At 28.5% G+C, this 72089-nt stretch overlaps 4 protein-coding genes across 4 annotated transcripts; 2 read left to right on the top strand and 2 right to left on the bottom strand.

Moving 5' to 3' along the window:
• Positions 1–8011: 8011 nt before the first annotated feature.
• Positions 8012–10778, bottom strand: LOC124919309 (subtilisin-like protease SBT1.7). Its single transcript, XM_047459534.1, has 2 exons — positions 9307–10778; positions 8012–9132 (listed from the first exon to the last, which is right to left on the bottom strand). Exons 1-2 carry the CDS (start codon positions 10760–10762, stop codon positions 8204–8206), a joined length of 2385 nt encoding a protein of 794 aa, XP_047315490.1. The 5' UTR covers positions 10763–10778; the 3' UTR covers positions 8012–8203.
• A 28024-nt stretch (positions 10779–38802) lies between these two features.
• Positions 38803–42133, top strand: LOC124919308 (BTB/POZ domain-containing protein SR1IP1-like). Its single transcript, XM_047459533.1, has 5 exons — positions 38803–39103; positions 39170–39239; positions 39314–39937; positions 40838–41377; positions 41438–42133. The coding sequence occupies exons 1-5, from the start codon at positions 39048–39050 to the stop codon at positions 41984–41986; spliced, it is 1839 nt and encodes a 612-aa protein (XP_047315489.1). The 5' UTR covers positions 38803–39047; the 3' UTR covers positions 41987–42133.
• A 9122-nt stretch (positions 42134–51255) lies between these two features.
• LOC124922277 lies at positions 51256–52182 on the bottom strand. Its single transcript, XM_047463011.1, has 2 exons — positions 51951–52182; positions 51256–51879 (listed from the first exon to the last, which is right to left on the bottom strand). The coding sequence occupies exons 1-2, from the start codon at positions 52029–52031 to the stop codon at positions 51400–51402; spliced, it is 561 nt and encodes a 186-aa protein (XP_047318967.1). The 5' UTR covers positions 52032–52182; the 3' UTR covers positions 51256–51399.
• A 17905-nt stretch (positions 52183–70087) lies between these two features.
• LOC124922276 (peroxidase 51-like) lies at positions 70088–71835 on the top strand. Its single transcript, XM_047463010.1, has 4 exons — positions 70088–70344; positions 70417–70617; positions 70699–70864; positions 71273–71835. Exons 1-4 carry the CDS (start codon positions 70138–70140, stop codon positions 71677–71679), a joined length of 981 nt encoding a protein of 326 aa, XP_047318966.1. The 5' UTR covers positions 70088–70137; the 3' UTR covers positions 71680–71835.
• The last annotated feature ends 254 nt before the right edge of the window (positions 71836–72089 follow it).

Genomic DNA, 72089 nt, shown 5'->3' with positions numbered 1-72089 from the left:
GATATAATATGAATGATAATTTATTTAAGGCTTATGTTAAAATCATTTAATTCACTTAAATTTATTAAATATATAAATAAAATATCTTTAATTTAAAAATAAAAATTATTTTATTAATATTAACATTTTAATTATTTTTTATAAAAAAAAAGCACAACTCATCAATATATTTTAAATAATTTAAGAATTATTTGAAAAATCTAAAGAAACTCTATGAATTATTTAAACCTAACAAGGCCTTATTTTGATAATGGAATAATCCAAAATCAAACCAGGCCCATAACGAAGTCAAGAGTAAGCGTAGACGCGGACCAAAGAAAATTATTAATATTATTTTATGTGTAACGGTCTCTTACGCAACGAGCTCATTTGATTTTTTTTATTATTATTTAAACAAATTTAAAAATAAAATAAACTAACTTAGGCCTTCTTCGGTTCTGGGTTTTTTAAAAAACCAAGAGAGAGAAAATTTAGATGATAGGTGATGATTTTGAAAAAGTAATGATTATTTTTAGTAAAAAGACTTAAAGGGTATTGATATTTATAAATAAAATATAAAATAATAATTTAAAATAGAGGGTATTTTTGTATTTTGGTTAATGATATGAGTGATGTGATGGATGAGAAGTGATTGATTGGAAAATGGATTTTGTGGGGTTTTTTAAATAACCTAAAGAGAAAAGGCCTTGTTCTCTTTGGGTTATTTGAAAAACCCAAACAAAATCAATTTTCCAATCAATCACTCCTCAACAATCACATCACTCATTTCATTAACCAAAATATTAAAATACCCTTCACTTTAAATTATTATTTTTTATTTTATTTACATATATTAATACCCTTTAAGTCTTTTTACCAAAAATAATCACCAACACCTCAAAATCATCCACAATCATTAATTTTTTCTCTCTCTGGGTTTTTTAAAAAAACTCAATCCGAACAAGGCCTAAGTGTCGATCAAATGTATGACAAATTCGATTACCACTTAAATTTAATAAATTGAATAGTAAAATTTTAAATTAAAAAGAAATATTTTATTTTGTTTAATTAAGAGAACTACCTTAACCCTTCATAATTATGACTATTAAATTATTTAATTATTAATTTAAATTTCAAAATAATAGTCATTTATTCTTATTAATCAAATAATTGTCCTTTATTCTTATTAAATTAAATAAAATTAAAAAAATAAATCATAATAATTCATTCTTCTATTCTTCCTCTATTCTTTTATTTTATTATTAAAATATTTTTACTTTATTTTATTAAAATTAAATTTTAAATACATTAAATAAATATCATAATAATCATAATCACATTTTTTTTAGATTTTAATTATCAAATTATTAATTCATCAATTAAAATATCTAATTCTTTTTCAAAAAGATTACCACACTCAAGCGGCCCCTTCCTCTATTCCTTTATTTTATTATTAAAATATTTTTATTTTATTTTATTAAATTTAAATTTTAAATACATTAAATAAATATTAAATAACTCATTTTTATTAGACAACTTTTTAAATAAAATATTCAGAAAAAATCAGAAAAACCCAATATCAAAAGTGCCCTAATCAAACTATCACTACATAATATTATTTATTTATTTTTAATTTATATATACTCTTAATTAATAGTTTACAATTTGTCGATGGAATTAGCGACTTTATGTTGCACCCAAATTTTCATAGAAACTTTTAAATTGAATATTTTTATGTGAGTCAATAACTACTACAAATGTTAACGATCAAATTCATTTTTCTTTAGCAAAAAAATAATAAAGAATAAATCATTTGTAGCAAAGCCAACCAAACCATTTGAGGATAGGTAAGAAAAATGATGAGAATAAAATGAAATTAAAATTTATAACTTACATAAAAGAGTTGATTAATGGGTTATATATACTATAATAAATGTCTCAATATAGTTTATAGTTGATCATTAAGTCAATTTTCTATAACAAACTCATGAAATTTTGTTAGGATCATACTTACCATTCAATTGGGTTGATTTATTTTAAGTGATAATCATTTGAGAGTTCCTAATTTCCTAAATGGAGTAGAAATGGTCGATTCGAAAATTGGTCATTATAAAAAAAATAAAAGAAAAGAAAAGTCATTTTCAATATACAGGAGCCCCACAGGCCACATCACATGACTGATGACACATGTGGGTTGTGGGAGACTTGTTTTTTAACTTTTAAATGTGTATATACTAATTTGTAAATCTTAATTACTAATTAGAATTTTCAATATATGTTTAGAAATATGAAATCTTAATTAGTAATTAGAATTTTCACACAATATATATATAACAATTTTGTTTTTAATTTAGAAAGTTAAAAAGTTTGAATATTTATTTTTTAATTTAGTAAGTTTACATTTCCAAATAATATATTGTTTTTTTAAATTAGAAAATTAATATTTCGAACTAATATTTTGTTTTTTTTAGAATTTAAAAATTTAACCTGTTGAAACCGATATTTTTTTTAATTTAGTAATTTAACATGTAATGTTATTTTTAGTGAGAATCGAACACTAAAAAAACTCTTGACGCTTGATAGGGCTGTGTCAAATATCTTAATAATATAGATAATATTATATTAATTATTTTTTAAATCTAAAAATTGGAATTAAATCAAAATTTTATAATTTTTTTAAATATTGAAAATGATTTATAATTTAATATAAATTATTTTAGAATTTCAATTATCATTAATTTATGAGAAGCTGATTTGATTTTAGTATTTATGTTTATGTGATGTTATTTGATTAAATTATGATAATTATACATTGTCATATATTCAGATCCAAGATTGAAATATTCAAAATGACTATTGTAGAGTTTTTAATAATGTACATTATATAATATTTAAAAGATATTTATTATATATATATAATTAATAAAATAAATCATTTAAACACAACACAAAATATTAAGACAAAATAATCATGACAATATATTTTACAATGTTCATGAAATTATGAATGATTATTTAATTTAACAATTTTTTTTTTTTTTTTCTTATCTTTTATTATTTTTATGTGGTGACACGTCGTTCATTCTGTCGTCTCTCTCCAAAATTCCCTTTTTTATACCTCCCCTTTAATAAATTAAAAAGTATTTAAATATATATATATCATATGTTTATACTTTATATATGAGTTTTGAATGATGTGGAAGTGCAGTGACCAGATGATCTGATCTGGTGGAAGTGGCCGATAATAAAAAGAGAAGTATTTCTCCATGGCCGTTTGTACGTAATGCCACCAGACAATCAGAGCTTGTTTGATGTTTAATTTGGAGTTTATTTTTTATAAAAAAACATTATTTGATGAAAAAATAATTTATTTTAGTATTAATGAGTTGATATATTGTAATATTTTTTACATTTAAAATTTAAAATAAAATAAGAGTATTTTAATATGTTGATTAAAAAAAAATACTATTATACAATATAACGAGTGTTTAGTAAGAAAACCCTAAAAACTCAAAACATAAAACTAGCTCTTAATGTTATGTTAGGACTTAGGAGGTGTAAAAAATATTTTCACTTTAATAAATAGTTCCAAATTAGTAAAGCCATCACCCGACATGGGAAGTAGTGTTGTCGGTAATTTACCACATGAGACATGTTTTATTTAGGCATCTTAAACCCTGATTTGGAGAGGTCTGATTTTAAAAAGTAAAAATTTAATTCGATTAGAATCTCATCTATTTAGTTGCGCTTATTTGATGTTGGTTAAAAATATTCAAATTTTATTTGATGAAGGTTATGTTATTTAAAGTTTTAATTGATTAAATTATTATAATATATATTTTTAAAAAATTCTTATATATATTTATTAGTAGATAATATTTGAAATATTAGATGACCAAAGAAAGAAAAATATATATATGATCAGAGAGGCTCAAGTAAACAAAATGAATGCTTACTATTTTTCTCAATAAATAATAATTTTAAAATATTAATATAAAAAATATGTTTTAAATATAATATTATTTTATTGTAATAATTTAAATATGATAAATAATTAGTTTAAAATATTATTATACATGTTTGAATTTTATATTTTATAGATTTATTTATTTATATAAATATATAAAAGAATAATTAATAGTTTTAAAATATCAATATAAAAAAGTTAAAAACATTATCTTATTTAATATTTAAACATCTAAATTTTACTTATCTAATATAATTTTAAATAAATTTGAAGTCTTTAAATAATATTTTATTAAAATAATTCTCTCATCAAATAATTATTTTAAATAAATATTGTATTTATAAATATAAAATAATTAAACAAAAACTAAGTAAATATTTTAAATGAAGATTGTATTCAATATAATTAAATTTAAAATTTAGAGAAATTAAATAATTATTTTGAACAAAAATATTGTAATAATAATTCTAAAATAGTTAAAAATAAAACCCTAATATATATATATATATATATATATATAAAATAGGTAAAATATAAAATTTAAATTTATTAATTAATTTTATGCATTTTTTTTAAAATAAAATTTATAAAATACATATCAAACGAACCAAAAGTCGTTTGGCCCAAATCAAACAATGACATCCCCTCTTCTAGCCTAGCGGCAACAAGAGGTGGATATCCCCTAAGCCTCCATGAGGTCCTGGGTTCGAACCCGTCAGGCGGCAAATTATGCGCTTGGTTAAATGATTAAGTGTGTTTGCGGGCTATATACTTAACCCGCGGGATTAGTCGCACTCCATAGGAGCAGCGGAACCAGCGTTCTAAAAAAAACAATGCCTAGTTCACGTGATGGCCAGACGCGTGCCAACATGGTAACGCCCAGACTGACGGACATGCACATGGAACACAGACAGGACGCGGACTGCACGTCCATGCCCAAGAACTTCGCAAGTATGGACCAAATGATGACATCCGAAAGCTAGAATGACCACTTTATCAAGGTGATCTCGTAGCTCATCTTACTAACCGAAGGGATAGGATTTGGCCTAGCAAGTAGCAAAGTCATCATGGCCTTTGTACGAATTTAGCCTACTTTATCAACCTACCAACTTAGGCCAACTATAAAAGGAACCTTCGAGCCATGAAGAACAAGGAACCAACCCCAAGCCATCAATCAAGTTTCAACATAATCCCGCCATTCAAATTTTCAAGATTTTAAGTTTTTTTTTTGAAAATCTTGAATAGAGCTTCTAAGAGCTTCTAAGCTCGGTTCTGAATCATCTTAAAATTTCAACAAGAGTCTAGGAAGGTTCTCAAATTCACTGTAAATTATCATTCATATTTTAATTAATGTTATCAATCAAAGTTAAAAAATTTTACAATTCAATTCGGGTGTACTTTATACTATATGATTCTTTGAATTTCTTGATCTGAAATTAATCATAAGACCTTTTAATCAAAACCAATTTGAACAAATCTGGTTAAATAAGAAATGCTCAAATTTAATTTTAAATTTTCTAAAAATTTGGCTTTAACTTAAGAATAGTGACTCCAAAAGTCTTCTAACACATTTTAAATGATATTAGAAGTATTATCAAATCAATCCAGAGCAAATAAGGCAAGTTTGCCAAATTTCAAAATTTTCAATTAAAGATCAAATTTCAATTTAAAAAATGTCCAAAATGTAGTCATTTATGGTTTTATGGATGAGTTCGACTCAAATGAATTACGAATTTTATGGTCTTTATGACCAAAACTCTATTTTTTGACCTATTTTTATTGGAGCTCCGTCAACCCTTTAACGGTTGAATGACACATAGGAACATGGTGGATAAATTCTAAAAGGGGAGATGAAGATCTCCGTACCCTCATAATCACGATCAAGGCCTTCTGCAATTTTGATTTTGGCTAAATGTTGAAGACAACCAAGGACTTGGCCAAAACCCGGGCTCCAACGCATGAGTCAGTGCTCACTCGCCTAGTCCACCCGCGCGTACTCGGACTCATTTGACTGAAGACTGGACCGCGATTGACTCCAATCCAAATCACACTCAAACCGAACTAGGCCGCTCCCGAACCGGAGGTGCACCTAGCATCCGTTTCAACAGGCTCAATGGTTTGTTTGTTTTCAACTTTCAATTTTAAATGTGTTTTTACGGAAAAAAAGAAAAAGAAAATAACTTTTAAATAATTTTAGAAAATTTTCATACTTATTTTTTATTAAAAGTCCATTTGGATTTAGTTTTAAAATCTAACTTGTTCAAATTGATATTTTCAAGTATCATTTCTTATAATATTCAACATCAAAACGTAAGTGTTTATGTTTATTTAAAATATTAAATTTAAATATATGTTTAAATTATGGGAAAAATTGAATAAATAAAACATAAGAATTAAATTATCTAAATAAAACAAAAAGGTTAAAAAGGTTGTAAAATAAAGATCGATTTTTAACGGGTACGAGAGACATAGAGCGAGATGCATTTCCTAAGTATTATCAAACATCAAATCAACATAAATATCTGATTTAAACACTTATAAACATTCTTGAAATTTTTATAAGTGGCGATTGATTAAATAATAAAGGTGGATAATCAATTTAATTTTATAAATTAAATTTCTTTAAATCAAATTTATCCCTTATCTCTTTTAAGATTGTAGAAGAGGTAAGTTATAAATTTGTATGGTTAACTTACAAATCAATTATTTTTAATTAATTAACTGAAAAAAGAAGTAAACCAAACACTAAACTATCATGCCAATATACAAATATATTAATATTTTAAATAATTTAATTTTGTTTGTATAAATATCTTATCAGATATATAAAAATATTAATAATTAAATTATGATTTTAAGAAAACTTACTATAATATAAAATAAATTAAAATAATAATTTATAATATTTTAATTAATTCATAAATATTTATTATTTAATTTATAATATTATTGTATAAAAAAATTATTTTAAAAAACAATTATTAAATTGAATGTTAAATAAAAAGACTGAAATAAAAAATTATTACAAATATGTTTAGAAAAAGATAAAAATTAAAAATTGAAAATATATTTAACAATGTTATTTTTTAAAATTTAAAAGAGAGTATTAAATTTATTTATAGTAAAACAAATAAAATTAGTTCATATAAATAATTGAAACAAAATTTAATAGAAAAAATTAATTATTTTGCCTAAAGAAAACTAACATCAAAGATGTCCATATTTTTTGATAGCTTACTTTATTTTCTCACATATTAATTAGTTGTCTATGAAATGTGTCTATTTGTGATTGGATTGATCAACTTAATTTTGAGTGGATTCAACTTAATTTTGAATGGATTAGTTTGAATTATTCCTAAAATATATTTTTATTTTATTTTAAAACTTTTAAGACGTTTAAGTGAGAGACAACTCATAATCTTTTATCTCTTTGAAAAATTTAATAGAAAAAATTAAATAATTTACCCAAAGAGAACTAATATCAAAGTTGTCCATAGTTTTAATATCTTACTTTCTTTTCTCATAGTATTAATATTCTTTTAAAAGTGTATATTTGTGATTGAGTTGATCATCTTAAGTCTTAACTTTGATTGGATTAGTTTGAGTTATTCTTAAAAATTTATTTTTATTTTTATTTAAATTATTTAAAACGTTTTAAGTAAAAAATTTTTATCTTTTAAAAACACTTCAATTTAAGATATTTTTAGTGTAAATAGAAGTATAAAACCAATAATCTCTAATTTAAAAAAAAAATACTTTTGTCATCATGAATAGTGGGTTAAAATTTAATTTTATTGATGCATTAGTTTATTTTAGTTTTTTTATGGTTTGTTAAACTTATTAGCTAATTAATGATCTATTTTTAATAACATTCAACTTGTTTTTTTCCTTCTAATTTATTTGATAATTGCCGTAGAGAAATATCATTTTTTAATAAGTTTATTTGATTCATCTTATTCCATAAATAAAGACTTAAAGTTAGGCTAAAATGCAACATATAATGGCATATATTACTACTCTTTCCACTTTGTTCTATCAATTAAAAAAAAAATACCCAAACACATGAATAATTATGATTTATGAGCATTTGCTTTCTTCATAATTGGAATCAAACCCCACAATTACACTTTACAAGTGTTAATAACATGATCCAATCATCACAAATCAATAAGATTCAACATATTAAACTTATTTATTAAAAATAACCCACAAATTAATATACAGTTGAAGAACACTGTAATTAATTATAACTAATTTCTATGTCCACGTAACCGCAATCGGACTTCCGACCAAATGTTTCCCGTCCGACCATTCAATTCTCCCAAACACAACCTTATTCGATTCCGCCCCCAAATTTCTCGCCGTAAACGCAACCGTATAAGATTTCTTCTCATTCGCCTCACTAAAACTCAGCGATTCCGGCTCAACCGACGCCTTCACGTCGCTCCCCTCCATTTTAATCGAAACTTTATACGTCGCCGGAGCTCCCACGTTCGTAACAGTTCTAGAATACTTCACGGTCGTCGTCTCCGGCGATCCCGACCCGGTCTGGGTTGTGATCGGGACGGAAAACGAAGGGTAGTTGAAATCATTTAGACTATACTTCTTACTTCCTTGATCACAAGTGAAGTTTTTCCGGGCAAGGGTGTTTATCTGCGAATCAGTATAATTGATTCCGCATAGGAAATTCAGATAATCGTTGATACCCAGATCGTAGATTAAACCCGGATTCAGAGCTGATACCGGGTCGACATGACCGGATCCGTGATCAAAAGGAGTTGACGGGTTACCAGTTGCACTGTCTTGTAAGGGTTTTCCGTTTTTGTAAACGGTGTAAGCGGTGGTCATCAGGGCGGATCGAATGGCGGCGGGGCTCCAATCGGGATGTGCAGCTTTAATCAGGGCGGCTAGACCGCTTACATGCGGGCAAGACATTGAAGTGCCGGATATTATGTTGAACCCGACCCGTCTTGTGTCAACGGGTAGACCTGTGGGTCCGACGTTTCCTGTCCATCCGGCTAGTATGTTTACGCCCGGAGCGATCAAGTCGGGTTTCAAAACCTCGGATGTTATTGAATTCGGGCCTCGTGAACTGAACGCCGCCACGACGGGCGACGGTTGGATTCCGATCTTTGTTCCCTCAAATAGGATGGTTGCGGTTGGGTTAGGATCCGAATTGATGTAACCTTTATTTAATGATAATATAAAAAAAAAAAATTATTAGAATACTAGATAAATTGGCCATTAATATAATTTAGAAGATTTTATACTTAATTTATTTGGCATGTTTGTATTTTGTTTTAAAATCTTAGTAATTGATTTGATTAAATTAATATTTTGTCAAAAACATAATAATATACCTTTGATGTCATCACCGGATTTCTGACCCACCAACGTTGCCGGCAACAAGTGAGCGTCGGCGACAAGCTCCTCCCCGTTCGCCGCCGTGTTCGATAAGATCATCCCGGCCCCACCGGCGGCCTTTACCGCCGAACCTTTCTGTACACGAGAATTTACGCCGCGATCGCAGAGAACAATTTTACCGGAAACTTTTTCCGGTATTAAAGTTCCCATCAAACAAAGATTACCATTTGTTGAACTACTAACATTTCCGGCGTAAACAAACGGAAGCATTTTATTAGGAAGTGAATCTCCTTTGTAAAGTGATACGCCGGAGAAATTCTTTCCATTACCCAGACTAACATAAGCAGGGAAATCCCTGTCTAGGGTTCCGGCGCCGACGGTTGTTATCCATGGAGCAACGTTTGATAAAGTAAACGGGCTTGGACCAGCGTTTCCAGCAGAGCAAGATACGAGAATACCTTTCTCCATAGCGGCGAAAGCTCCGATGGCGACGCTGTCTCTGTAATAATCAGACATACCGCCGCCGAGAGATAATGATAAAACATTAACGTTATCTTCAATGGCTTTATCCATGGCGGCTAATATATCAGAACTGAAACAACCACCTAACCAACATACTTTATAAGCACTAACCCTGGCACGAATCGCCATACCTCGTGCAGTTCCGGCAGCATAGCCGAGAAGACTGGCGGATTCCACGACGGAACCGGCAGCGGTGGTGGAGGTATGGGTGCCGTGTCCTTCATCGTCTCTAGGCGATTTGGATTCTTTAGATTCATCAATCGTACCCATTACAGCTTCGTATCCTTTTGAAAAGTATCTAGCCCCGATCAATTTCCTGTTACAATTTGATTCGTTGAAATTTGTGCCGGATTGGCATATTCCTTTCCATGAAGTCGGAACTGGATTCATTCCGGTATCGTCGAAACTCTTACTCTCCGGCCAGATTCCTGTATCGAGAACTCCGATGACAACTTCACTCTCGGAATCCGATTCGGGGAATAAATCGGCGTTTTTATCGAGACCCAGAAACTCCGGCGTACGAGTGGTGTGCAACTGATACTTCATCTCCGGCAAGACAGTTAGAATTCCGGGGTGATTTTGGAGTTGCAGGGCCTCGTTTTCCGTCAAACTGGCGGAAAATCCATGAATGACGTTGTTGTAGGTGTAGAGAATCTTGGCGGATCCTGAGACAGATCTGAGTGACGATCCATACCATTTGGTGTGATCGTTGAAGATGGCAGGCATTTGTGATTTTGCCATGTGCACTATGTAAGTTGATCTGATTTCTGGGACAATCGCGTTAGTAGATGGGGAAGAAAGAACAGTCGCCATAATCATGAGAAGGAAACTGGTCACCATTGTTTTCTTCATGATTATTAGAGAGAAAAATGGGGAATTGTTGTAATGAGAGACTGAGATTAGTAACTCATATACAGAGACCAAGAACATGAGCACAGCTGGAAATGGTGTGTTAAAAGTGAAAAGATTGATTAAATCCAAATCTGAATTAAATTTTATGATGCTTTTATCTTATCTATATAAAATAAATGGGTATTTTTTATTTATTTTGTTATAAAAGAATTGATATTGTTGTCAAATAATAATTTTGTAAGTGGGTGAATAGTTATTATTAAAAAATAAGAGATTTGAGTGTAAAAAGTTAGAAGAAGATGTGAAAATTGTGGATAGGATTAGATGTGAAAGTGGTGGAGCACTCAATCATTGTGTATTTTTGATATGAAAATTAGGGCATTAAGAGATTGTCCTATAATGCTCTTCAACTTTTTTTTTTGGCACGTGAAAGCTTTCTTCCTATCTTCTGCGCTGTCTAGATTCTCTCTTTCAATTTTTATTTATTTATTTTATATATACTTTATTTATTTGAAAATTACTGAACAAATTATTGTGGGACACAAGTATTTGCAACTACAATTTGTTTGGCCTAACTTGCATTTTTCATTATCTCTAAATAATAATGATTAGTTTTGTAAAAATAAATATAGGACAAATCTCATAATCATGAATAGAGGTGATTAAGAATGGAATTTTATTTTTATAAATTCAATCACAATGGTATCCATTATATCCAATTAATACCCTAATTCGAATGTATATTTGGCGAATTTAATATATTAAGTATTAAGTCATAATTATTTTGATATATGATTATAAGGACATTGCCACTACTAGTAATATGCATAATTATCAAGAACTGTCGCTCATAGCGAAATATTAATATCATTGAGGGCAAAAGGTTATCATGGTGCACATATATAAAGATATATATTGCCTTGAAAATAAATGATAAAAAATAATGATTTATTAGGGTTTGAAATAAATAACTATGATTAACCAACTAAACTAAATTAATTATGATTAATTATAGTTTAAAACTATTATATTTCTTTAATTTAACTAAGAATCAATCCTTCTTTTAAAAATCATTTTTTTTTTGTCTTAGTATACTTTGAACCATATTCAACATGTATTTTGAATTAAGAATTAATTCAGTAAACAAAATTAAATATTAATATTAATATAATAATAATTCAAATAATATTTCTTATTAAATAAATACATAAAAAATCAAACTAGTGTATTTTAAATTTATTAGTTAGTCATAATTAATAGCCTGGAAAAAATTAGGAGAAGAAGAACCCTCAAGAAATGAGAAAAGAAATAGTCCAATTGACAAATCTTAAAAAATAAATGTTAGATAATTTTTTGGACTGAATCAAATTATTTGAATAGATCATATCTAAGCTAATATTTTAGTTTTATATTGAAAACCGATAGAATATGTTTCCGTTCGAATTAATTTAAATGCTTATTACACACATTCAACTTAATAATTTCTTATATTAGGCAACACTCTTTTTCATACATCTATTTTAAGTGATTTTAAATAAATACTGTTTTTCAAGCTAACTATTTAAATAAAAAAATGGATTAGTTCAAACTATTTTGTCATACTCATTTATTTATCTCAACTTTATCTAGTTTTTCTTTTATGTTCACTTTTCTACTTTCTTTTATCATCCAATACATCATGGACTCTACCGGAAAGTTGGGAAAGTCATTTTGTTTAACAAAAAAAAAATATAAGAGTTGAGAAAATAAAAGAACCTTTAACTTTATTGAAAAATATAATTATCTAAATTTAAAATATGAAATAATATATTATGATATTTTAACGAAGATTATCATCTTTTTCTCATTCTTCTCCTTTTATTTATTTTTATATAAAAAAGATCTTATTTTGATTAAACATATATGTAAATCCTTTGCCCATTAACTTAGTGACAACGTTTTGATTTTTGGAATAATACTATTATTATTATTTCATTTGGAGTGCTATTTCGGTGTGGGCCTTTTTCTATTTAGAACCACAAGCTTAAATTAAATGGACCATTAACTTCAAGTGATGTATAGTTTATTCCAATAAAATATTATTTAAAATTATCAAAATTTTACAAATTTACAAATTAGTTAGAAGTGTTTTAATAAACTTGATATGTTGAATGGCTTATTTTACCGCTATAGAAAATACAAGACTTATTATTAACAATGTGATATATTCAATACCATTAAAATAAATTTAAAAATTAAACACATAACTCAAATAAAATGAATTTTACTCAAGGATTTGATCTCTAGTTGGATTCTTAATTAAAATCATAAAGTTTTAATAATAGGGTCAAAATATGTTTTGTTTATAGACAGGACCATGGATTAAAAAAATATATTTTTAAATCTGATCAATAATAGTAAACAAGATGATTAATGGTTTATGTGTCAATGAATCATTGAAAAATAGAACAAGTAATTTAAATTGAAGTAAGAAAAGTATATCTGAGTAATATAATATTTTAGTTAATACTTTAGTGTAACTAATATAAGCATTATATAGGACAAATTATATATAGGTATAAATTATATTAAGTATAAATAGTATAGGATTTAGTATGAATTATAAGAAATTGTATAAGTTGTTTATTATTTATAATTTTGTGTTTGTATATAATATAAGAATGTAGTATGAGTAATATAAATATGAATTTAAAATTATTATTATTATTATTATTTTATATATTTATTTATATTATAAATAATATTGTTTATAATTATAAGAGAAGTGACAGTAGAGGGAATGAAATGACATGTCACTAGACACACATGATGGAAAACATGATGGAAAAATGATAAAAGATGAGGAAAGAGAAGAGATAGAAAATCTGTTATTTTTTTGGGCAATTAAATTAGGCTACGAATATAAAATTCCCTACCCCAATTATTAATTATTGTACTGTAATTTTAATTAAAATATAAAAAATTAATTATAATATAAACTGTAAATTATATTTATTTAATTTAAATATTATTAATAATTATAATAAAATAAAGTTAAAATAAAATAATACATAAAATAAATAATATTATTTATAATATAAGTAAATATAAAAAATAATAATTAATAAAATTATCGATATAAAAATAAATAAATTTTTTAATTAAACTATTTAAAAAATAATTATATACAATAATAATATTTAAGCTAAATTAAATATATTATATAATAATAAGTTATATATAATATTAATATTAATAAATGGTATAATTAGAAATAAAAAATGAAGTGATATAAAAATAACGGTTTAACTATGGCATGATTTTTACGGCAAAGGCAGATATGTACTAATTTTTACCTGATATATCCGCGAGCTAACAAAAGAAACAAAAAGAGAGAAAATGGCAAATAAAAATCCAAAACAGAAAGTTGATAAAACATCTTCAAAATGTTTTTGCGATAAGTTTGAACTTTCAAAAATATAATTTAAGGCCCAACAACCAAAAATAAGTTGCACTCTTTTGTCAAAACGTTGGAGTTTTGATTATCTTCCTCGAAGGTTATGATTATGGATAATCGTTTGTACACGAGATCGAATTTATAGTTGATATCTCAAAAGTTTGGGGAAAGAAATCTTATTATTTAATGAAAGAAAAATCATCACAAAGAACAGAAAAAATGTTCAAAACCTAGCCCCGAATACGTTTTGAATCCGAAAATGTCATGATTCATTTAGAAGGATCAGTGTTCATTCCAATCTCAAAGCAAAAAGAGATAAACAAGGATAGGAACTGTGGGAACAAAAAATAACTGTTTCTTTATCCAAAAATATGAGTCATTTATGTTCATAAATAAAGTTTGAAATCGTCGACTGGAGGATTTCAACTAGTTGTGAAGGACACTTTGAAAAAAGGAGAAACAAACATTCTGTTGACAAGTATAAAGATCATTTGTAAGATGATCAGTTAACAATCTTGTCTGTCGACAATCACCCAAGATCATACGTACATGATCCAGTTAAAATCATATTTGTTGATAGGTTGAGACGTCGTTCGTACACGACTCCGTGACTAAATCCTATTTGTTGATAGATCGAGACGTCGTTCGTACACGACTCTATGACTAAATTCTATTTGTTGATAGGTCGAGACGTCGTTCGTACAAAACTCCTTTACTAAATCATATTCGTTGATAGGTTGAGACGTCGTTCGTACACAACTCCGTGACTAAATCATATCTGTTGATATGTCGAGATGTCGTTCGTACACGACTCTGTAACTAAATCTTATTTGTTGATAGGTTGAGACGTCGTTTGTACACGACCCCGTGACTAAATCTTAAATGTTGATATGTCGAGATGTCGTTCGTATACGACCCCATGACTAAATCATATTTGTTAATAGGTCGAGATGTCATTCGTATACAACTTAGTGACCAAACCATATATGTCGATAGGTCAAGGCATCATTTGTATATGATTCTGTTAGAAATCCTATTTGTTGGTAGGTGCGATAATTGTTCGTACACGATTCCGTCTGGAAACCCTATCTATCGATAGGTAGAGACATCGTTTATATATGGTTCCGTTAGAAATCCAATTTGTTGATCGGTGCGTTAATCGTTCGTACATGATTCTATTTAGAAACCCTATCTGTCGATAGGTCGAGACATTGTTTATACATGACTCTACTATAACTCTATATGTCGATAGGTCGAGACATCGTTTATATACGATTCCGCTAAAACCCTATCCGTTGATAGGTTGTGACATCATTTATATACGATTCCGCTAAAACCCTATCTATTGATAGGTCGATACATCATTTATATACAATTCCACTAAAATCCTATATGTCGATAGGTCGAGACATCGTTTTGTACATGATTGTATAATCTGTTGGTATTCATGCTAGACAAGAATTTATGTTTTAATACCTATGATTATCTTCATCCCCTGAATTTTACGGGTACATTATTAAGTTATGTAAAATATGATTCCCCAAGAGTTATCCTTGTCAGGATAATCACCAAAAAAAAGATTCCTACAACAACTCTTAGAAGAACTTCGACGAACTACTATACACAGCATCACCAGGTCACTCCAATAATTAACACTTTACAAGTTCTATCTTTCTAAATACCCTCATTATAAATTGGACAAGATAACCTAGTATTAGATGTCATACTCGAATCAACATTTTCAAAACAAATTTTTTGTATTTAAACTCGATTTGAGAAGGACACTATGTAATCACTAAAAATCTATATACCAATTTATAAAATTAAAATAATTATTTTGATTTATTTTTGAATAAATAAAATCAAAATAATTAACCACGTGACCAAAAACCTAATTAAAACAACTAATTATTGTGATAATTAAAGCCTAATTAATTAAGAAAAATGGTCAAAATACAAAAATTAAAATTATTTGGGATAAATGTTATACTCATTTATCTTAAAATAATTTTAGGAAAAAATCAAGGGATTAAAATAAATAATTTAGGATGTAATGAGATACTCATTTCATCCCTCAAAATTATTTATTTAACCCTAAATTATGCAAAAAAATAAATAAAATAAATTGGTAAAATATTTGCCATATTTATTTTAATATTTTGTGTATTCAAAAAGATCAAAATTAAAGTCAAAAGGGTGAAAAAATCAATTTCAAACAAACCTTTAAGGTTTTAAAATATAAATAAAATCAGTAATCGGGTGTAGCCAAAATTCGAAAGGAATCCTATAGCCGAAACCGCGCCCCTTAGATTAGCGTTGAATTTTCACCCAACACTCCAGGTGCGCCCGCGTAGCCTGTTGTAGCGGAAGAAGCGTGCGCTCTCGCCACACGGGATTGATTAACGTGAGACTCAATACCGTTAGCTGAAAACGCCCAAAACGTAACGAAGCCTAGACAGAACGCTGACTGAACGCTCTATGTTCGCGTTTTCTCTCGAAACAACATTGTTTCCAACTACGATCGTATTCTCCAATGTTTCGCTGGAAGGATAAGAACGATCCATTTTAATTTTCCAAAAAAATGAATCTTCCTCTTTAGTCAACATTTCAATCTAATTCAATCGGCAGAATGGTCACCCTACCAAGGAGATCATTTCTCCTATAAAAATAGGGATGAATTATCCCTATTCCGGCCAATTGACTCAAGAACAACGAAAACACTATTAATGGTCTTTGGCTATTTTGATCCACTTGGATGGATCAACCGACTCCGGACAACTATAAATAGCTTCCCTGATCAAAGCCGAAGGCAAAAGATCGACTATCCACTTTCAAATCGAAGAAAATCAAAAATCCGCCATTAAAACTTTAAGCTTTCGGATTTTTCGAATTTTCTGTTTAAGACCTTAAAACTTAGATCTGAGAATCCCAAAAGCATCCTTAAGGATCTAGGAGTGTTCTCAAATCCCTGGTATACTCCTCCTTAGTCATCATCATCAATAGGTACAGACATTTAAATCTTGTTATTTCAATATTTTAAATAATCGGTAAAAATAAAATAAAATGCGATACAACCAATTTTCAAAAGTCAACTTTATAAGTAAATACCGTTTTCAAAATGGATACGGAGGATGAAGCGCAAAAGCCCTTTCTCGAGTATCACTAAACTACGAACTAAAAGAGACACTGACCAATACGTTGTACACGAATGTCAATTTTTATTGATTTTCAAAAATTATTTGACAACTCTATTTTAAAATAAATAATCTTTTAAATTAATTATATTTAATTAATTTAAACAAATAGATTTATAAAAAATCAAATTGTAATTTAATTACCGCAAATTTCAAGATTATTTAAAATTGAACCCCAAATTAATTATTTTTTTAATCGATTCAAAAAGTTGTAAGAGATCTTTAGAAATATTTTAAATAATATTTTATTTTAAAGAATATTCCTAACACGTAAATCGAAATTAAAATTCTCGAACTTTAAGTTTTTAAAAAAAAAATCGAAACAAAGAGTTTCCGGACATTAGAGGAACTATTCAAATTATTTGAATAAATCATATATCTAAACTAATATTTCTGTTTTCATATTGAAAAACTTATAATGAATTGATAGAATATGTTTCCGTTGGACCTCATTTAAATGCTTTTACACCTCCTTCAATTTAAGAATTTTTTAAGTATAAATATAATGTGACACATTATATTAAGCAAAACTATTTTTCATACATCAATTTTCAGTGTTTTTAAATAAAAACAAGTCAGGATGGCCGAGTGGTCTAAGGCGCCAGACTCAAGTTCTGGTCCACTAACGTGGGCGACAAAATATTTATTTTTTTAAAAAAAAATCATGAATACCGATTTTTTAGGTATACCAAAAAATGGTAAGATATGATACAATGCCAAAATTATAATGTGCGATATTTTCAAAATTTAGGTATATCTATTTATCCCGAAATACCAAAATAATATTTATAAATAATTAAGTTTTAATTTTCATTTCAACAATTTAATTCACGAACTATTCAGTGAATTGTCGTCGACGAATCAACTAACTTTAGTAAATTTAGTTTTTTTAAACATATTTGTAGCTCAACTATAACAATTAAAGCGGTGTAATTGTTTGGTTAGTTTGCAAATTCGAAACTCATGATTCGAATCAAATATTCATTTATTTTCACATATATATCCAAATTAACTACGTTAGAAATCCCGTCAAACCAAACAAATTCAAATTAAGCATATATATATATATATATATATATATATATATATATATATATATATATATATATATATATATATATATATATATATATATATATATATATATATATATTAGTTAATTAAAAAGTTGAACTTATATAGATAGAAATGTCGTACATTCATCAAATTTGGTGTTGAATTTAAAAGATAAAGTCTTAATAACTTAGTTGGTTAAACGATTGTATTTAGTTGGTAAGATTTTAAATTCAATACATACTTATAACATTTTTATTTTTATTTTTAACAGTTTCAAGTTTATGAACGGGTCAACCTACGATCCGACCCAAATATTCATTTACTCTCCCATATATATTTAAATTAACCACAACTCTCGATCCGACAAATCACACAAATTCAAATTAAACATTATTATATATATATTGGTTTTCAATTTAACTATTTAAATAAAAAATGGATTAGTTCAAACTTTTTCGTCACATTCATCTATTTATCTCAACTGTATCTAGTTTTTCTTCTATATATGTTATCTTTTCTACTTTCTCAACTGTATCTAGTTTTTCTTCTATATATGTTATCTTTTCTACTTTCCTTTTATCATCCTATACATAATGGACTATACCAGAAAGTTGGGAAAGTCATATTGTTTAACAAAAAATATATATATATAAAAGTTGAGAAAATAAAATTTGAGCCTTTTAACTTTATTGGAAAATATAATGTCTAAATTTAAAATGTGAAATAATATATTATGATATTTTAATGAATATTATGATTATGATTTATAAACAATGTATAAGTAGTTATAATTTAACATTATTAAAAAAACAATAAGTTTAATTGATTTCAATGTTATTTTCATATTATATGGTTTAGTATCTGTTTGGAATACCATGAGTTGAAATATCTCCAATAACAATAACAACATCGAACAATTGTGGAAACGAAAGAAATCAACTAAAGAATGCAAACACAATATTTATAGTGGTTCGGCCAAAGCAGACCTACATCCACTTTCAAAGCACAAGATGCTTTCAACTTTATTATCAAAATTGTCATATGAGTATTACAATGACTCTCTCATAATTAAATATCACACACAACTCACAAGTAAGCGATATTCTCAAGACAAATATTTACTTTATAAAGTGTCTGACTGCACCTTTAAATAAGCCCCAATTAAGTCAATATCAATATTTTGTGCAAATCTCTCAAAGAGCTTCCAAAATATTCTTACCATATTTCCTAATTGTATTTCCATAACAAAAAAATCTATTTTTCTTTTGTGTTAATCTTATTTCTTAATATCAAGATTATACACTAAAATATATAATTTCCTTTTATTGAATATACTCTTTTTTTTTGTATTAAGATTGTGTCCTACGAATATACAATATTTGTAATATTTGTAAATTCACTCTCAATATTATCATATTTTTCTCATTTTTTTTCTTTTATTTATTTATTTTTATATAAAAAATTCTTATTCTGATTAAACGTTAGAAAACGAATATATGTAAATCTTATTATGGAGGGAGGATAGAGAAATGAAATTTGGAGAAGAGAATGACGTGTCATCACTCATTAGCATCGAATCGAACCAGAAAAGAAAGAAGAGAAAAAATTAAGCCAATCAGATTACGCTACGTTATTTTCTCTCAAATTTCTCTTTCTGAGTATGGAGATAATATTTTGGTGTGGGCCTTTTTCTTTTATTATTATTATTTAGAACCACAATCTTAAATTAAATGAGACCACTAACTTCAAGTGATATATAGTTTATTTCATTAAAATATCATTTCAAATTCTCAAAATTTTACTTAGTTAGATTTTTTTTAATAAACTTGATATGTCGAATATCTTATTTTACCGTTATAGAAAATACAACTTATTATTAACAATGTGATATATTCAATACCATTAAAACAAATTTAAAAGTTAAACACTTAATTCAAATAAAATGAATTTTACGTAAGGATTTGATCTCTAATTGGATTCTTACTTAAAATCATCATGAGTTTTAATAATAGGGTCAAAATATGTTTTTCTATACAGACCCATGAATTTAAAAAATGTAATTTTAAATCTGCTGAATAATAGTAAACAAGATCATTCATTGTTGTAGTTGTTTCTCAATAATGGTTTATTTGTCAATGAATCATTGAAAAATAGAACAAGTGGTTTAAATAGAAGAGAATTATATCTACTAATATTATAAGATTTTTAGTGTAACTATAATATACTAAATTTTATGCGTGTTGATTTGCCCAAATAATTTTTAATGTGTGATTAATCAGATATGATTCCATATTATTTAAATAATTATATGACTATTAATATTAAGCTAAAATGAGGCTTTTTAAATTAACAATTGTCATAAATTATAATTTTAAATTAAATATAAAATACAAATAATGTCATTAAATAAAATTACTAAACATAAAATATGTCACGATAATTGTTATTCAACCCACATTTAAATAAAATAAAAACATAATTTTTTTAACATAAATTTTGTGGTGAAATTACATGTGTTTAATTTAAATATATTCTTATACACTAATTAAATATTAATCCAATGACTGAATTGTGAAACTGGAACTCCTTGTGGGTCAATTGAGATTTAGAATATCTTATTTGAAACTTCACAATTTTAGGTTTATTAGTGTTAAAGTTATACAAAAATAATTTTTTTAAACAGATTCAAACACTATTAATTTCTGATCTATTTAAAACTTATAAATAGGAGTGACAATTTATGTAAGTTTCAGATTAACAAGTTCGGGTTGGTAGGTTAACAAGTTGAACGATTCTAACCTAAACTTGACATGTTTAGTAATTCGGGTCAAAATCTTTAACCTGAACCTGACCGGTTTATTTGTGATTGACCTGAATCTGACTCATTTGACTCGTTTACCGATTTATCTAACTCAACTCGAACCAAACCCGATGCAATTAATTCACATCTCTCTATTTTAAATTAAAATGATATCAATACAAAATAAAAATGAAGTTAAATAATAAATCCGCTTATAAAAATAAATTTTAAAAAAATGAGTGAGTGAATAAGAAAGAATAACACAAAACTCAACAAAAGAAACTTGTAAATGAGTTACCGGATCTATTTTGGGTAATGTCAGGTTAACCCGATTTTGATCTGTTTATTAATCAGGTTAAACATGTCTACCTAATTTTGACCAAAAGAAAAAAAATACACGGCTCTAACCTGATTTTTTCGTGTTCGGTCCGGATCGCGTTTTCGTGTCGTGTCCAAAATTGCCAACTCTACTTATAAATAAATAAACGATACATGTTACTAATTTAACTACCGAATTTTAGCAAAATGAGGGTTTTGACTACCGAATTTTAAATTAGGTAGTAAAATTCTAAATTCGCTGAAATCGGTAGTTAATTAGTGACATTAAATCTTTTATTTAGTTATTTATGAATGTTAAATAGATAATAAGTTAACGTGGTTTTAAACCGTTAAAAATTAAATCTCATTTTTATATAATTTTAACCTTAAGAAGTTTAAACCATGAGATTTAAAATATTAATTTCCCAATAATTGAGGACTAATTTGACCTATCATGATTACTGATTTATTACTACTGATTTACTGACTCTTACGCTTACTTCGGAATATTTTGATTTCAAACTACTTGTCATTAACTTTTAATAAATATATTATTATTATTATTTTATCATATATTGTCTTTTTATAATTGTTACAAATGTGTATAACAAAATTGAAACCTTAATTTTTAATTTTAATTAGGAAAACTTTAATTAATAAAACACTTATTGTTATTAATTATATTAATATATATTATCAATGAGTTTTTTTTTTTTAAATTAAAGAAAAACTAGAATGATAATAGACAATCATCGCCACTACTTAAACTTAACGCTTTGATGGAATTAAACCCGTGATCTTTTAGGTTTTATCAACAAGTTATCCATACTCATTTGCAATTACATGACTATCTAAATCATGATGTGAAGAATAAAAATTAATTATTCACATATTTTTGGTTTCATCTTGATCTATCTTTATTTCTCTCGTCTCAAAACAAAATTGATGCAATATATGAAAGTTACTAATCTTTTTTCTGAATAAATATTAAATAAGAAACAATTTTATATATAAACTAACAAAAAATATATTATCAAGCAAAACATTTTAGATGTCATCATGTCAATTATCTACAAAGTTTGATATATAAGTGAAACAAGACAATACAACCACATATTTTGATTTTCATTAATGATCATGAACAAAGGATATACCAATTCATAAGCCCAAATGGACTTGGATTTCTAAAAGGGATTTAAGAGTGTTGTTGGTTGAAAATGAATCCCCAAAAATCCCGCTTACAGAAATATTGAAACTGTGACATTATTGAACCGACTTCTAGCCGATTCTTCTCACGCCGAACTAAAGCTAACGGTTTTGTTATGCAAAATCGATGTAAAATTCTATTGTTTAATCTAGAGACCTTTGTACTCTATATTTGTTTAAAGATACACTATTTTTCTGAAAAAAAAAAATTGTTTTGGAGTTCGTTTTCTTACACCCATTTTTTTCTAGTTTGTTTTACTCATTTTAGTTTTAATATGTTATGAACTCTTATTACTGCTTAGAATTAGTGATAATGATGTTTTTTCTTTCTTATAATTTTCAAGCATTAATGTGTTTTTTAAATGAGAGTTATGATTAAAGTTTTTATTCCTAGAATATTTTTGGGCCTACCGCTAGGCCGAAAAGGCCCGTTTGTTTGAAAATGACATTGGATGTACTATGGACTATGGAGAAGAGACTACTTTCAAATTACATTCGAGTGACAATCTCTCTATCCAAAATAATAATAATAATAAAATTAAAATAAAGACCATCTCTACATTTGAAATAAAGGAAAAAAATATTATTATAATTATATAATATAATAATATATTCAACATCTCTCACATTTAATTGTAATTAAATTCATCACCAAAATCAAATAAATGTAGAACTAGAAGTTTAAGTTGCTTAGTTGAGTCATTTTGTTCCAACCATTTTGTACCAGTTTCTATAAAACCAATAAGAAATCACAAAATATACAATTATTGGGATAAGGAAATGAAAAATGTGTGTACATATTAGCATATAGTAAGATTAATTTAATAGTATTTTGAACTTATTGTCAATTTGTCATGTTGAAACAAAATGACCTATGTAGATATGAAAGGAATAAATAGTTGATTATGATCTGACATTGACATAATAAGAAAGATTATCCATTTAAGCTGTCATCAACTTGTACCGATGTGATAGATCATTAGAGCTTATAAACTTGTGGCTACCAAATAATATAAATTATTATTTAAGATTAGAAAAATATGTTAATTAATGATATCTTAATCTTATCCTTTTCACATTCACCTTTTTCATTTATAGAAATATAATTAATTAAGAAATATACCACTTTGGTAGCTGGGTATTTCTAACTTTACCATTTACCACTCATAAGTAATGTAAGGAGTTTAATTGTGCCAACAATAAATGAAGAGTGAGGACAGGGGAGCGAGGACAAGGACTCTCCATGTGGCAGCCACGCTGAAAAAGAAAATAGCTAAGTGGAAAAAAAATCTCAACGCGCACTTCTTCACTTTTCTTCTTCACTTTTGATCTAGCATTCTCCTATCGAAGAATAACTCAAATCTACGAGCTTTAGATTTCTCTCTATATGAGAAACCCAAATCGAACCAAACGACAAGCTCGAAGACGACTATCGCGAAGACGACAACCACAAAGAAAACCACCACGAAGAAGAGCACTGTGAAGAAGACGACTACCGCGAACAAGACAACCGCGAAAAATACGACCACCGCGAACAAGACGTTAATAATAATTATTTTTAAACTAAACTATAATATTTCAACTATAATATTATTTTTAAGCTGAACTGTAATGTTATTTTTTAAAATTGAACTGTAATGTCTAATAAATTGAACTGTAATGTCTAATAAACTAAAATGTAATGTTATTTTAACTGTATTGTAATGTCATTTAAACTGAACTATAACATCTTATAAATTGAACTGTAACATAATGTCATTTAAATTAAAATGCAATATCTTATAAATTGAACTGTAATGTGTTATAAAACTGAAATGTAATTTACTATAAATTGAACTATAATATCTGATAAATGAACTATAAAGTCTTAAAACTAAAATGTAATGTCATTTTAATTGAAATGTAACGTTATTTAAACTGAGCTCTAACGTTTTTTAAACTCAATTGTAATGTGTTTTAAACTAAAATTGAATTATTTATTAACTGAAATGTAATTTCTTATAAATTGAAATATATTTTTTATAAACTAAACTATAATGTCTGAAAAACTAAACTGTAATGTTTAATAAATTGAATTGTAATGTCATTTTAACTAAACTGTAAAGTTTTTTAAAACTCAACTGTAATGTATTTTTAAACTGAAATTTAATTTCTTATTAACTGAAATGTAATGTTTGATAATCTGAACTGTAATATCTGATAAATTGAACTGTAATGTCTTATAAAGTAAACTGTAATATATGATAAACTAAACTATAATGTCATTTAAACTGAATTGTAATATTATTTAAACTAAACTATAATGTCATTTAAACTGAATTGTAATATTATTTAAACTAAACTATATATTTGTTAACACATTTTCTCTCTTATTCTTTAGCTTCATGGATCAACCATCATCATCCTATTCCGATGTTCAAATCCCCATTGTTGGAATGACTTTTCATTCTGAAATTGAGCTTCGTGAATATTATAACGTATATGTCCAATCAAATGGTTTTGACATTTCTAAGCTATGAGTAAGGAATGGTCCGGATGTCAAGCAAATTAAAGTGGTTCTCCATTACTTGTGCCAAAAGTGGTGTATATTCTAAAAAAAGAAAAATATTTTACAATGTAGACCTTCCACCAAGACAAACTATAAGACTAAGATAAACGTTGCGGTTAGGAATGAAGGTGTTGTTGAGATTACTAGTGTTTTCCATTAGCCTAACCATATTTTGAGCCCGAGAAAGTCAAGACATCTTAGATCTCACAAGGTTCTAAATCCAATTGCGTAGAGAAGATTGGATTAAAACGACGAAACTAGAATTACTTTGGCAAAAACATTTCAATCATTTGTAGTTGAAGCTAGTGGATATTAATCTGACTTTTGATGAGAGAATTTGTAGAAAACATATTTCAGAAGCTAGTCGGTTGAGTTTAGGAAATGGTGATGCTAAAGCGCTTTGTCAATATTTCTACAGAATACAAAGTAGATGTTTAATTTTTTTTATTTTTATCATGTGGATGAGGAAAACTGGTTAAAGAATGTGTTTTGAGCTAATGGAAGATGCATGACTTCTTATGAGTACTTCTAGGATGTCATTACCTTAGACACAACATATTTGACAAACCACTTTTGCTAATTTTGTCGGGGTTAATCATCATGGACAATCGATTTTGCTAGGATGTGTCTTACTATGTAGTGAGGATTTAGAACCATTTATTTGACTTTTAAAGCCTAGTTGACATGTATGCACGAACGTGCTTCAAAAGCTATAATCACTGACCAATGTCAATCAATTTCCATTGCTATCGAAAAGGTATTTCCGAACACCCATCATCGTTTTTGTCTTTAGTATATCATGAAGAAACTCCATACAAAATTGTCTACTCATGCTTAGTATAAAGTATAAAGAATACATTGAAGACTATTGTATATAACTCAATTACAATTGAGCAGTGTGAAGAGAATTTGATGAAAGTGATAGAGGAGTTTGAGTTGGAAGACAATTATTGGCTGAACTCCTTGCACGTAGAACGAGCTTAATGGATTCTTGTGTATATTAAATGCCACTTCTGGGCAAGCTTGTCAGCATCGCAAAGAAATGAAAGTATGTATTTTTTTTGATGACTTTGTTCATTCTATACATCCCTAAAGCAATTTATTAAGCAATATAACAGGGCGCTAAAGAAGAACATAGAGAAAGAAAATAAATTTGATTTTTAGTCTTATAATCCACCATTCCAATTGTTAGTAGGTATTCCCTAAAAAGACAATTTCAAAGTGTATATACCAACGACATTTTTAAGCTTTCCAAAATGGGGTGAAATGGTTGATGTTTTGCGACACCTCCACACTTGAAGACGATGGGACAACTACTGTATTTGGAGTGGTGGAGACCATACTAGGAACTGATGGAGAACATTGGAGAAATATTTCAATAAAAGTACACTTCACCCCGATGGAGACTTTTGTAAACTATAAATGTCAAATGTTTGAGTTCAGAGAGCTATTGTGTAGGTATATTTTAACAGTTCTGAGAAGAGTGAAAATGAATAAGGTGCCGACGAATTATATCTTGGACCGCTGATGCAAAGATTTGAAAAGAGGTTATCAAAGTATCAATAACATTTATGATTCTAATATGGGTGACATTGAAATAAATATGTATAACTATCTTAATCCAATGATGCAAGAGCTCCAATAGATTGCAGCACAATCTAATCATAATACTTCTATTTTGGCTGAAGTGGTGAAATAAATGAAAGAAACATTTATTGTATATTCGACAACATTAGTTTCTCCACCAATAACTTTTGTACATGCACCTTCTGCACATACAACTTTCATGCATACATCCTCTACACCAACATAATTGATCCACTCTCCTATGAGAGTAAGGACTAGAGGTCGACCACCAACAAAATGTAAATAATCTACCATCAAAAGAGTTATGAACAAATCGACTACAAGGGGTCGAAATAAGGTTAGTTTTTGAGATGTGATGTTACTTGAATATTTGTAAACTATTGTAAATACTACATTTAATGCAATTTTCATTGTTTTTGTATTAGACAAATTCGATGACAACAACAACAATAGTGCAAGATTCAATATCAACATAACAACAACAATAGAATGATCTAATCTCGACTCAATTTCCTTCACATCACTTTTGTTCTCTCAAATATATCCCAAAGATAATGTTTGTGGGGTCAACATACAATGAAGATAATAATTTTATGAATATGTTGTATATTTTAATATATTTGAATATTTATAAACTGTTGTAAATACTACATTACAGTTCAATTAAAATGACATTACTGTTAAGTTAAAATGACATTACAGTTCAATATATCAGATATTATAGTTTAGTATATCAAACATTACAACTCAATATATCAGACGTTATAGTTTAGTATATCAGACATTACAATTTAGTTTATCAGACATTTCAATTTATAAGAATTTACATTTCAGTATAACAGACATTATAGTTAAGTTTAAAAAAAACATTAATGTTTAGTGTGTAAGAAATTAAAATTCAGTATATAAGTGTATATATTTCAGTATATAAATGTATATAGTTCAGTATATAAAACGTTACAGTTCAGCTAAAATGACATTATAGTTTAGTATATCGAACATTATAGTTTAGTATATAAGATATTACAGTTCAATATATCAGACATTATATTTTACTATATTAGACATTATAGTTGAGTTTTAAAAAACGTTGATGTTTAGTGCATAAGAAATTATAGTTCAATATATAAGTGTATATATTTCAGTATATAAGTGTGTATAGTGTTGAGTTATGGAGCCTACACTAATAAGAAACTCTATAATTGTTAATTAGAATTTATTGGGTTTGTATTTGGGTTTGGCTTGGGCCTGACCAAGAGTTATTTAAGTTTTATTATCTGAATGTTTATCCTATAAATATGTTATTATTAAGGGTTTACATTGATGATATAAAATTCTAGAGAGATAAAATGTGAGACAAAAACTTTGTATTATGTATTCTTCATCATAGTGAAATCTAGTGGCGACTAAAGGGTTTACATTGTGTTTTTTTCTTGCATTTTTATAGATAGTTTCAAGCATGTTAGATTTGGGGGATTCAAATCCTAACAACTGGTATTAGAGTTGCTAGGCTAGATTAGAGCATTTAATGAAAATTCTAATATGTATGAGAAACCATTTACTAACAATAAGGTGCATTTAATGAAAAGACTCTTCAATTTAAGAATGGTTGATGATATTTCTGTCACTACTCATTTGTACGAATTTAATATAATTGTGAATCAACTAATATCTTTTGAGATTGATTTTGGAGACAAAGTTAGTGCCCTCATTTTGTTAGTGTCTCTACCAAATAGTTGAAAACCTATGAAGGCAGTAATTAGTAAATCTGTTGGAAATTTATTGAAGTTAGAAATCGTATTCTTGTTGAAGAGGTTCGTAAAATTGATTCTGATGAAACGTTAAAAAATTTTGCTTCAAATGTTGAAAATAGGGGAAGATGTAATTATAGAAATTTCAACCGATGTAAGAGCAGATCTATGCCGAGAAATAGGAGGAATTAGTCCAAGTCTAGGCAGACATTTGATTGCTAGAATTGTGGTAAGTAAGGTCATTTGAAGAGGAATTGCAAAGCACCGAAGAAAAACTATGATGATAAAAATGATGCAGCCAATACAATTATAGAAACTGTCACTGATATATTCTTCTGTCTATTGATAGCCCGATAGATTCATGGGTTTTGGACTTGAGAGTGTCTTTCCACACCATTTCTCACAAAGAATTAATGGAGAATTATGTGGCTAAAACTATGAGAAAATTTATCTCGCAGATAGTGAACCACTGTATATTGTTGGAATGGGGGACATAAAATTGAAGATGACAAACAGTTATGTTTGGAAGATTAATAAGGTGAGACACATTTTAAGTTTAATGCACAATATGATTTCTGTTACACAACTTGATGACGAATGTTATAATTTCAGTTGTGGAAATGGTGCGTAGAAGGTGACTAAGGGAGCAATTGTTGTTTCTCGTGGTCACAAAACTGGAATGTTATACACAAATTCATGTAGAGAAACAATTGCTGATATAGTTGATAACTCGAAGAATAATGAACTATGGCAATGTAGGTTGGCCATATGAGCGAAAAATAGATGAAAAATCTTTTAAAAATGGTTAGATTCCAGAACTAAAGTTTGTTGAACATCAGTTATGTGAAAATATATTCTTGGAAAACAAAAACGAGTGAGTTTCTTAAAGATTGGGAAGAAGCTCAAGAAAGAAAGGCTAGAGTTGGTACACACATTGATGTGTGGGGACCTGCACCTATTTCTTTTATTGGCAGATCACACTACTACGTGACGTTTATAGATAATTCGACGAGAAAGGTATGTGTATATTTTATGAAGGACAAATTTCATGTATGTGTGGTTTTCAAAAAGTGGAAGACTTTGGTTGAAAATGAAACAAATTAGAAGCTTAAATGCTTGAGATCCAATAACGGAGGCGAGTACATCTATTCAAATTTAAGAGAATATTGTGATGTAAATGAGATCAATACGGTAAAGACTGTTCCACAAACACTTCAAGAGAATGAAGTAGTTGAACGGATGAATCAAATATTGAACGAAGGTGTTAGAAGTATGAGATTTCATGTTGGGCTGCCTAAAACCTTCTAAGTAGAAGCTATCAACATTGTTGTCTACTTGATAAACATAGGACCCTCTATTCCTCTTGAATTCAGAATTTTTGAATAAGTTTGGAGCAATAAAAAGGTAAATATTTCTTATTTTAAAGTGTTTGGGTGTTTATCATATGTTCATATTAATGAATGTGATATGAGTAAGCTTGATCCAAAGTCTAATAAATGTTTTTTTATTGGTTATGGTGATATCAAGTTTGATATCGTTTATGGGATAATCAAAATTGGAAGATTATTCGTAGAAGGAACATTATATTCAATGAACAAGTTTTCTACAAAAATTGTGTTGGGAAGACATTTGATAATGATTCCAATTTGGAAGAGACTAGTACGGTCGATTTGATAGATTTTCAATTTAAATATATACCGACTGTCGAAGAAGACCATTGTGTTGTTGAAGATGAAATCGTTGAGAACATAGCCCTAGAGGCAAATTAACAAACACCAGTTATACAGTTAAGAAGATCATTAAGGAATCAAAAACTAGTCGAGAGGTGGTCTCTATCTCTGAACTATATCTTGTTGACAGATAGAGGCAAACCCGAATGCTACGAGGAAACAATATAATCTCATGAATCAGTTAAATGAGAGTCTGCAATGAAAGATGAGATGGACTCTTTGACGTTGAATCAGACTTGGGAGCTCACTAAGCTACCAAAGGAAAAGAAAATAATTCACAACAAATGGATCTTCAGGATTAAATAAGAAATGACAAAATCATGAGGTACAAGGCAATGTTGGTTGTGAAAAGTGAAAAGTTTTTAACAAAAGGAAAGTATTGATTACAATGAGATCTTCTCAAGTGTTCAAATTGATGACAATTAGAACTATTTTGAGTTTGGTTGTGAAAGAAGATCTTCGTCTTTAACAAATAAATGTCATAACTGTTTTTCTTCACGGTAATTTGGATAAAGAGATTTACATGCGACAACCACAAGCCTTTGAAATTAAAATAAAAGATGAGCTTGTGTGTAAAGCTTCAGAATAGTCTATATGGTTTGAAACGGGCTCCAAGGAAATGGTACAAGAAGTTCGATAGCTTTATGAAAAGTAACATTTTTTTGAGGTGTGATGTTGTTCTGTTTCTATATTAAGAGGTTTGATAAATCGTACATTATAGTGCTCCTCTACATTGATGACATGTTGATTGTTGGAGCAAACTTGTATAAGATTAACAAGATAAATAAAGAGTTGTCTAAAAAGTTTGTAATGAAGGATTTGGGTGTTGCAAAATAAATCCTTGGGAGGAGAATTTTCAGGGATAAAGAAGTTCTCAAGCTTTCACAAGAAGAATATGTGAAGAAAGTTCTTAGAAGGTTCAACTTGTATAATTCAAAACCAGTTACCACCACCCTAGCTAGTCACTTCAGACTATCTAAAGATCAATTGTCTTCAACAGATGATGAAAAAAATTACATGGTCACCGTTCCGTATGCCTCTGTCATTGGTTGTATTATGTATGCGATGGTTTGCACACAACCAGACTAGGGATGACAATATGGCGGCTTAGGACTAAAATTCAGTTTTTTTTTAATACCATCCACGCCCCATTCAGTTTCAGGTAATTCCCGCGGGACACTGTTTATAAAAAAATTAAAATTTAAAATTTTACAATAATTATATAAACAAATTTTTAAATATAATATATATTGAAATTTTATATTATTATAAAGATATAAAATTACAACTCTTATAAAATATAATTAATAAATAAATATATTTATGATTTTATATATTTAATTGTATTTATAGTGTTTGGGGGTAGAATCAGGGTGATATCGGGGTGAGGAATATAAATACCATCCCCGATCCATTCCCGTTTGGTTTTGGGGATAAACCGTCCCAAATGGTGAAATTTGGTTCGGTTAACGTAGGGTGGTTTCAAATTGTCATCTTTAGACCATGCATATCACATGTAGTGGAAGTTATTAACAAATTCATGAGCAACTCGGGTAGACAACATTGTGAAGCAGTAAAATGGATACCACGATACTTAAGAGGAAGTATGTGTCTCACTTTGTGTTTTCGAAAGTCTAATATGAATTTGAAAGGATATTTTGATGTTGACAATGATGGTAATGTTGATAGTAGAAAGATCCTAACATGGTACATATATACTCTAAGAAGTACTACAATTAGTTGGGTTTTAAAACTATAAAATATTGTTGCTTTTTCTAGTTACGAGGCAGAGTATGTTGCTGTGACAAATGTTGCTAAGGAGATGATGTGGTTGCAACCTTTTTACGAGAATTGGGTCAAGACTACGAGGGAAGGGTGTTGCGATGCGACAGTCAGAATTCTATTCATTTGGTAAAGAATCATGTTTATCATGGCAGGACAAAGCATATACAAGTTTGTTTTCATTTCATCCAATCAGCTTTAGAAGATGGAGTGTTAGCTCTTGAAAATATTTCCGGGAGTAAGAATCCAACAAATATGCTAACGAAATCTATGACAAACGAGAAACTGAAGTTGTGTGCAACTTCAGTTGGACTTCTTTGTTAAGACATATGAATGAGAGTTATTACCGATCAAAAGATAATGACGTTAGTCTCTAAATGGGAACATTGTTGAGTTATGGAGCATACACTTATAATAAACTATACAACTCTTAATTAGAGTTTATTGAGTTTGTATTTGAGTTTGGCTTGGGCCTAACCAAGAGTTATTTAGGTTTTATTACCTAAATGTTTATCCTATAAATATCTTATTATTAAGGGTTTACATTGATGAGATAGAATTATAGAATAATAAAATGTGAGGTAAAAACTCTATATTCCTTCTTCTTCTTCTTCATAGTGAAATCTGGTGACGGATATAGTGGACGTAACTCGTTTGAGTGAACCACTATAATCTGTGTCTTCTTGTGTTCTTATTTTCTTGTATTTTTACAGATCGTTTCAAGTAGGTCAGATTTGGGGATCTAAATTCTAACATATAGTTCAATATATAAATATATATAGTTCAGTATATAAGACGCTATAGTTCAATAAAATGACATTACAGTTCAATATATCGGGTATTACAATTTAGTATATTAGACATTACAGTTCAATATATTAGACACTACATTCCAGTATATCAAATATTATAATTTAGTTTATTAGACATTACAATTCAGTATATCAGAAGTTTAGTTTATCACACATTATATTTTAGTTTATAAGAATTTATATTTCAATATATCAGACATTACATTTCAATATATCATTTATTACACTATAGTTCAACTGACATTACAACACAATTCAACTGACATTACATTTTAGTTTATATGATGTTACAATTGGTTTATCAGACATTACACTTGAGTTAATCAAACATTATATTTCAGGTTAATAAACATAACATTTCAGATATGTACGCAATGTGATGGTATTCAAGTTTAATTAACAAAGAGTTATATTAAGCAATATGAGTTTTGAGATTGTTGATTTTTGAGTGAAAAAGTCGAGAAATGTAATGCCTCCTCAACCAATTAAGCCTTTTTTCAAAATTTTAAGGTAATTTCACACTCCCAATTATTGTCGCCTGTATAGGTCTCCATATGACGCATGAGACTCCACAATCGTCGTAGTTTGTATCATGGCATCGATAGAACATTCAATTTGTAAGTAAAGAGAAATTCAGCTATGGGAGACTCCATGAAGTGAAAAATTCAATAAACTTCTTCAATATCTCCGGAACCTGGTCATACTTGTCATCAAATGTAATACCCTTAAGGAGTTTTCTATTGTCAATAATTTTGATTTCGTGTTTGTTTTTGTTGTAAACGGCTAAGTAAAAATGATCACTTACACAAAGAGGCAAAAAAATATGCACATAAATAAATATAATTAAGTTTTAGGCACGTGAAATGGAATATTTATAAGAACACTTACCAGGTCTGCTTGATCAAGATGTTGAAGGGTAATACCGAATGACTTCACTTCAGTGGTTAGTGTATCATTATATATAGAGTCTTCACATTCGAAGACAGATTGTGGATCATGAAGAATGTGTTGGAAACTATATGTGCAACAAAGATATGACATTATGTTGCAAGAGGGAGTATAACTTACGTTATGTAAGGCTGAGAAGAAGATCCGACGTATGTTGGAAGAGGGACTTTGTGCATTCATGTTCAATTTCATGGCCCATGCGTTAATGATATTGTCGTTTAGTTACTTCTCTTGATGCATTTCCTGCAACATCCTCCGAGTTATGCTCGTGTGGTTGCTTGAGTACATTGTCTCATTCAAATTGTTCTCTAGAGCAAAAACATTTATTGTCATTTCATTAAAAATCCTAAAAGTGGGAAAAAAACAAGAGTCTGGATCATACAAGATAAACCCTAGTCTTGATCAAAAGAACAGAACACACAACAGAGTAGAGAGTACACAAAATAGAAAAAACATACAGTTTTACAGCATTTTAAATCTTTCCCTACTAGTAATCACATGAAAAGGAATATTCCAACTTTAACTCAAGATTCAATTGCCTTCATTAGTTGGAATACCTCTTTAAGTGTGAATTAAGAGAATTTCCATCAACAACCACGTCATTCCAAACTTGCTCCACAAATCATTGAACTCTAGTATAAATTCTTGCATTACGCTCCATCCATACGTTGTATACCAAAGCACCAAAGAAGCACTTGAAGATGTTTGCATATAAATTATTACCCTTTGCTTTCACCATCGCTATACTTATAATATTACTCCATAAAGATAGAAAATTAGAGATATTCATGTTCTTAGCGAAGTTACCCCATAGTATAGACAAAATGGACAATCCCCAAAGGGGTGGTCAATACTCTCCTCATTCCCCACACAGAGGACAATTTATATTAGGAATGTTCGTGTATTTCCGAATCCGACCACAAGTCGCTAACCTTTTCTTATATGCCAATCAAAGGATAAACTAGTGTCGATGAATAATCTTAGAAGACCAGGCCACTTGATGCCAATCTTTAGAGCGACAACCTTATTGTCAATAGTTTTATCCTCTCGCCTTTCTATAATAAATGGATATCTCAACCTCACTAGTAATGTGGGCCGTTTTCTCCTTGGACGGGGAGTTATCTTCTTCGTCAGAGCTGATTTTGGAGGATGATTAGGAATTTCCATAGAAAGAGACTCAGTGATTGTTAGATCTTCATCAAGCTCATGAATTGAAATAATAGTTTCACGGGGCTCGAATGGAGGAGTTTGTTGGTCCTCATTTGGTGTGGACAATTGAGGCTTCGGAATGTCATTAGTTGCTTTATTCAGCCTTTCTAGCAAACTTGTCTTCAACACGTCACTCTGTAAGAATGTGTCGATGAAGGGATGGACACACAATTCAATAAATGAATTAATGTTGTGTGCCTCGTACATGATTGAGTGCTTCATTAAGTTTTGCGATGTGTCAACTACATTATTGTATCTGTCATTCTATTTCAAGCAACACCAACACTACTCGAATTTGAGAAATCAGGTTGAACCCTCTTAATCCCTCTCAAAGTTAAAGACTCAGGCCGAACCTCATTCTCCACAGTTTGGAGTGGAATCTCCGGAGCCGGGAGTGGAATTCTATCAACCAATCTCCCAAGTCCAAACCCTCCAAGTCCCTCTTCCATCCTTCTTCTCTCATATACCACCTTATCATCCCAACATGACAAAATGGGAAACAGTTTCTTATAATTATGATGGACGGTATAATCTTCTACCATGTCCATGTAGAATAACTAAAAAAATGTTTAAGTGTCTACTAAGGAGCAATGATATGATATGTACATAAATAAAACAATTACCAATAAAAACGTGTGAGTGATCCGTGGTAATATGAGGCTTCGTTCGCTGCCATTTCTTGATACTTTCAACTAGTGTGTTTAGTATGAACTTGTACCAGTTCGGGTCTTTTATTCTATCTATATCCATTAATGATTTAAGGATTTTAAATATGTAATGTTGAAAATAGGAAACATTACAATTTAGTTTAAATGACATTATAGTTTAGTTTATAAAATATTACAATTCACTTTAAATGACATTACAATTCAGTTTTAATGAAATTACAGTTCAGTTTATTAGACATTACGGTTCAGTTTATCAGACATTACATTTCAGTTTATCAGACATTACATTTCAGTTTATCAGATATTACATTTGAGTTTATCAGACATTATAGTTGAGTTGATCATACATTACAGTTCTTATCATACATTACACTTTAGTTTATCAGACATTACATTTGAGTTTATCAGAGGTTATAGTTGAGTTTATTGGACATTACCCTTCAGTTTATAAGACATTATATTTCAGTTTATGATACATTACAGTTCATTTTATAAAACATTACAGTTTAGTTAATAAGAATTTTTTAATTTAGTTAAAACACATTAGAATATATGCTAATTAAAACACATTAAAATGACAATTATTAAGAATCCTTTTTTATTTGTACTATGCATTTTGTGTTGTCTACAAAAAAACTGGAGATGACATATACATCATAATCACACTTGAAGTCGCATACACTTCTTTATTTTCTATTATTCTCTCTAACATGGATAGATTTGTAGGAGCTCCTCCATTATCATTCCCCATCCATCTGCTCCTCCAAATCCTCAACATTTGGAGGTACTCAGCTCCATCAGATTTCTATCATTTAGACTCCGTTATTTCGACGTCACCTTTGGAGAGGTTTAGTATGCACGAAATGGCTGCTTTGTCGATTTTTAACATCTCCCAATTACTCAACATTATAGCACTCCTTCTAGCATTGAACTTGCTCAAGAGGTGATGACATAATTTGAATGGGCATTTTAAGATACCCAAGGACATGAGGGAGCTGAACCCAATGGCATTGACAACCTCTTTCTGAACGTTCGGGAGTTGTCAGACGAGTTTGTAAAGGTCGTTTGAAGAAGTTCGGATGTTTGAAATAGGTCATTTCCTTGCATGAACGGAAGAAGCGTGGGCAGGGGTGAAGAATTCTTCTTCTTCGATACCTTGACGCTGTAAAAGAAAGAAGATGACAATCCAAATTTAAGAACATTACAATCAAGTTTTGAGAAGATGATAATTATTACCTTGCATGAATGGAAGAAACAGAGGTGGGGTGAAGAAAGCTTCCTCTTCGATACCTTGACTCTGTAAAAGAAATAAAATGACAATCCAGTTTTGAGAACATTATAATAAAATTTTGAGAAGATAACAATTGTTACCTCGCAGGAATGGAAGAAACGGGAATGGAAGAAGAGGGGCGGGAAGTGAAGAAAACTTCCTCTTAGTTACCTGACTCTATAAAAGAAGGAAAATCAATATCCAGTTTTGAAAACATTACAATCAAGTTTTGAGAAGATGTCAATTATTAACTTGTGGGAATGGAAGAAACGAGAATGGAAGAAGTGGGGCATAGGCAAAGAAATTTTTATCTTTGATACCTTCACTTTTTTCCTCTTATATATACCTTCAAACTGCAAAAAAAATATTTAATAAACTAAAATGTAATGTAATGTCTTATAACCTAAATTGTAATGTCATTTAACATGAATGCCATTTAACTTGAACTATAATGTCATTTAACCAGAACTGTAATGACATTTAAACCGAATTGTAATATTTTTAAAACTGAACTGTAATGTTATTTAAACTAAAATATAGTGTCTTATAAACTAAAATGTAATGTCTTATGATATAAAATGTAATGTCATTTAACTTGAACTATAATGTCATTTAACATAAACTGTAATGTCTTATAACCTAAATTGTAATGTTATTTAAACTAAAATGTAATGTCTTATAAACTAAAATGTAATGTCTTATAAACTAAAGTGTAATGTCTTATAACCTAAATTGTAAGGTCTTATAACATAAATTGTAATGTCTTATAACTTGAACTGTATTGTCATTTAACCTAAACTGTAATGTCATTTAACTTAAATTGATATTATCACCTAAACTGTAATGTCTTATAACTTATACTGTAATGTCATTTAACTTTAATTATAATGTCATTTAATTTGACTGTAATGTTATTTAGTCTAAACTATAATGTCTTATAACATAAACTGTAATGTCTTAAATTTTAAACTGTAATGTCTTCTAACCTAAACTTTTCTAACTGTCACTGTATAATATTTCTAACCTTTCATTTCATTGTCTAAAATTTTTTAATCGATTGTTACCTTTCAATGTTGTTAAGAGAACTTTCTCTTCTTAGATTCGTTCGGACTTTTTCTTGCTTTCTTCGGACTCTTCCTTGCTTGGTTCTTAGTCTTTTTGGCTTCGTTATTCTTCGATGCATCAAATACCATCATTTGTTTATCTAAATTCTAAACATCACAGAAGGTCATAAGTTAAACAAACAAAGGTAGTTAGTAGTTTAGAAAATGAACATTTCTTACCATTTCGAGATTGAAGAACAAAATTTGATGTAGAACGGAAAAGTGATTGGAAGAAAGGCAACTAGAATGGAACTTGATGTAGAACGAAAATGCGACTTGAAGAGTGCTAACGGAAATGTAGAACATAAATCGCAGGTGAACGATGACTAAGGTTTGAATCTCCAAACGATAGGCGCGCGATCATTTTCTGGGTTTTGTGGGTAATAAGAATACAAAGAGACGGTAGTGTAATGGCGCGCTACGATTTTTGGAATTTTGGAAGAAAGAAATTCCACACTGGAGCCAGCATTATAATTTATTGGTTAATAAAACTAAACCCTGGGTCGGGAAGGACCCAAAATGAGCATTATTAAACATAAAATGGCTGTGGATGAAGATTGAAGAGGAATTGGCTATAACAACCCTAAAACTATCACCACCACACATCCAATATGGAAACACCATCATCCTTTTCTTCTTCTATTTGCCCCTCTTTTCGTCACATAATACCCAAAATTGCCACCAAGTTCAAAATTAATGGACCATGAGACAGATAGGCTAGGCCAATTCCATGTGCAAAAAGACATGAAAAAAACATTACTATTATTGTAAAATCATAGCTTTTGAGTTCTTCTGGTTCATACTCTTTTCTCATCAACCATTGATTGATCATTCATACTTTTTTTTTTCTCCACAAGAATAAATGGGTTCTATTGAAAGAACACTCTCTGTTAAATCTCTCCCCTGGCCGTCGCCGTGGATATTGATCATCATCGTCCTGTAGACATGTCTGCTAAAAAGAAAGACTTTCTTTCAACTGCCATGAAGAGAACCAGTGAATGGTTAGTTTTCAAATGATTTAGCTTTCTTCTTCTTCATCTTCTCTAATAGTTCTCTTGTTGGAACAGGATTTCTTCTCAAGAGATCCCCAGTGATGTCACTGTTCATGTCGCCGGAGTTTCTTTCTCCTTACACAAGGTGAATCTTGATAATGGGTTTCTCAATTTTCATGCGAATTGATTTGTGTTTTTATTCAAAACCCAAAATTGCAGTTTCCGTTAGTTTCCAAAAGTGGGTACATAAGAAAAATGATATCAGAATCATCGGACGCCGATCTCACCCATCTCGACCTAACCAACGTCCCCGGCGGCGCGGAAGCGTTCGAGCTCGCCGCGAAATTCTGTTACTGCATAAACTTCGAAATCGGCACCGAGAACATAGCAATGCTCCGGTGCGTTGCAGAATATCTGGATATGACTGAAGAATATTCCATCGGGAATCTCGTCGGACGGACGGAGACTTACCTAAACGATGTCGTTTTCAAGAGTCTATCCAGTTCACTATCGGTTCTGCATTCGTCGGAGAATCTGCAGCCGGTGGCGGACGAGGTGAAATTGGTGGGAAGATGTATAGACACTATTACGGATATAGCTTGTTGTAAAGACAAAGAATTTAGTCCTCCAAACAAGTTGCAGCCGTCGGAGGTTGTTCATGGTTCGCCGTTGTTTCTGGGTAACAATCTCCGGCCGGTGGTTGATTGGTGGGCGGAGGATTTGACGGTTTTAAAGATTGATGTTTTTCAGAGGGTGATTATTGCAATGATAGCAAGAGGGTTTAAACCATATGCACTTGGTCCAGTCCTCATGCTTTATGCCCAAAAGTCACTTAGAGGTTTGGTGAGAATCTCTTATCCTTAATCATTTTCATCAAATCTATCATTTTTAAAATAATAATAATACAACTATTCAAATATTTAATTCTTTCAAAACTAATCATAATAATATAACTGATTTGATACTTTGAAAAGTTTAGATTTTGTTTTGTACTTAAATTTAACTATTAAAGGATCAGGGTAAGCATTAAAATGTGATAAAATCATCTAATTTTTTTAATTTAGTTTAGTATTTATTTTTCTAATTCTCAAAAATATGTAAAAATTTATGTTAATCTACCAATTTTATTCATAACTCAAAAAAAATTCTAAGCCAAACCTAAATTTTATTAAATCCACCACAATTTCATATTTTGGATTTGTCCCTGAGAGTCCAGGAAAACTAGCTACAATTTGAACTTAGGTCTAAAACTGCACATTTTTTTATAATTAAAATGCTCTAAATATTTTAATTCTTCATAAAAAAAAAAAGTAGATTAGGGTATACTATTGGAATTACTCTTACAACATTTAAGTAATGGGTTCATTATTTGATAGACATTTGCAATTTTGAAAAACTTTGAGCTTTATTAGAATAACCATCTAGTTATTTTAAATGAAAATGTTTGATGTAGGTTATAAAAATTTAGGTTATTTGTATAAATTGATATTAGAATGTAAATATATAATAAAGATATGATAATTTAGGTAATCTTAAATAACTAACACCAACAAGTCCTTCATATATATAGACAATGGGCATAGTTCCTAGCAATTTTAGTTATGAGTTCCATTAGGATGAAAACTATAAATAAATTTGTGTACAACTAAGTTCAGTTTAAAACAAATTATTAGAAATCCTTCTAAGATAACTTTATGCATACAAATTTTGAAATGGTTGGTATATTGCAATGTTCAAAATCAGGAATTCGGGAAAGCGAGGAAGAAAATAGAAGTGAAAGAAGAACACGAAAAACGGGTGGTTCTCGAAACGATAGTAAGCCTCCTTCCAAGAGAAAAAAATACATTGTCGGTTAGTTTCTTATCGATGCTCCTCCGAGTTGCCATCCATCTCGAGACTACGGTTGCATGTAGGTTAGACTTAGAGAAGAGGATGGGATTACAGTTGGGCCAAGCTGTCCTCGATGATCTCATGATTCCTTCGTTCTCAATTATAGGAGACACGCTCTTTGATGTTGATACGGTTCAAAGGATCATGTCGAACTTTCTTGAGTTTGAAATGGGCGAGTCACGTTGGGGAGGACAAGAGAACGATATTGAATTCTTATCTCCTCGCCCAAATGATATGGAGAAGGTTGTAAGGCTAATGGAAAGCTATATTGCAGAGATTGCATCTGATAGGAACTTGCAAGTGCACAAATTCATTGACATTGCTGAGCTTATTCCAGAACAAGGAAAGATTAATGAAGATGGAATGTATAGGGCTATAGATATCTACTTGAAGGTAAAGTTACATGTTAGCTTTAGGTTATAACAATGACCTAATTTTGGTGTTTGTGTTTAGGCTCATCCGGCCTTGACTGAGATGGAACGAAAGAAAGTATGTGGCGTGATGGATTGCCAAAAACTATCTCGGGAGGCATGTGCCCATGCAGCTCAAAACGAGAGGCTCCCAGTCCAAACGGTAGTCCAAGTCCTATATTACGAGCAACAAAGGCTCCAAGAGGTCAGGAATAGCGGGGACCAATCTCCTATGGTTCATGCGCATGTAACTCCTCTCGGAGAAAGTTCCATAGCAGAACATAAGGAGCTTTTGACATTGAAAAAAGAAAATCAAGATATGAAGTTCGAGTTAGTGAAGATGAAAATGAGATTGAACGAAATTGAGAAGCCGATAAATAGGTATGGTGGGACTATTAATAGTAGTCCCTCCGGGAGTAGTGCTTCTACAACCACGATCAGAGGTGAGAAGCCTCCACTCCCGAGGAAATCATTTATGGGGTCGGTTTCGAAGCAGCTTGGAAAGCTTTATACTTTGGTAAACTTCGATGGGGTCGGAAGGGGCAAAAGTAGGAACAAACCAAGCAGGGCAAGTAGACATTCGATATCTTGATGATGAACTCAAATGAGCATTGTTTAGGGTTCTTGTTTTTGAAGAATTGAGAATTGGTAGCTATTGTTGTTTGTTATGGTATTCTTCTTTGACTTTCCCATGTTGGGCTTTGGTATGGATCTTATTGTAAATTATGGTGTTTTGTGTGCCCAATATGGTCTAAAGAATCGCCAAAATGAACCAAGTATATTCAACTAGATTTTTAAAATTAATTTGATTGTAAATAATATTAATATTTGTGATAAAACATGACATTTAATATATATATATATATATATATATATATATATAATATACATGCCTCCACCCTTAAAATATGATTACATTTTAAAATAAGTCTTAAATTATAAATCTTTTAATTAACTATTTAAAATATTAGTTATTTTAAAAAATTTATCCTACAACTTTATCCCCTTTCTCTTTTTATATATATATATATATATATATATATATATATATATATATATAATATAATATTCTCACTTCAATTTTAGAGGGAACAAGTTCAATTTGTACCATTGAGAAAACAAAATAAAATAGGACAAGTGTAATTTATTATTTCTTAATTTTTTTATTAATTAAATAGGAAACGTTATTCTTTATTACCCATAACCAAAATATAAAATCGGAGTTTTTTAACAAATTATCAAGAGTGGCATGTTTATGGGATTTGTCAATCATTTTTGCGGGTGATATGAACGAAGTGAGAGACTCGTCTCAAAGAACCGGGGCTAAAAGACTCACCGACATAATGAGTGAGTTTTCTGACACTATCGATAATATTGAGCTTGTTGATCTGTCGTTGGAAGGAGAGAGGTATACGTTTAGAAGAGGCAATAGAAGAGGTTGGTCCAATCTCGCATCGACATATTTCTCATAGTGAATTGGTTTTTCGGAGAGTGGCAAATATTTTCCAAAAGGTCCTTGGAGTTGTTCGGATCATCGACCTATCATGCTCGAGCGTAAAGAGTAAGGATGGAAATTTAAAATCGCCCCGTGAAAACTAAACCGAATTGCCCTATTTGGGATGGTTTTTTCCCAAAACCGAATGGAGATGGGGCGAGGATGATATTTGTGACCCCCGCCCCGACCCGCCCCGATCTCATCCCAATTGTTCCCCGAACACTATAAACGTAATTAAATATATTAAATCACCAATATATTTATTTATTCACTATCTTTTATAAGAGTTATAAGTTTATTTCTTTATAATAATATAAAATTTCAATATATTACAATATATTATGTTAAAAAAAACGTTTATATAATTTTTTTGTATAATTTTTTTTATTTTTTAAAATATTTTATTAATGGTGCCCAGCGGGGATTCTTCGAAACCGAACAAAACTGAACGGGGCAAGATGGTATTAAAAAAATCCCCGAAATAAAAACGGGGCGGGGATGGTAAATACATTTCCCGCCCCGAACCGCCCCATTGCCTAGTAAAGAGGTGGCTAGGGCGTGAAGTCTCTTCAGGTTCGAGAATAAGTGGTTGACTAAGGTTGATTTTTTGCCGAGAGTGCAAGAGTGGTGGGGAAAGCAGAAACCCTCGGGTTTTCCATCGTCGAATCTTTTTACAAGTTTGAGGAACTTGAGGAAGCTCTTGAGAAATTGGTATGTGGGGAACATACAATATTTTTGTGCAAATATTAATGAATTATGTAATAAGATAAATGATATTGATGGGGTGGAAGAGATATGGGATCTTTCAGCTTTAGAAATTAGTTCTCGTATTTATTTGGTAAGTAACCTTTTAGATCTCTCTAAGGAAGAGGGGATCGTGGCGAGACAACATAGTAGGTCTATTTGGCTAAGAGAAGGGAATAGGAATTCAAAATAAATCACATAGTTTCAAAGACGCAAGTGATAAATAATGTGATTAACTCGATTTCAGTTTAAGGTATTCTTAACGATTGTGAACTAGTGATTTCAGATAGTACTATGCAATTCTACAATCATCTGTTTAAAGAATCATTTAGAATCAAACCATCAGACCAAAATTAAAAGGGAATTAGTAACTTTTTTTCCTGTTTTTTGTTTCCGATCCAAAAAAAATCATGCCTCAACGGGATAAATTCACTTATTTTACAAGGAGCAGAAGATAACGAAAGGGAGACTTCTAACTAAATAATAACACAAGCTACCCTTTCAATCTATCATATCAATCGAGACATGAAGCGATTGATTTACATTATCATTCTTTAAAAAGGCGTACTCATTCCTTAAATAAGATATCATTAAAGCATTTTTCTTATTCTCTTCCATTGATAAAAGTTGGAAGTCAACATTAATTTGTCTAATCCGTGTGGCTCCCTGAATCATAAATATAAAGAATTTTAGACCAATTAGTCTTGTGTCGTCGTTATATAAGATTATATCCAAATGTTTGGCGAACAATTTGTGCGTGTTATTGAATTTGTGATTTTGGCTAATCATATGACTTTTATCAAAGATTAGCAATTTTTTACGCATCACTTATCGCAAATTAATGCATTGACTCGACAAATTATAAGGGGGGTAAGTGTGTATTTATTAAGTTGAGTATTGAAAAAGCATATGATTATGTGAATTATGAATTTTTATTTGATGTAATGGGTAAAATAAAAATGGGGAATAAGCGGATTGGTTGTATTAGATTCTGCGTTTTGACGACTAAGTTCTCTATGATTGTGAATAGATGTCCTAAAGAGTTTTTTGAAATTTCATGGGGGTATTATACAAGGTGACCCATTTTCTCCATTCTTGTTTGTCATTGTAATGGAAGCACTTTCTAGAATGAAGTTCGCTAAACAAACTGGTCTCGTCAAAGGAGTGAATTGCGGGGCATGGACGTCTACTTTTATCATTTCTCATCTTCTCTTCGTTGACGATACATTGTGCATGTTACAAATCACACAAAGAAATGTCAAGCATATGCGAGATATTGTATGGTTGTTCGGAGTATCTTCTAGACAGCGAATCAATATCGGTAAATCTAATATTTATTCTTGGACTCTATTTCAACTAGGAAGAATACTTATTTGGAAAGTGTTCTGGATTTTGGCATTGGTAAATTTCTCACTACTTATCTCAGTATGCCTCTTGGTGTTAGAGCTCGCTCCCACGCCTCCTAGGACCCAATTATCTTAAAAATATAGAGAAAGCTACCTATTTGGAAGAGCAAGATGATTTTGAAAGGGATCGTTTGGTCTTGATCAAAAGTGCATTGGCTTCTATGCCTACTTTTATGATATCTTTAATGGTGCCAATGAAGATAGAAAGAATTATGTGTAAATTTCTTTGGGGATCCTCCTAGTCCTCCTTTAATCATTTGGTGAGTTGGGGTAAAGTAAAGAGAGTCAAAGATCAAGGGACTTGGAAATTAGAGATTTGGTTTCATTTAACAAAGCTATCTTATCAAAATGGTGTAATAGATCTCTTAAGAGCCTAACTATTTATGGGCTAATATGATTAGATACAAGTATGGACATGATTGGTTTGGATGGTTCACTAAAACTAGCTTTCGACTAGTTGGTTGTAGTGTTTAGAGAGACGTCACTACCATGTAAAAGTCTTTTCGTGGACAATGCAAATTTTTGTTTAGCGATGACTCATTGACCAGATTATGAGACAATGTTTATTGTAGTGTTAAAAGCCTTGCATTGTCATTCCCAACACTCGCTTTAGCAGCGATCTATAGAAATGCATTAGTCAAGGACATGTTCGATCAACGTTCGAATAGTTTCGCAAGTAAAATTAGATATAGAAGAATACTAATGATAGAGAAGTCCTCTTATATAAAAGAATGTTACTATTTGTGGAGCGTAAGGTGGTGATTCCTTCTTTGCGTGATATTTTACGTCGGCAAGATATTGATTCTTTTAAGATTGGACATTGTTACACATTATTTGTATAGATTGCTCCATATGACTTCTTATGGGAGATGTTGTCGGATTCCAAATTCCCTTCAAAAATCTCATTTTTTTGGATAGAGAATGGAGATATCTTGACTAACGATTGATGCATGAAAAATAATACATTGTGGTTAGTCATTGTAAAATGTGTTGTGAAGAGGTGGAGATGACAATTCACTTGTTTTTTCATTGTAAAGGAGTGGTTGCGATTTGAATCCTACTTTGGAATATGATTGACAATGAATGAGTGATGTCTGAGTCAATCGTCGATTGTTGGATTGTCTGGATAGAAACCGAGAGCTCGATCAGATTGAGTCAATGAGTTCGCATCTCGATTATTTTATGGTGGACTATTTGACTTGAAAGTAACCATATGACGTTCACTGATTATTGTTGACCGGTGTGTTTACTCTACAATGCTATTATTATGATAATTGACGAGATCTCTTCTGAAAAATCGGTGGAGGCAATCGGTGAATTCATTGATCTTCTTGAAAATCTTTGAACTCGTTAAAGATTGATTTTATGTTATGTTTGTTCGTTGGTAAACATTTTTTACTTATGTTTCATTGTTGGTCCTTAACTGTTAATCCCGTTTTGTTTGGTAACAAGGTGATAACGTGTGTTTTATATTGCTTTTGTCGTTATGTTTAAACAATTATCATTTATATCATATTGCATAAAAATTTTAAAAAATAAAAATTTAATATTTCTAAAATTATAAATTAATAAATAATTTTAAATATATACTAAAATTATATAAATATAATAAACATTTTAAAAAATTATATATACAAAACTTAATATATTTAAATGTATATTTATTTATGTATTTTGAAACTTGCATGTGATGATTTAGTTAGTTTAAATGTATAACTTTAATTTAATAAAGTACAAGATATAATATATATATAAAAAGAAAAATTATATATACGAATAAAAAAATTATAATAATATGCTATTGAAAAATATCATCTTGATTTATAAATATAAAAGGGTGGATGTCAAAATAGATAATATTAAAGAGTTATTTAAAAATTTAGGGTGTCTCGTTGAACTAGGATACGATGCGATTGAGAATTTTGTATAAGTTTGATGTGGGAAATTGTTATTATCTCTTTTATTGAGTTTTTTCAATTGAGTTGTGCTTGAAGGAGATTTTGGGAGTCTAGGATTTCCAATAAGATATTTTTTGTGTGTGGAGTGTTGGTAATCTTATCTCGTAAAAATTACACGTAAATAATATATGAAAATAATACAATGATAATAAAACAGATACAACAAATTATGTAATAAGATGAAGAAAAGTCTTTTAGTTTGCTCTGAGGCCTGTGAAATCACAGTTCCCTTAAAACAGTTTCACCGTCTCCTGTTTGTACTGGAGAGTTTCGTCGGTGGCTGCTTCTTAGGGTATAACGGAACCTGCAATGATTTAGCACAGAAAAACTACTACAACAGCGAACTAAACAAAAGTACCTGAATCACAATCACCGGGTTTCGCACAGAAATGATCGAGTCAAGAAACTCGAAGAACACTCACAAGAACACTCACAAGAACACTCACAAGAACAAGGAAAGACTTTAGAATTCTAGAGAGAGAAGTGATAAGATAATGTGTGGAGAGGAATACAACGTGAATGGATATTTATAGTTGAAAATTAAACTCATAATCAATTCTTTAATCCAACGGTCGCTAATTCATCATCCATTCATCCAACGGTTATCGTTGCTTGCCTTTTCATCATCTTTGCAAGTTACATCTTACAATAAATATTTTGTAGTTACAATGGCAATTAACACCATTTGTTAATTGCCTCATTCAAGACATTTATGTTAATTGTAACAATTAACAAATTTAATTCACAATGAATTTGATGTGAATTTCATTTGGATAAAATTTCACCTTAATTCACATTTGAATTTCATGTGAATTTTATTTGGATTAATTTCACTTTAATTCACATTTGAATTTCATGTGAATTTCATTTGGATTAATATCACTTTAATTCATATTTGAATTTCATGTGAATTTTATTTGGATTAATTTCACTTTAATTCACATTTGAATTTCATGTGAATTTCATTTGGATTAATTTCACACTTAATTCACATTTGAATTTGGTGTGAATTTCATTAGCCCAAATATCATTTCCATTTAATTAATGGAATTTGTTTAATTCCAAGTGCGATCCACGATTGTATTCTAAATGATGATAGATGTATGTGCAAGGATTTTATCTTAGTTAGTCGATGTTGTGTGTGTCTTAAGGATGTGGAGACGACCCCTCATATCTTTTTACATTGTAAGGGTGTCGCTAGTATTTGGAGTCTTCTTTGGAGTATTACGGGTATTCATTGAGCTAAGCCGGGAATCATTAGTGCGTGTTGGGAAACGTGGATTGAGACAAGTAGATTTGCGAGCCTGAAACAATGGGGTTGTATCCTCATTATTTTCTGATGGGTAATTTAGTTTGAGAGAAATCATAGAACTTTCAACAATCTCAAACGACCGTTGTAGATCCTTCACAATGTTATCCTAACATTATATGAGGTTCGATGTGGGAAGTCGACAAATTTAGTTAGAGAGCTCATTGCCCTTTTGAAAGATCTCCGCGCACGTTAATTTTGTATTATTTGTGTGATTTTCTTCACAAATATAATGTTTTTGTCCTCGTGCTTAAAAGACTATCAATTTCATAATATAATTACATGATCCTTTAAAAAAATAGTATATTAATAACTTATATAAAATAAAATATATACTTTAAAGATAAATATATGTGTTAGCCTTTTGCAATCATATCAACATTTAATATTTTAGTCTACTAAATTTGATAAAGTAAAAATATTTTTTTGGTACTATTGATTTTTTATCAATTAGTTTATTAATAATATATTTTTTTTATTTCTTTCAATATGAATCATTATATATATTGAAATAACATATCATTACACAATATTAATAAAAAAAAAAATCAAATACAAATTTTTAACATGCATTCTAAAAGTTACATGATCCACATATTTTTAAAAGTCATTTTTTTCACCAAGTCTAATTGTGTTGTTCACTTGTATTGGGCTTATAACATGCATTATATTTTAAATACATTCTCTTGTGTATTAATATTGACTATAATGCCCATAAAATGTACAAAGTATCTAAAAGTTTTTTTCTTAAATATAAAAAACCTTTAATTGATAATAATGGGGAAGGTTCCTAAACATGCACCGGGTTCAAACAATCACTAATCTTATCATCAATTAATTCATTATTCAAATAATCATTAAAAATATTAAATTACCTTTACTCTATTTTTTATAATAATTTATAATAAAAATAATCTCAAAAAATATGTTTTTTCATAAATAAATAAATAAATGAAAAGCTTTTAAATTCATAATCCTAGCTAGATCAAACAAGCTCTAAATGACATTAATAGAAGCAACCGAGTTGCTTAAGTTTCACACAAAGTCCTCGGTTAAATGAGTAACGTAGGGTAAAGAAAGACCTTTTTCTATTAAAATAACATTTTAAAAATAAAGTGGGGTATATAAAGAAAAGACTTCATTCTGTATTATTTGTCTTGTGATGAATAAGATCTATTAATAATTTATGCAGGCAGCAACAACAATAAAGTTTACTGGAAAAGCCACAAGTTGCGGGCATCAATTTTCTTTTCTTTTCTATTTATTTTAAATAATCCAAATAAAAAAAAAAAAACTCGATAGTCGAACATTTGAGCATCTAATAATACTTGTATTCAATCGTAAATTACCCTAATTTCAGTTTCGAAAAATCCCGAACATAGTATAAACCTAGTTTGATTTCTCTAATGTACTAAACACCTTAGAGCGACAAAGCGTTTAATTGATCGTCGTAGATTATCTATGTTTTTATTATGAATCAAACAAGAGCAAATATTTTTATTTTATTTTTTGAGAGGAATTAAAACTGAAAAGGAGGAACAGGCTAGCAAATGTTTTGAGCTCCATCATGATCATAATTAAAACCAAAAGAGGATTCTTCTACCAGAAGGATGTGGGCATTATATCAGCTCTTCCCACCAAAGAATTTTTCCAAATTTTATTGATTTTATATTTGTAAAATGTATAATAATTGTTTGTAAGGTTATATTTATCCCAAATGGGAATCTTGTGTCCTTCTGGTGGCAGACAGATATGATGTCTTATTTTCCTCTTATTTCTTTTTTGTTCTTATCTAATAATAATTATAAATTATATTATTGCTCAATCAAAATAATATTATTATTGGACATTATTTAGATAAGATACATCTTCTTCTATTACTTGTTAATTTTATTCCCATTATTAAATAACTTTATCAATTAAAATATTAATATACTTTTATTCTACTTTCCTTATATAAAAATCTCACATAAAGTAATTTGAATGTGGAATTAATTGGGTATAGTTTTGGCTGAACCTGATTGAGAAATTTTAACGACAGAGAATCATCACTGTGGAGAATAAAGGCAGTCTGTCAAAGCATGATCAGCATGGCTTGGAATTTCTATCTTCTTAATTAATTAATATTATTATATATTATATTTCTCTTTTTAATTATTATATGTAATCTTTCATTTGAGATATATAGTCACATTTCAATGTCACTTTCTTAACTAGGTGTCACCTTTCAATTCTGATATTTCTAATCGTTCCGTCTATGTATTGGACTTACTTTAGATTCCAGTTTATTATATATATTAACTTAATAAATGTTTATCCTTCTATCAAATTTTGGTATTTAGTTATCATCTTCCATAATTGCAACTAATTAACTGATCATGTATTATTGTCACTATTCATTGTGGAGGTGAATATTGCAATATTAATGTTTAATCACCCTGAAAATTTTCATTTATTATGATAGTTCAAAACTAAAGAATTTTGTCTAAAAAGTTTGATGTTTTATTTTTACTAAATACTTATAATTTAAAGGGAGAGTAATGACTTTGAAGAGTTATACTATAAAAAAAAATCAGACTACAAATTATGCCAATAATTGTTTTGGATTAATCAAATGAAAAGAGATCATGTTCCTCACATTTTTTATTTGTTTATTAGAACTTTTTTATTCTATTTTTTCCTTATTTTGATCGAACTCGTTTTTTTAGTAGTTTTAACTCGTTTTTGAGTAACCTAGTCTAAAAATGACACAAACTTTATTAACAATACGAGCTTACTTGCGCCTGATATGATTAAAACTCTTCGTTTTTGTTTATTTTACCTTTTTTCTAACATATTTAAAACAAAATCAAGCCAAACAGTATTTTGGTGGGAATTCATTAAAAATTCCAACAAAAATGGATTCCAAACAAGACCACAAGTGATCCTTTCATTAATTGTACAATGTACAAAAACATAATTAGATTATGAAGTAAGAAAATGGAAACATGATTAGTGGGCTAACCCTCAGAACCTATCTAATCAATATCATCCTAATTTCTAGCCCAAATAAGAGTAAGATGAAAAAAAAAAACAAGAACAATCTCATGATAATCAAGTCAAGTTTAGGGTTAGAGATTGGAAAAGCCAAGGCGGATAGTCATGTTTAATCTTACTTTGATTCAACTCTTCACCCGAGTCAAAACTTAACTCTTCTCTTCTTCTCTCGTTTATCCTTGTTGTCCCGAAATTCTTCATATGGCTTGATCCTGTAGAAGTAGAAGAAGAAAAGCTCCGCCCGGATTCTGATGTTCTTGTTTTTGTCTCGACTCTCTTTGTTGATTTATTAAAACTTGTCGGACCGAGTGTCAACTCGATTTGGCTTTCATCCTCAATCTCTAGAACCCTATTGTAGTCCAATTCCATAGTATCATCGAGTTGATCACGAAACCCTTGTAGAGTCGACATATTTTGGTTGATTTGATGATCCAAACGAGGCTTAGTCTTTATATATCGACACCCTTCTTGGTTTTGGCTAGCCATACTTCTCATTAGTGCCTTTTGAATTTGATAAAGACGATGAAGTTCATACACCTGCAAATACAATTTAATTAATTTGTTTCACAATTATTTTTCGCCCGATTATGAATTAATGAAAATGTTACCTGTTGTTTGAATGTTTCCTCGTGCTTTAACATTGCCATCTTCATGAATTCTTTGTCATATGGCTTCAAATATTTCTCCATTATAAACAAAGTTAAACTTATTTTTCAAAAACAACTTTCTCTTACTAGAAAACACAGCATCTGCTAAGCTTTGACATATCCCATTTATGTCTGTAAATTGTTGAAACATGACAAAGATCAATAACTAATTATAAGTGGATGAAACCCAAAATAAAAATAAAAAAAATCTAATTAAAAATGTCATAATTGATAAGGCCTTGTTTGGATTTGGTTAGAATCTAATTTTTAGACATGACGACCAAAATAAGGCATAATAATTGAATACATCAATCACTTTTAGGACTTTGTTGTTTAGCATAGTTTAGTTCTTTTCCTTAATTTGTTTATAAAACGTTTGTTTAATTTGGACCACAGGATTTGTAAACTTAGAAGAAAAAAAATATCTTCTGCATCAATATTCCAAGAACATCACTTTCATGCATGATCATCATAAGAATTGCTAAGGGCTTGTTTGGAATCTACTTAAGGTTACAAATAAAAATAATTTAATAGATTTCATTTACTATCTTGATTTTGGATTCACAATCCTTAAACCTTTCAGAAATTCACAGTGGAAAAATACCATACAAGACTTTTGAATCAAATTTTTTTGTGATTCCGATATCAAAATTTCTAAAATTTTGTATTTTTTGGTATTAATTTTCTATGTAGAGATAGAGGTGAAGAGATTTCTAACCTTTGAGAGTTTTAGGAATGAAGTGATGAAGCTAGCAAGTTAACTTTTCCGTTCTTTAAAACTCCTTCGAAAACTTCAAATAAAATTAGAAAAACAAACCAATGAGATAGAAAGAGAAAGTTTACACCTTGATTTGTGGTAGAGTTAGTATTTATAGAAAGGAATGAGATGAGATGGCCAATTGAAGAATGTATTATTTATAAGAAGAACAATAGAAAGAGAGAAAGAAATAATTTAATTAATAAGATTCTCTCTTATCCCACACAAAAACGGAAACCAATGCAATGTCCCATTTTTAGGGTTTGTAGCATGCCATTCCCAAACACATATTTACTAATTCTTTAAATGAACCTCCCCCATGCCATAATCATCAACACCATTAAGCCTTGTTTGAAATCTAACTTAAATTTACTCTACTCTTATGCCCGAGTCTTTCCTCGATGATTCACTCAAGATGCGACGACAAAACTTGTTCGTAGCATATATTTAACTGTGTTTCAATCTTAATAGTAGAAAATATTGAAGTTTGGATCCACTATATAAGGTCATTTCTATTTATTTTCAATTATCAAATCATTCCATTTACCCACCAAAATTGTACTAAATTTTAAAAAAATCTGTCAAAATAACATGGAACTATCTATATATCCTTGTTAATTATTAGCTAGGTAAAAGAATAATAATATCATTAATTAATGTTTGATGATGTGAATAGAATATGTATATGATAAATAAACAAATATTTGAGACAATTAATATATGAATGATGAAAATAAACAGCTAGATTGGCCTGTCGATCTGAATCACATGCCCATTTCAAATTTATATATGACCATAATAGTTGTCCCTTTCATTTCAAAAGACAAAGACTTTGATCGAACCTATTTTAAAACGACTTATTATCTTATTAGAATATATTTATTTATTTACAATAGAAAATAAATAGAGAATCGAAATAATTATATTTGTTTTTTGTGTACTATTATTGAGGTGATTGAGAGGCCCCCACCTTGTCCACGGATAATCAGATCCTGGCCGTACGTTACTCGGGAACAGTATCAATCAAATCTGATCATCTCCACTTAAAATGGGGAATATTAAAATGGTTCCTAAATTTTTATTACATATATAAATCAGGACAAAAACATTTATTTGTACAATAATTTACCTCACATCTTACAAACATATAAATTATAATATGGGTAAGTTTGATTCACTTATACTCAATTTATTCGATTCAGCTTATTTAATTTATTCTAAAGAAAATTGTTTTTAAACATAAAATGTGTTTGCTTATTTGCATTAACTTATTAAGCAAAATTACTGTAACAGATTATTACGCAAACGTTAAACGTCGTGATTATAAACTGAATCAAACTAGCCCTAAATCAAAAACTTTCCTCGTTTTTTTTTATTTTTATTTTATCAATTTAATTATCAAATCACTTAATTAATATATTAAAATACTAAAATATATTTACTTTACTGTTATTAAATTTAAATATTAAAAATCATTTTATTAATTCCTCATACAAAAATCTCAAATAAACTAGTTTTTTTTAGAATAATAATTAAAGTTGAGGTTTCATTTTGAATATCACATAATAATTAAGATAAGTTTTTGTAATTTCACATTTAAAAAAAAGAAATATATATATATATATATATATATATATATATATATATATATATATTTTGAAGAGAAAAATCCATAAAATATGTTTTATAGAATTGATTTAACATACGAATCCAGTTAGGCGCAGTGACTGGCCCTAGAAATAGGGGACGGACGGACACCAATCTCTTCAGTCTTCACCATCAATGAACGATCAAGATCAGGTGGACCCTACCACAGCCAATAGATTCTACTACTAAGGCTTTGTTTGATTCAGTTTATTTGACAATTATTTAAACCTATTTTTTATTTGAAGATATATATATATATCACTCATCAAAGTAATTTAGTGATAAGAGTAATTTTTTAGACTAAATGTCACGAATTTGATTTCAACCGAGAGATTGAATGAAAGAAAAAATTAGTTAACTTATTTAACCTAAAAATTATTTATAATATTGAAAAACCATAATTATTACTTATTTATTATTAAAAGCTTATACCTATAAATCTAAAAATAATTTTGGATTTGAAATCCTCAAATAAATCAAATTACTTAGTAATTTTGTAATTAATATTTTTTTATAGTTTCATTTTTTTTTAAATAATTTTATATTTAATTATATATGTAAATAATAATAATAATAATATATGACTAGTATTTATTTTTTTAATTTTTTGTTTAACGGAGAGGAAGTGAATTTATATTTATAAATTAAAAATTAAGTTATTATTTATTAATTTTATAACTATTATTTCAAAAATTGTCATTTATTTTTTATTGTTTTTAAATTAAATTTAAATTTAAATATATGTTCAATTAATAATATATAGCTTATATTATGTTAATGTAATTTTATAATTATAAATAAACTCACAATTTCACGAATTTAGAAACAGCTTAATTAATTTATATAGATTTTAAATCAATTAATTTATGGGATAATATTTAATTGTAGGTATTAATGGGATGTCCAATATAATTTAATTTAATTTCAAATCATCCAACGAATCAAACCATCTAGATTGAAATTGGATTGGGTTTTATTAATATATCTTTCTTCATCTTCAATCTTAATTATTGGCCTTTTTTATTGTCACAATAGATCATATATATGTATAGATCATATTTAATTAATACTAATAATAATAATGGTCATAACTCTCCATTTAAATATGCTTGATAGAAAAAAGTCTCAATTTGTTTGGCGAAGAGTTGAAAATATTGAAATGAAATTTGAGCTATAAGTAAAATAATGACTCATTTAAATTTGAAAACTTTCAAAATAAACAATTATATAGGAAAGAATTTGATTTTATATTGAGGAATATTTTAAGGCCCTCACAAAGACACAACAAGTAGAATACGAAATGGGATAATATTTATATATAATAGACATTGAAATGCAATGAAAATGAGATCCATATAAGGATGGATGCTCACATGGACCCATGTTGAGCATAATTTCATTTCTCTTACCCCTCCAAATTAAAGATATTTGTTTTGTTTTATTTCTTTGAATGAATAATAGGAAAGACATGAGAATACAAAAGTTCATGGTTATTCAAACATTCCTTCTATAAAGAGTGAAACTTAGTTTAAAAAAAATAATGATTGAATGAAAGATAATGTAAGAATAAAAGAGACCTGGCTAAGGTATTTGGATTGAATTTAAAAGTAAAACTTTTCAAACAAACTTTGACCCGCTTGTTTATTGATGAATTGAAATAGTGGGTTGTGTCAATCAGGTCGGTTCGATATCTAAAAAGGGGCGAATTTATATAGTGGTTGTACTCGTTGCTTAAACTAATAAAAGAAAATATATATTATTACTTATATTTTTTAATTTTATAAAAATTATAATAAGTTTGTTTTAGTTTTCCTAATTTTGTTAGAACTTTCATGAATGTGTGTGTTTGTGTGTGAAAGAGAGAGTATATAAGAAGAAGCATGCGTTGCCGGGGACGAAGGTGCAGCGTGGGGGTGAAGAGTGGGTCCGTTTTGGGTTCTTGCACCCATAAAAGTCTGATACCTGTTGTGGCCGTGGGTCTCCATGTCCGGCCGTTCTTAATATAAATATGCATCACATCAACTTTCAATTATTTTTTTTTTATTTTTATTTTCAACACAAAATTAAACTTATTTAATAAAACAGATCTAATTTATAGAGGTCTGCAGTCTGGGCCAGTCGTGACTCAGAAATTTAAGTTGGAATGGCCTTAAAAGTATTTGAGTTGTGTTTAAAAAAATGACGGAAAATTTATGGTTAAAACAAGCGAATAAATGTAAATTTGACCCAATTTTTAATAATTAGATAAACAAATAGTGAATTAAATTAAAAATTAATTAAAATATTAGATTTCATATCTCATTTTTATCGTAAAAAAAAATATTTTATTTTTGGTAATATATACCATATTAAGTATCAACATCTTTCTTTCACTCTACTATTAGGAGAATTCATCAACCTATTTTATTGATATGGTAAATGAATATAGTAAAAAATAAGTTATTTTAACTATTAATTATTTAAATGATATGAATTAAAAGAAAATTTAGATCGAACATTTTTAGTTATTTAAAAATAATTTCTTATAATTTAAATGAATTAAGGCTTTAACTTTAGTGTTTATTATCAATATTTAATATTAAAAAGTATACTTTATAAATAAAGTGTCTTTTCAAGAAAACAATTCAAATTTGGATTTTTTCATGCGGTGAAGAGATATGTAACCCAACGGGAGGTGCCACGTTTACAACCTGCAAGTTACCAAGTCACCTGTAAAAAAAAAATAGGGGTGGGTTTAGCCCACCTCAGCCCTCCCTTGGGTTCATCCCTGCAAACAGTGATACACGTCTGTCGTGTCGTGCCTCATGTTAATCGTGTCGTGCTCGTGCCATGCCTAATAGTAAAATATCTCAGTCCAGCCCGGCCTGTTGGCCTATGTCATGTCGAACCATGTCGTGCTTCCCGTGTCGATCTGTGTCGTATCGTGCCAACCGGCTGGACCGGACCGTATAACAACCTTGTTAGCCTTCTAAAAAAATAATTTTAAAAAATATGGGGTCGCACCCTTTCGAGTTGACCCTCACGTAGTTCTAACTTACCTTAGATTAAATCTGAAAATGTTCTATAATCAGACCCTCACGCAAATTTGTAAAAATCAGACCCTCAAGTAGTTCTAACTTACCTTAGATTAAATTTGAAATGTTCTATAATCAGTTGTCTCCTACACTTTCATCAGAATCGGTATCAGATGTCCCTTCAGTTTCTCGCATACAACCTTGATATTGTTCATTAATCTTCGCATCGAACCAATCCTTCAAAAGAATACACATTTGTACATTCGACTCTTTCATATTCATCCTCTTTGGACTCAGCAAACTCTTGGAACCAGAGAATGCTTGTTCTGAAGGAATAGTACACATAGGAGGGGCTAAAATATCCCGAGCTACTAATTGTAAAACTGGAAGTGTATTTGTTTTTGTCTCCCCACCATTTTAGAGACATTGGATCCTCATTAAAAATATTATTATAAGAATCTCACGAAACACCGTAGTTACTACTAGCATGAGAAGGTCAATATGAAAAAAAACATGTTTGGGTTGTCATCCTCATTTTGAAAATTTGGAGTTTCTGATTATTGAGTTTGTTGGCTAAGTAATGGAAAATATTTTATTTTATATTTATTATATAATTTTTTAATATATTTATTTATTTATTTATTTTATTATGAGTACATAATTGTGGATTTAAATATTATTTATATTTATCTTTAGTAATTAAATTTGGATCTGATGTGATAATTTTATATATATATAATTTTATATATATATAATTTTATATATAATTATATATATATATATATATATATATATATATATATATATATATATATATATATATATATTGGTTATCTAAGCAAGATGCTACTACAGATTTTTTAAATCTAGAATCTAAAATAGAAGCTATACAAAATAATAGCGGAACTATATTTGGAACTTGTTCTTGGGTTTCATTTACGATTTGGTGTTCATCATCTTCTTCCTCTTGATGTTGAAATGGTGAGACGTCTTCAATGATAAGTCTTCTTCGTCGTGCACCTGTTGCATCACTAGAAAACAAAAACTTCCAAAATTTGTCATTAGTAATTAGTAGGGAAAAAAACGTACATTAAATGAGAAATGATAATTAAATGTTAAAAATTGAGAGAAAAGATCAATTACCGTTGAGAAAATATAATTAAGAGAGAGAATAATAGGTGATTTGAAAATAAACAGAAATAAAGATATGGTAAGTAATAACATTTTTTTTTTCTTATAGACTCTACTTAGATTCGTCTGATAATACATTGACCTACCTACCGATTTTTACTTCTTGAGCTATAATAATAAGTTATTTATTCTTCTAATATAATATAAAAAAAACCTAATTTCTTTAAAATGAAATGTGTAATAGATATATAATTTTAAAAAAAATTTATTTTTTGTGTTAAAAATGAAACCATATAAGTTAAATTACTTATAAATTAAGTTTGGTGGAGTTTTGAATTAGTGTTAACCAGCAATAGATAAAACTTTTGCTCTTTTATTAGGCTTAAACATAAATTATTTGAAAATAAACTATTTGGTTATTGAAATAACATCGAAACAAACAAACAAAACTTAAAAGCTACATGCTTTGAAATTTGAGTATGTTTTTGGCCCAAAGTTTACAAGTTAACTTTTTAGAGAAAGGAAAAAGATTCCTGCCTACATAATTATAGATGAAGAAGAATAGTTTGTTGGATCAAGAGCTCACTTAATTAATAAAATATTTATGAGTTTAAGATACCAATGATTTCTTTAATGATATTCACGGGCCGCATTATGATGTTCTTTTTAGACATGTTCATTGAAACACTCATCATTTCATTTTTTGAAAACAAAAAAGAAAAAAATGATTTTACATTGAGACTATTGATAAAACTGATATAATTTTGAAAAATATTTATTAATTTTTAATTTAGACATTATGTAATAAAATATATATATATAATTTTCTAAACTTTTATAAATTAATAAATAATTTTAAATATTAGCTGAAATATATAAATATAATAAAATATATATACACATGACTTAAATATATTAATTTATGTATTTTTAAAAGTGTAATGATAATTTGATTAATCTTCAATAACAGAAATTTATGATTTATTCAATTTGTAATACATGAAAAAGAAGAAGAAGAAAATGATAATTGAAAGAGAGAAGTATAAATTTAATTGTGGATAAACCTTGGCATTCATTGATATTTCATATTTGTGTGGATCTAAATATTGACTCTTATGAGTCATAATTTGTAACTTTTTTATTTTGAATTTTGTTTTGTACTGTAATTTATGATTACTCAAAGTCATAATTGTTTTATAATATACATTTTACTTTTTATCTTATGTTTATTTATTTATTTTGAGTAATAATTGAATATTTTATAACCAATTATGTCATAATTTATCATGTATTGTTTTGTATATGTTTCCGATTAAATGACTTGACCTTTTATAAAAAAGATATATCATTTTATATTTTATTAGTTTAAATTCTTAACAATTTTTAACTCATCAATAAATATAAATAAAAACTAATACATATGATTAAATATAAGTAGTTAATACATTGTTTTCAGTCACTAATTAATATTTATTTAACATATATTTTATAAATCTTTAATTAATTAAATCATATAGAAAAATATATTATCAAGATAAAAAAAAAAGTGCTTAACTCATACATAGAATTAAACATCTATCTATAATGATATCATTGTATGAAATATCAATAAATTACCATGTTACTTTTGTAAATTACAAAATGACATTTTATTTTATTATCATTATACAAGAATTTATAAGATATGTTCACATCTTCCTTTAATGGATTTGCCATTTTAAAAATCGGACAACAAAAAGGCCCAACCCGCAATATTTTTTAAATAATGTTATACTAAAATAGTGACTTATTCAATAGATATATAATCATAACATAATTGTTAAAATACAACAACTCTATGTTAGATTATAATGTAAATAAAGTCATAATTACTTAAAACTACCCATAAAAATAAATTTAAAGATAAACTCTCAATAAAGTAATTGGCATTGATGAAATTAAACATGTAATATTGTAATGTAAAAAATGAGCATTAATATTGCAAATTAATCATTTAATAATAATCTATGTATGTTGGATTTTGAGTTCCGTGCTGCATGTATCATGATTTCATGACATTACTTGGTGCAGAATTCGTTGAATCCTGTTTAATTTTGTGACGGTCTCAATTCCCAATGCATTATATAATAATAATAATAATTTGCTTGATTAAGTTTATAATCAAGGACAAATTAATAATTAATTTAAATCTTATGCCATGTTATAGTTATCATCGAGAGATGAGTTAAATTCACTGCTTTTAATGCTTAATTAATTCTATTTATTTAAATTGTTAGGCGTGGTTAAGAATTACTGACAACAATTTCAGACTACTTTCATCTAACAACCGGACATAGGTTTTTTATTATTAGCAAAAGCTTTTCATGCAGTCAGTCACTCTAATTATCAAAATTATTAATTTTGTTCTCTTATTATATGAAGTGTTAGAAAATGTCAGTTTTGAAGAGACTAATTAAATAAATAAATTAAATGATAGTTAAGTTTAAGTAAAAATTCCTTAAAATTCAAAACCTAAAGATCAAATAAGGCCTTGCTACATCCATTTACCAAACCTAGACAGAACAAGATGCAAGGGTTTCACGAGGAGGAACCATATATGGATCAAGTTTTGAGGGGAATATCTGATACGACGAAGACACCAAAACAATAATCTTTAAATTCCGCTAGTTTTATTTTTCTCATTTTTCGTCAATTACATTTTAGTCAATAATTCGGTGAGAGTTGTTTTTTACTTTTATCAAACTTGTGTAATCTTCTTACTTTTGATATTTTTAATAAATGAGGTCAGGTGGTTTCTCAAACAAGGTCAGGTCCTTTTTCTTAAATCCAAAATAAAATATTATTTTATTATTTTCTAATCAATCATATCACTCAATTTATTGTTTAAAATACTAAAATATTTTATCATTATATATTAATACATTTTCTCTTAAGTTTTTTTTTTATAAAAAAATATTCCACTCAAAATCAACATAATTCTAACATAATTCAAATAAATTGGATTTGTTACAATAAACTCAAACTGAATTTGTTTAATTTTGAATTATTTGAAAAAGATTAGAACATTAATACAGTAAAAATTATTTAGTTTGAGGTCGAAAACATATATGATAAAATTATTTTTTTCTATAACAAAATAACTAGATATAAAACAAGTTCCAAATAGATGAAATAACATTGATATATAAGAACTTGTTTGGTGTTGTTTTTTTATTCAAAAATCTTTCTATCACATATTTTTATCAATCATCTAATTAATCACACAATTTATCTACTAAAATATCAAAATATTTTTATTTTATTTTTATAAATTTTAATTTTAAAATATAAAAGAAATTATAATAATTTAATCAATTCAAAATTTAAATAACCTAATTTTTCTTAGAACATTATTTTTTTTTAAAATAAAATAAAATTCTCAAATAATCCAACATCAAACAAGCTAAGAGTTATAAAAAGTTTTGTTATGATTGACTATATTTGTTCAAAATATAAAGTTTTGGAGTTAATAAAAACTTCTTATAAAAGCTGACGAAATTTATAAATGTAAATGTTTTCTTTTGTGAAATTGAGTATTAAATACATTGGGTTGATATTGACAAATTATATATATTTGAATATTTTGCAAAGTTTGGGATCAACTTTGAATGCATTACAAGTTGAGGTGACAATTTTTATATGCTTCAAAATTATGAGGCTTCTTTGTAGTTTTTATTAAGTTATGTTTTAACTTGGAATTTATTTAAATAAATTTGAATTTATTAAAAATGTTGGACTAATTAATTTCAAGGCATTAAAATCTTTGGTGGTAAGTGGACAGGTGGTAGAATAAATAATTTTTGTGTACTATTTAAAAGTTATGAAATGACTATTTTGTTTAATTTTTTCTGATTTAAAAAATATAAGATATATCAATTGATACTTTAATTTTCGAAAATAAATATTCATTAAGTATGTTTTGGCCACACCCTTAAGCCAATTAATTAACATATATTTTATAAAAATAAATGTATTAATATTTACACTTAGTTGATAATTTGATGGAGTTGATTTGGAATAATAGGTTAGAACACTTAAATCAAAATGAATTATATATATCAACTAGGAAAAAACAAAATAGATTAAAAAATTATAATAATATTTATTCAATATTTAAAATTCTTAATAAATCACGAATAATATATTAAAATAAAAAATATAACGCTTTCATTCTATATTTTATTCAATTCGATAAAACAACTTATTTTCTCACATGTTTCATCAAATATTTTTTCCGAATGAATCTCTCGTCTCGTGATTTTACACTTTTACTTTGTCAATCAAATATTTGATTCATATTTTTTTAATAATTAGCATTGTGACCTCACATTTTGGCCAATCAAATATTTGATTTATATTTGTTTAACCACTTTCAAATTATACCAGTCTATTATCCCTCGGCAAACCACATCTCAATCACACTTGATTAAAGATTGTACTTGTTTTTGTTAGGTTGCAAATTCAAAACATACAAATAATATTTTTAATTTTATTTTTAACCGTTTTAAGTTTATGGGTGGGTCAACCCACAATCCGACCAAAATATCCATTTATTATCACATAAATATCCAAATTAACCAAAGCTCTCGCCCGACAATCCAGACACTTTAAATTAAGCATCATTTTATATATAGAGAGAGAGAGATTAGTTAGTTAGAAATTTGAAATTTTATTATTAAAATGTCTCGCGTTCATCAAATTTGATGTTGAATCTTAAACATAAATTATTGTTAGCTTAGTTGGTTAAAAAGTTGTACTTGTTTTGTTAGGTTGTAAGTTCAAAACATACGAATAGCATTTTTAATTTTATTTTTAACCATTTTAAGTTTATGGGCGGTCAACCCACAATCCGACCAAATATTCATTTACTCTCACATAAATATCGAAATTAACCACAGCTCTCGACCCGACAATCCGAACACTTTAAAAATTAAGCATCATTTTATATATATATATATATATATATATATATATATATATATATATATATATATATATATATATTTGGAGCAATTACCGAACCCATCAACTTTATTTATTTTTATTTAGACCAAAATTTATTTTTATTTAGACCAAAATAATTTTGTGAGATTTAAATTAAAATTTTAAAATTATTTAGAGGTCTTAATAAAAAAAATTCAAAATTATAATAATAATAATAATAATAATAATAATAATAATAATAATAATAATAATGTATTCTTTAGAATTTGAAGGGCTAATTTAAAAAACAAAGTTGGGCCCATATTTAATGGACTAACTTTATATAAGGTCCACAACCACAGGGGAAGGACAAAGTCTGCTTGCTCTTCTTCTTTTCAGTTTGGAGATATCAAAATTTTGTGAATGTTTGTTTTTAATTGCATTCTTTTTAATTTTCTTCTAAGATTTAAGATTGTAATCATTAATTATAAATGCTAAATTTAGCAAGGAAAATATTGCAAAAATTCAGATGATTTTGCTTTGATCACAGCACTCAAGCTTAAAATTATTTAAAATGATTGTACACATATAAACTCATAAAATTAAAATTTTACTTAAAATGATAAAAAAATATATTTTAAAAGAATATTAGTTAATATATAATTAAATATAAAATTAATTTAAAAAATAAATAACACTAAATTAAATTATATAAAGTTCATTTTACTAAAATAAGTAATAACTTAATTTTGAATTTGAAAATATAAATTCACTTTATTTCAGTAAAATCATAAAATCGAAATAATTTATAAATTTATGAAATTTTAAGATGTAAAAATTTTAATTAATTTACAAGTTTATCTAAATTTATGTTGTTATTCTCATTTAAATCATAAAATCGTAATTTTAATTGATTTTAAATATATAAAAATTTGGAGGCCGAAATAGTGGAATAAGAAGTAAAACATGAGCTCAATTTTATGTATAATTTTAGAGTTGCAGATTTTATAACAAAATAAAGTAGAAATGATTTCATAAAAAATGAGCATTTTATTTGATTGAATAATAATTGTTTTAAATAAAACGACTAACAAACAAAAATATCTTACGAAATCTTCAATGACTTGAATAAATATAAGATAACCATTCATGTTTGATTTTATTTTTGTTGTGATGACAACCATGCATTAATCTACTCAATTCTGACTATTACGTTACATAACAATCACAAAATTTAAATTGGCCTTTATAAAAATAGAAAATAGAAAAAGTATAGAAAAGACTCATTCCATACCAAATTATTCTCAAATCTCAATAAATAGAAATAAAGCTAACAAATTTGAGAAAAGATTCATTTTCAAATACACTGCATTGTAACTTTATTTATTGTTTGCTAATAATACACTGTATTGTAACGGGTAGAACTATACTAATTATTTTATAATTAAGTCTAAGTTTTAAAATATAAGAAAAATAAACATGACTTTGGTTTATGTCACGTTGTGAATTTTCCAGCCAATTTTGCAAGTAATTAACAGGCTGTCACATAAGAAAGATAAACCTCCCACCTAACAACTTAAGGAATATATAAACCCTAAATTCTTTATCTTTATCTTCATAAGATTTTAAATGAATAAAGACAATGAAAGTGATTTCTTTTTTCACTTCAATCCAAACCTTACAATTATTTACACTTATTTTTGGGAAAAGTAATCCTTTAATTAAAAGCCTGTTTGTTTGTTTGTATGCATGTTTCTATTTTTTTTTTTTACATTCTTTTTTCTTAATGGTCGTGACAATTATAATTATAATATACCTCTTAATAATATTAGTAAATACTGTTTAATGTTTTATCATCAAAACACTCTAAATTAAAATGGGTGAGTGAATTTTTGTTAACTTAAATCAATTTTTCTTTTAAAAAAATAATAACTATCTAATGTTTCATTAAAAATAAGTCAACAAATCTTCATCATTGTAGGATATATGCAAATTGCAACTAAAATCAAGATTTATGTGTGTGTGACATATATCACAAAAAAAACAAAATAATCTTGGTTTCTTGGGTGTCCTTAAAATAATTGGGAGGTGATGTTAAATTAATTGAAAAAATATTGAACTAATTAATACTTTTACCTGGCCTAAACTTATATAATATAGTTTTTTAATTAAAAAATTTGTGTGAAAAATAAAATGCCATAACACACTATCTTACAAATCAAAATAATATAATAGTGAATTAATTAAGAAGGGGATAAGATTGGACAGTTCATGCCAACTTTGTAACTTGCATGAACAAATTTTCTAAAAAGTCAACAATTAACTCTTTGTTTTCCCATTCAAATCATAATCTCTTATCCTATTTTTTTTCTTAAAAAAACATAATAATAATAAAATAACAAAATTATGATAATTTTAAAAATTCAACTCATAATATCTTCCACAAAAAATGACTAATAATTATATATATAATTTTTAGGAAAGGGATAGTAATATATGTATGCCTAATTAAGCCCGAAATCTTAGTGGGTTTACCTGGGGCAGGCCCTTTATATATATTTTACTTTTTCCTTAGTTGGACCACATTTCAATTAAACATTTAAAGAAAATTTATGTTTTTTTCTTCTATTATTTCAATAATAATTATTCATTTGAGATTGAGATGTGCTTACTATATTTGTACCATATATTATAATGGTTTGTCAAAACACATTGTATCCTACCCTAATTTCAATCAATTAATTATTCTTAGGAGACTCATAATTAGGTAGAGTGTAAAAATTAATTCTAAAAAAGTATATTAATTATTCTTAGGAATATATATTTTCATCCAAAATACAATTCATCCCTTATTATTTGATTTATTTATGTGTGGGGGAAGGGAACAAAGGAAAAGTAGTCCATAACTCCATTTAGAAAATTGATTACATAAAAGGACAAAGGCAGGCGGCCATGGAATAATCAACAAACTACAGCTTAGTTTGCATCCAAACAAAAAATAACACCTCACAATTCCATTAAAATAAAAATTTACAATCCTTATAATTTGTGTGGGAGGAAGATATTTACTCTATCCTACTTTAATTCTTACTAAAAATCAAACATTAAAGATTTAAAGAGAAAAAATATATTTTTATTCTTTATTTCATTAATTTTAATAATTAATAGGTTCTTCAAATCATCACTTAATTTTAGATCTCTCATCTCTCTGTATAAATTTGTAATGAAACGACCTTTCTAAATTAACTAGACCTGCTGGATATTAGAACTTTCAGCCTTTGAGTATTCTAGATAGAAAATAAACAATTACATTCACCTTTTTTAGTCTAAATAAATGTAGTATAAATATGAATTGTAATTCTATCTCTAATATATATAAATAAAATATGAACACTATCTTTTTTTCGAATACCATTGCTATCAATTCGAGCAATTTGCGCTCAACTTTCTCATCATTACATGTATCATACTCTCAATTCGACTAACTAACAATCTCATTAATATATTTAACATCATTATTTATTTTATATATTTTTAAATTTGCACATAGTAGAATTCGAACATTGATATTTATTATGTACTATTAACCTTATAACCCTTACAAATTTATGTTAAACATTTTATATGTATAAATATACAATTGTTATAACTAATAATTCAAAATAAACCATTTAACTCAAATAAAAGAGTCACAATTTTTTTTAAATAAATTTTAAATAGAGCCACACAAATCATACTTTCTTTAAAACATAAATAACAAATACATTTTAATTATCTTGTAATACTATCACTATTATATACAATTGTGTATTATAAATATTTTAATTATTAGATCACTTAAATTTTTTTGATTTGTATTTATAATTTTGTATATGAATATGTTGAGTTATGAAGCCTACACTTATAATAAACTCTACATTGTTAATTAGAGTTTATTGGGTTTTCTTTTTGGTTTTGGGTTTGGTCATGACCAAAATTATTTAGGTTTATTACCTGAATGTTTACCTTATAAATATGTGATTATTAAGGGTTTACATTGTGAAGACAGAATTTTAGAGAGATAAAGTGTAAGTCAAAAACTCTGTATTCCTTCTTCTTCATAGTGAAATCTGGTGGTGATAGCAGAAGTGGATATAACTTAATTTGAGTGAACCACTATAAATCTGTGTGTTCTTGTATTCTTCTTTCTTTTGTTTTTTACAGATTTTTTTCAAAATCCTAACAGAATATATATAATTGATATGACTAATCATTCAAATAAATTACTTAACTCACATTAAAAAAAAATAACTCTAATATTGCATAAATAACTCTTATAAATAATTAAAAAAAATGTCTAAAGTTCATCTTGATATGTTTCTAAAATTATTTGGTTGGATTAAACATATAAATGTCAAATTAACTTAATTGGTTATATATATTTTTAAATTAAACACTCAGTGTCCATGGGTCATCCGCACATCAACAACACGACCTATTTACTAACCTAGTATTAAACCTAAAGAGTAAATGTTTGAGTTACCATTTCTGCTATAAAATGTATTAAATTTAAGTGAGGATCGTGTCATCTTAGAAAAAATATATATATATATATATATAATGATGCTTAATTTTTAAAGTGTCCGAATTGCTGGGTCGAGAGCTGTGGTTAATTTGGATACTTGGGTCGAATTGTGGGTTGACCCGCCTTTAAATTTAAAACGGTTAAAAATAAAATTAAAAATGCTAGAGGTATGTTTCGAACTTACAACCTAATAAAACAAGTACAACTCTTTAACCAACTAGGCTACAAAGACTTTATATTTTAAATTCAACACCAAATTTGATAAACGCGGGACGTTTTAATATTAATATAAGTTCAACTTTTTAACTAACTAATCTATATATATAATGATGCTTAATTTTTAAAGTGTCCGGATTGCCGGGTCGAGAGCTGTGGTTAATTTGGATACTTGGGTCGGATTGTGGGTTGACCCGCCTATAAATTTAAAACGGTTAAAAATAAAATTAAAAATGCTAGAGGTATGTTTCGAACTTGAAACCTAACAAAACAAGTACAACTCTTTAACCAACTAGGCTACAAAGACTTTATATTTTAAATTCAACACCAAATTTTATAAACGCGGGACGTTTTAATATTAATATAAGTTCAACTTTTTAACTAACTAATCTATATATATATATAATGATGCTTAATTTTTAAAGTGTCCGGATTGCCGGGTCGAGAGCTGTGGTTAATTTGGATACTTGGGTCGGATTGTGGGTTGACCCGCCTTTAAATTTAAAACGGTTAAAAATAAAATTAAAAATGTTAGAGGTATGTTTCGAACTTGCAACCTAACAAAACAAGTACAACTCTTTAACCAACTAGGCTACAAAGACTTTATATTTTAAATTCAACACCAAATTTGATAAACGCGGGACGTTTTAATATTAATATAAGTTCAACTTTTTAACTAACTAATCTATATATATATAATGATGCTTAATTTTTAAAGTGTCCGGATTGCCGGGTCGAGAGCTGTGGTTAATTTGGATACTTGGGTCGGATTGTGGGTTGACCCGCCTTTAAATTTAAAACGGTTAAAAATAAAATTAAAAATGCTAGAGGTATGTTTCGAACTTGCAACCTAACAAAACAAGTACAACTCTTTAACCAACTAGGCTACAAAGACTTTATATTTTAAATTCAACACCAAATTTTATAAACATGGGACGTTTTAATATTAATATAAGTTCAACTTTTTAACTAATTAATCTATATATATATAATGATGCTTAATTTTTAAAGTGTCCGGATTGCCGGGTCGAGAGCTGTGGTTAATTTGGATACTTGGGTCGGATTGTGGGTTGACCCGCCTTTAAATTTAAAACGGTTAAAAATAAAATTAAAAATGCTAGAGGAATTTTTCGAACTTGCAACCTAACAAAACAAGTACAACTCTTTAACCAACTAGGCTACAAAGACTTTATATTTTAAATTCAACACCAAATTTGATAAACGCGGGACGTTTTAATATTAATATAAGTTCAACTTTTTAACTAACTAATATATATATATATAATGATACTTAATTTTTAAAGTGTTCGGATTGCCGGGTCGAGAGCTGTGGTTAATTTGGATATTTGGGTCGGATTGTGGGTTAATCCGCCTTTAAATTTAAAACGATTAAAAATAAAATTAAAAATGCTAGATTTATATTATTAATCGTCTATATATATATAATGATGCTTAATTTTTAAAGTGTCTGGATTGCAGGGTCGAAAGCTGTGGTTAATTTGGATATTTGGGTCGGATTGTGGGTTAACCCGCCTTTAAATTTAAAACGATTAAAAATAAAATCAAAAATGCTAAATTTATATTATTAATCGTGCAAATGCACGGGCTAAATGCTAGTAAAAATAAAAGTCAAACTTGAGTACTAAACAAACTATTTTTTTTTTTATTTTCATAATTTTAAAATCAAGTGAAAACTAAGTCTATGCCCACGGATATAGCCATATATCTACACATCAATCATCATTTTATTTTTTCAAAGTCATCATCTTCACATTATTAGTATCTTCATTATAAATAATACTAAACTCTTTAAACAAAGATCCATGAATTGATTATCCCTTTCTCTCTCTCTCTAAGATGGGTAAATTCAATTTTCCAATGATCTTACTATCACTCTCTTGCCTGTTTCTTCTCTCCACCGCTCAACTAAAACAAAACTTCTACGCCTCCACATGTCCAAATGTCGAAACCCTAGTCAGAAACGCAGTCACCCTCAAGTTTCAACAAACTTTCGTCACAATTCCGGCCACTCTCCGTCTCTTCTTCCACGATTGCTTCGTTCAGGTTCAAACCCACAAAACCCAGAATCAGATTTCAATTTCAATTCATTAAAATATTTTAACATCAAATTTTCAGGGATGTGACGCCTCTGTTATCATTCAATCATCTCCGACCAACAAGGCCGAGAAAGATCACCCTGATAACTTGTCCCTCGCCGGAGACGGTTTCGACACTGTGATAAAAGCAAGAGCTGCGGTTGACGCGGTCGCTTCTTGCAAGAACAAAGTCTCCTGCGCCGACATTCTTGCATTGGCTACACGAGATGTGGTCGTATTGGTTAGTTTGAGTAATCTAGATCTTGAATATGATTCCGATGATTAATTGTAAATTGAAAGTGATTGACTTTATTAATTGTAGGCCGGAGGGCCTTCTTATGCGGTGGAGTTGGGGAGATTTGATGGGTTGAGCTCGACGGCGGCGAGTGTTGAAGGACACTTGCCTCAGCCAGAGTTCAATTTGAATCAACTCAATGCTCTGTTTTCTTCAAATGGGCTTAATCAAAATGATATGATTGCATTATCAGGTATGAATTTTGATTACAACCCAGTTGATTTATTCATTTGAGTTTCAATTATTGTTCGATTTTTATCATATTATATCCTTTTAAACATTGAAATTAAGCAAATTTAGTGACGAAACTGTGTTATTAAAGTATAAGGTTACAATGATCATGTGTTCATAGTTTAAGGACAAGATTGATTGTTTTCCTTAATTTTATAGGACAAATCACTATTTCTTCTTTAAATAGGATTGTAAACTAAAATTTTAATAAATAAACAAATAATAATCTTTTTGATGCCTATTTAGATTATAAAAAAAAAAAACATAGGAAAATTGTAAATAGATACTTAAGACTTATTTATTTATTCTCATGGTTAATAAAATGTTTTTAATGTAAACTCATAAATATTCTGCATGATCTCTTTTGTAGCTGCTCATACCTTAGGATTCTCACATTGCGACAGATTCGCAAATCGCATCTACAATTTCTCAAAATCATCTCCGATCGACCCAACATTGAACCAGCAATATGCATCCCAGTTGATTGCTATGTGCCCTAAGAACGTGGACCCAGCCGTAGCCATAAACATGGATCCAACCACGCCAAATACATTCGACAATGTTTACTACAAGAATCTTCAGCAAGGGAAGGGCCTATTTACGTCTGACCAGGTCCTCTTCACTGACACAAGATCGAAACCGGTTGTCAATTCTTGGGCTAGTAGCTCTACGGCCTTCAATAATGCATTTATAACCGCCATGACCAAATTGGGCAGGGTCGGAGTCAAGACCGCTAAAAATGGAAATATCCGATTAAGTTGTGATGCATTCAACTAATGATAATTGAAGAGTTGGATAATTTGAAATTGAGTGATTTTGATATCAAATTCTTATCCAAACACAAAGAAAGGATAATAAGATTGAAAAGAGTTTGAGTGAATGTAATAGAGAGATGTCATTTTCTTTCAAAATTAAGGTTTGTTTATAATTATTAATTATTGAATAAAATCATCTCTCTAAAAGTAAATTCAGTCCCTTTATTATTAAGATGTTGAAATTATGGTCAACAAAACAAGTGTTACAAGTCATTGTAAGTTTAAACCAAAATTCTTAGAACATCAAATAAATCAGGAAAAATAATCCTCATAATAACTTTTATTATTAGTTTTATATTCTTTTTTAAATTTAATTAACTTTTGTGTTAATATTTTATAATTAATTATTTTAAAAATAATAATTTTATTATA

The sequence above is a fragment of the Impatiens glandulifera genome, chromosome 1, assembly GCF_907164915.1.
Source record: "Impatiens glandulifera chromosome 1, dImpGla2.1, whole genome shotgun sequence".
NCBI lineage: Eukaryota > Viridiplantae > Streptophyta > Magnoliopsida > Ericales > Balsaminaceae > Impatiens > Impatiens glandulifera.
Note: the sequence above shows the minus strand (reverse complement) of the source record. Positions and strands in the feature narration are given on the sequence as shown.

Bases quoted from the DNA above. Each gene is read 5' to 3' on its own strand.
- LOC124919309 (XM_047459534.1), bottom strand. From the start codon at position 10,762: ATGTTCTTGGTCTCTGTATATGAGTTACTAATCTCAGTCTCTCATTAC. The intron at 9,133-9,306 runs GTATATTATTAT...CATTAAATAAAG, and splicing joins ATCCGGTGATGACATCAAAG to GTTACATCAATTCGGATCCT.
- LOC124919308 (XM_047459533.1), top strand. From the start codon at position 39,048: ATGTCTGCTAAAAAGAAAGACTTTCTTTCAACTGCCATGAAGAGAACC. The intron at 39,240-39,313 runs GTGAATCTTGAT...CCAAAATTGCAG, and splicing joins TTTCTTTCTCCTTACACAAG to TTTCCGTTAGTTTCCAAAAG. The intron at 41,378-41,437 runs GTAAAGTTACAT...GTTTGTGTTTAG, and splicing joins CTATAGATATCTACTTGAAG to GCTCATCCGGCCTTGACTGA.
- LOC124922277 (XM_047463011.1), bottom strand. From the start codon at position 52,031: ATGGAGAAATATTTGAAGCCATATGACAAAGAATTCATGAAGATGGCA. The intron at 51,880-51,950 runs GTAACATTTTCA...TTGTATTTGCAG, and splicing joins AGGAAACATTCAAACAACAG to GTGTATGAACTTCATCGTCT.
- LOC124922276 (XM_047463010.1), top strand. From the start codon at position 70,138: ATGGGTAAATTCAATTTTCCAATGATCTTACTATCACTCTCTTGCCTG. The intron at 70,345-70,416 runs GTTCAAACCCAC...TCAAATTTTCAG, and splicing joins TCCACGATTGCTTCGTTCAG to GGATGTGACGCCTCTGTTAT. The intron at 70,865-71,272 runs GTATGAATTTTG...TCTCTTTTGTAG, and splicing joins TGATATGATTGCATTATCAG to CTGCTCATACCTTAGGATTC.